The sequence below is a fragment of the Myxocyprinus asiaticus genome, chromosome 39, assembly GCF_019703515.2.
Source record: "Myxocyprinus asiaticus isolate MX2 ecotype Aquarium Trade chromosome 39, UBuf_Myxa_2, whole genome shotgun sequence".
Lineage (NCBI taxonomy): Eukaryota > Metazoa > Chordata > Actinopteri > Cypriniformes > Catostomidae > Myxocyprinus > Myxocyprinus asiaticus.
In genome coordinates, this window is record NC_059382.1 from 38,641,967 (window position 1) to 38,702,914 (window position 60,948).

The 60,948-nt window shown below is 39.3% G+C and overlaps 1 protein-coding gene across 2 annotated transcripts; it reads right to left on the bottom strand.

The window, feature by feature from the left end:
* Positions 1-26,671: 26,671 nt before the first annotated feature.
* On the bottom strand, positions 26,672-58,960 carry LOC127429503 (transforming growth factor beta-1 proprotein-like). 2 transcript variants are annotated; one of them, XM_051678548.1, is made up of 8 exons: positions 58,455-58,960; positions 57,220-57,792; positions 36,301-36,564; positions 33,758-33,850; positions 33,501-33,648; positions 33,137-33,287; positions 29,934-30,044; positions 26,672-26,810 (listed from the first exon to the last, which is right to left on the bottom strand). In XM_051678548.1, the coding sequence occupies exons 2-8, from the start codon at positions 57,542-57,544 to the stop codon at positions 26,763-26,765; spliced, it is 1,140 nt and encodes a 379-aa protein (XP_051534508.1). In that variant the 5' UTR covers positions 57,545-57,792; positions 58,455-58,960; the 3' UTR covers positions 26,672-26,762. The 2 variants fall into 2 exon arrangements, with proteins under 2 accessions (XP_051534508.1, XP_051534507.1); XM_051678547.1 differs by having other exon boundaries at positions 57,220-58,960.
* Between the last annotated feature and the right edge of the window lie 1,988 nt (positions 58,961-60,948).

Here is a 60,948-nt window from a genome sequence, read left to right on the forward strand (position 1 = left end):
TCATGGCGACGACGCTAACTGGTTCGGGTAGCGCAGTCATCGCAGGAAGAATGATGAATGGATGGATATACATGCCAATAACACTAACCAATTCGGGTAGCATAGTCATCACAGGAAGAATTACATCACTACTATGTGTGAATAAGAATATATAAGGGACTAATCAAATGGGTAGTGAGAACTGAAGTGACAGCTAACTGTGGTTTATGGGATGACCATGTATATATAAGTTGATAGTAAGCAGCAGAATACAGAGTTTAACTCTCCTTCACAGTAAGCACTTGGGAAGAGAGAGAGGAGACATCCAAGTTGTAAAATCTGGCGAAAGTATTAGGGGAAGCCCACCCTGCAGCTAGGTAGATATCTTCAAGGAAAACATCATTAGACAATGCCCATGAAGATGCCATGCCTCTAGTGGAGTGAGCTTTTACTCAAACAGGGCACTGTATGTCTTGCGAGTCATATGCCACTATTCAATGTGAAAGCCTTTGTTTGGAAACAATCTAAACTTTAGAACGACCTGTGATGCAGACAAAGAGCTGATCCAAATTTGTCTCATGCGATTGACATATAGAGGGCTCTCACAGGGAGTGGTCAGAACTTTAGACATGTAGCCTTTCCTGTGTTTAAGAACAGCTTTTGATAAGCCTGGTCCAAAGTCCAAGCAGGAGTCATTGAGCGACTGCGCTTGAAGATCCCCGACATGTTTTACTGAAGCCAAAGCGAGAAGCAGCGCGGTCTTTAATGAGAGTATGCATAAACTCACTGTATTCAGTGGCTCGAACGGTGGGCCTGTGAGTGATTTTTATACAAGCTGCAAGTCCCAAACCGGTACAGAGATGGGGAGAGACTGTCTCAAACACCTTGCGCCACATAAGAATTTCACAATCAGAGGGTGTCTACCTATTGTTAGGCCACCCAGTGGGGTATGTCCAGTTGCTATTGCTATGGCAGCGATGTACAATTTGAGCATAGACGGGGTGAGACCCACGTCTAAACATTCTTGTAGAAAGTGAAGTATAGGCTGTACGGTGCATTGTATAGTGTCCTCCACAATTCCAGTTGTGGATGCCAAATCATGCCCCCTGCCTACGTGAGCATATTCCGAATCGATCCCATATAATCAGAACTGTCTGAGTCTCCACTCTCCTTTTATAACGCCCTGTTGCAAGAGAAAATCTGCGCTGTGGTTCAGGTGACCTGGAACGTGTGTCGCACGTATTGATAGGAGATGTTTAGGCAATGACTGCCGTGTTGATTCTGATCAGAACATGAAACCCCTGGATGGCTGGTCTGAAAGTATTAATGCTAGAAATACTGCAAGTAGATCTAGACAATTTATGTGCTAGGTCGCTTGAGCACCTGTCCAGGTGCTAAAGGTTGGGTGTCCATTGCACAGGGCTCCCTGGCCTGTGTTTGATGCATCTGTCATGACCACTTTGCATCTGGACACTTGACCAAGTGCCACGCCCATCTGATAGAATGTGAGCATTTTCCAAATGGTCAACGTGGCTAGACAGCAGCATGACACCACAAGATGTAAGCGGCCGTCTTGCCATGAATGATGGGGTACATTCAGTCTGAGCTAGCACTGAAGTGTTCTCATCAGCAGTAGTCCCAGTGGAGTGACCCCAGTTGCAGAGGCCATGAGGCCCAGGGCCTGCTGAAAAAGCTTCAATGGAAACGTTTTTCCCAGCCTGAAAGTGTTAAAAGGCTAGTGAATGGAATGAACGTATTCTTCCATCAGGCGCGCCACCACAGAGACTGAGTTGAGATTCATGTCCAGGAATGAAATCTGATGGCTGGGTGTTAACACACTCTTCGAATTGTCGCTAAGTCCCAAACGCTCCAAATGTGCAAGCAACAAGTCTTTGTTTTGCAAACTTGTTCCTCTGACTGTGGTTAGAGCAACCAGTCATCAAGATAATTCATAAAGCGAACGCCGCTCAGCCTCAGTGGAGCGAGTGCCGGATCGCCACATTTCATGAATGTGCGAGGAGCCAGGGATAAGCCGAAATTGAGACAGAATTTGTTTCTGAGTAATCATTTTGAATAGAAACTTCGCCAGTGCTCGGTTCAAACATCTCAGATCCAGAATGGAATGTAATCCTCTGTCCTTTTTGACAACTAAAAAATTGCATCTGTATAATCCACTTTGGGCACTGATACCATCTCTATCATGTCTTTTGCGAAGAGATTGAAAATCTCTGAGCAGAGAATCGGTGCAACCTGTATGATTATGGTGGAAGAAATAATGCAGTTGATGTGAGGCGGCCGCCTCGTGAACTGTAACACATACCCTTATTCTATCATCTTCAGCATTCAACTGGAAATGGCCGGAAGATGGCCCCACAGTCTCTCGGGACTGTGATCTTGCACTTGGGCAAGATCCGTTGAGACCTCACCGTGGGCTCCATCTCCACTTTCCTCGCTGGTGGTGCAGCGTGTAAGCTGAGTTTGCAGGGGTGTTGACCCGAGGAAGAGCGCAAGCAAGTCGGAGGCGCTGCAGAGCCCCTCTGCCTCTGCAAGAGGTGCTTATATGCCTGCAACTACTTCTGCGCTGCCTGAAACCTTTCAGTGAAAGTGCTAATGGCGTCACCGAACAGGCCCTGTTGGGACACCGGGGTGTCTAACAGCACGGCTTTGTCCATGTCACGCATCTCTGACAAATTAAACCAGAGATGGCTCTCGGCAGACACCAGGCTACCCATGGATCTGCCGATGGCTTGGGCAGTGATCTTGGTAGCATGGAGAGCCATGAAGGACTCGGGATCACCACTCATAGTACGAGACAGAGGTTATCGGCACCTTGAAGGAGAACATTTTGAAGAGATAGCACCGTTATATACACCCACTGACGTGTGCAAGGGAGGTGGAGCACAAAGCGCTATCTGCAAATTAAAATTGGCCAATTTTTTGAAGAGTTTCAGAGATTGGCTACGCCTGCAGGAATAAACCCACAGCGTCAGCTATGACAGCATGAATGACCGACTTGAAAGGGAACTGTTGTATTGCAACAGTGTTGTTGCAGTTGATTGTAGATCAGTTTTCCTGTGGTGGGTGTTTGAAATGAAGACATAATGCTGTTCCCAGTACAGTGTCCTCACCACTCTGTTTTTAATTAATCTCTTTGGCTTGTGATCTGGTATGACGTATTGTGGGTGTCGCAATATAAGTTGTGGGTGTCGGCGTTTTTATGATTAAAAACAAGACAAACAAAAGTTTTCTTTTACAGCATGTCTGGCAAGCACATGTTCACTTTTCAGTGTTTCCTTTTAGAACCAAAAGAGTGCAAATGTATTTAGCAGTAAAACATGAAGTTTTTTAGGTTAGTTTTTACAGGCACTTGATTTGTTAAACAGAAGGTTGGATTTGAGGACACATAAGAACTCTGGTTTTGATGGTAACAGTTAAAGCGGATCACTGTAGGGTGTGTGCGGCATTTACAAGTGCGTGTCAGTAAATTACCCAGTACAAATAGCTTTAAAATAATGCTGTTATGCTTAATTGACCAATTATCAACAAAACAAATTGATTCACATTGTTAATGTTGGGATGCTAGTTGGAATTAACGCTGTAAATGTGAATTGAGCATTTAAAGGACTATTTGTCGATTTAAGGAAGTCATGTCTTTGTTCCTTGAACATTTCCTACTAGCTGTCGATCTCATTCAAAACAACTGCGGGAGGCGCTTCATTCATAGTGACTTTAACATGATTAACGTTACTAACGTAAACACGATTGTTATAAAATGTCATTCTTAAAATGTGGACCATGTTGTTTGGTGGCTAGATACTCTCACGCAGACAGCATAATTGAACAGCTTCATTTATTAATACTGGAGTGATCCAATATTCCTTATCTCTCCGGTGAGGAAATAATTGTGATCATTTAAACTACAATACAATTTCACTACTCTGTCGCGTAAACGCTCAGTATCAACACCAAGTCTGGATAAGTCACATCTGGGAAACGTTTGACGTTATTTGAGAAAATATGTTAACTCAGAGCCTTATTTAAAGTAGTGATACCGCAAGTGCTCCCAGGCCAGTAGCATTCTAATTCGTTTGTTGTTATTTACATCCTTGAAATGGTCTATAGGAAGCTTTATGTGGAACAGAAACAGTTTTATTTCTTTATTTTTTAAAGAAGTGTAAAAACTTTACCAGTTCACACCAACCGGAGGTTCTACGCACCTGCCCGCGACTTCCCTGGTGCGCAATAGGTGTTTATATATAGATTTACTAGCAGTAACATAGACCTATACTTTATCAGTTGAACATCATTTCTAGATCCCCACAATGAATTAATAAAACCTAAATTATAGAGCTCATTTCAAACGATGTCTATGTATTTAAGAATTTTGATGTTATCACAGTATGTAGGTCTATGTCTTTGTCTATATCTTTGCATTTATATGTCTATATGTTTATACTGAATTGTGTTTTGCATAATATTTTACGAATAAGAAGATGAAAATACAAAAGCACTGAAACATTAATGTGGTGCAACTGTTTAGTGTTATTAGTTTTATCAGGAACATTTGACTGGGTTAAAATTAAACTTGGGAATTATTTTTATTAAGATTGAAGATTTTGTGAAAGTGTTTTTTCTTTGTGCAGTGTTGGACTCACAGTGGCACCTAGGGGCATAGATACAGTGGAAAATATTTAGTTTCTAAGCAACACTCATGACTACAGAACAACATTGTTGTTGATAACAGCAAAATATTAACCACAATATTCATTAATTAATTCACCTCTATGTGTCCTTGCAAAATGTTTAAGAACAAAGAAAGTACTTCAGGTAATAATGGCATCCCTCACAAAAATTGAGAGTTTTGGGAAACTTGCAGCAAATTTGTCCCTCATTATTTTCACATGCAAATAAGGTTTGCGGCAATCTCTTCATTGTCGCCAAAGGTTTGCTGTAGGTTCACCACTACCGGTGAAGAGCTGCAAACTTCTGGCAAACATTTGCGGTGAATTGCAAGCTCATTTGCATGAGAAAATGACAAATTTGCGGCAAGTTTGTCAGAACTCTTGATATTTTTTTGAGGGATAATAAAATTGACTATCAAACAGAAATATGTGTTTAGCTGCTGCCATATTTGTTCTTTGTACATAACGTCATGACTGTCAAGTAAGAGCTTTCCTAGAATTCAGAGTTTACAACTTCAATTACGAGTTTGATGAAGATGTGAACGCTTTTGACAAGTTGGGATGTTAACTTATATTAAACCATAAGTGAGTAGTATTCAGCTGGTCATGTGATTCTAACATGGCAGCCCCCATGAGGGGACCCTCTCCGTGTAGAATAAAACAGCTTTTATCAGGTTACTGATATGACTGGAGTCTTCATCTCAATGAGTGCTCATGATTTTATACATCTCAAAATTATTATTCATTTCTTTAGGAGTGCAACTTTTTAATGAGGAAAAATATATTGTGTACAAAAGAAATTAATGGTTGATGAAGGTGTGTGTGTGTAACTGGACAGGTATTAAATATCACTAGTTGTCTGGCATTAAGTATCTGGTTAGATCCTGCTTTGGCTTTAGTCGCACCTCATTAAAGAGCCATTGAAACCACTGGAACACCATCTGTTATTTTATGAGTGAATGAGTGTGTTATAGATGACAGACATCTTGTTTGTTATTCAAGAAGAAACACACAGCTTAACCACTTCACATGTCATTGTGGGAACAATGGCTCAGACCTTGATGAAAATCCAGCCTGTAGCTGTCGTCTTCAATCTGGCTGTTGAGTGATGCTCGCTTGAGCACACACAACATGGCTGCTTTACGTGCCACTGGGGCTCTTTTATTAGCACCCTGAAAGATTTATGTGACATTTAACAACCACACCACTTTGGTTTATCATAAACAGGGCTGCAAAACAGGTGAAGAGCACAATTTAGAAGTGTGCTCATCTTTTCTCAGTTTCGCATTTACACCGGTGGAAAGGTTTATGTAGTCAACATGAAATGGCATTCACAACTCATTATACTTCATTAATGTGACACATTTCATGTAACAAGATAATCAACAAGAAAAAAATTCTTGATGGTCTCTATAAGACAGGTGGTTGGAGAAGTTTTGAAAAACAAGAGGGCTTAATGATGTCAACCGAAAAGGACAATTATTTTAGAGACAGAGCAAGTTATGGAGTTTGATGAGAGATTACAAAGACAAACATGGTTTTCTCTTTGGAATAACATGATGAATCATTCACAACTAAGACCAAAAATGTGTATCGAGAAAGTATATAGGCTCAGTTTAGATTTCATGTTGACTTTACAGGTAAAGTATATAATTTTTGTGCCACTAGCTTCACCAAACAGAATTGCAAAAATAAATAGGCTATAGCTGCAAGCTGCAATAAAGAGGCAAACAACGACATTGTCAGATCTGTTGTGAGTTTATTTAATTGTAAATAGCATCCTTTGAGATTCATTTGGGAAAAACTGTTTAATAAGCATAGAAAAGAATTTGTAACATATCACAAATGCTTTAAAATTTTTGCCAATGGGTGGCGCTGTTATCAAATTGATATGATACTGTCTGAACATGGTTAAAATGACAGTCAAAGTTTCATTACAACTTTAATTTCATTACACTGTAATGCGTTGCTGAGATACAGCATCAGATCCTTTTTGGCCTCTTGCCATCAAACTTGTGATGCCTTACACAGAAACGGTTTGACCTCTCAAAAAGTGTTTAAACATTTGGCCAGCATGGTCTGAACATGATCTGACCCAAATTTGGAGAAGATCCATTTAATAATGTTAGAAAATGAAAATGGTTTTCAATGAGTTTTCAACAAGTTTGGTAACGATATGCTAATGTGTTTCTAAAATACAGCATTTTATGACAAAGTTTGAAATGGCTGACATCCAATATGGCCGACATAGGAACATTGGGTATCATTTAACTCTGTATGCCCAACTATCTCATGATAGTTAGGCCAACCTATTAATAAGTTATAAGTAAAAATAGCCATTTTTGTATTTCTTGTCCAGTTGGTGGAGCTGTGCCGAAACTACTCAGATAACAACAGATCATGATGGCTATGACACATACCAAGTTTTGTTTCAATTCACCTTTTGTTGCCAAGATGTAGCGTCACAACCTCTTTGGGCCATCCAATTTGTTGTTGCATTATATGAGAACGGTTTGGTCTATCAAAAACCTTTAATAACTTTTGGCCTTCATGATCTGTAAATTATCTCATGCAAATCCAATGAACACTGTAGGAGGAGTTTGAAAAAGTAGGTTTTTCGAAAAATTCAGAATGGCGGAAAATCCAGATGGGTAGGAATTCTAATCATGGTATCCATTTGACTTGGCTTGAACAAAGGAGAGAAACATTTTCTTTTTTTTTTTTTTCCTTTTTTTTTAAAGAATTGGAAACTAATTATTACATTTTGAAAAACTTTTGTGCAGACAGAAGGGACACTAGCCAGCATGAGTGTGCATAAGTTCTAAAAGCGTGCATTTGGGACAGATTTCAAGACTTCAATCTGATGACACATTTTTATACAATCGCTGTGTCTGGGCGCTGCCCACGCAGAGACATCGTTCATGGATGGATCATGTCCTCATTGTGAGAACATGACCATGGCAACGTTGCGGTCACGGCTTGCATTCGTAAGAAAGCAAGCCACCCCAGCAGCTCCCCGCCTTGATCCTTCTACCTACGGGTATGAGGACATGCCGGTTAGCACTGGGGGCGATTTGGGGACCTCAATGGGACCAACTCCGCCGGGTATCCCCCCACGGACCTCCCATTCCCCAGCACGCTCGCTTGCCCTGATCGTGTGCTCGGACGAGATTGCCGGCTCATCTCAGGGCGGGTTTGACATCTTGTTTGGCGCCCTGGAAGATGATGAGTTATCGAGCGCAGCATCAGAGAGTGGGCTCGTCCCGTCTGATGCTGAGGCTTCCTCCTTCAGGAACAGTCGCCCAGTCTCAGGCCGGCGCGGAAATGATAGACATGCTTTCCCGGGTTGCCGCGATCGTCGGGCTAGAGTGGAACCCTCCACTCTCCCCTGAACCCTTGTGGCTCGACGATTGGTTCCTGGGCTCGGGGCGCAGCTGTGAGCGGCCCCCGTTCCTTTCTTCCCGGAAGTGCATGAGGAGCTGATGAGGTCGTGGGAGGCACCTTTTACTGCCCGGTCCCGATCTTTCAGCTCCCCCACTCTCGCTAGGGCCGGGAGGAGAATCTTTTGTTTCCTTGTACCCTAGAGGCTGCGGTACCCAAAGTTTCAGCAAAAGAGCAGTTTCCTTGTTTCCTGGGTCACATGTCTGGTGTGCACAGCCGTCGTCACGTCCGCTGTCCACAGTTCCTTTTTGGCAGGGTTGGCGTTCCAGCGGCGGACCCCCCCGCCCCTTGGTGCCCAGCTGTGGCATGAATACCCCCACACGGAATTAGTGCCGATGGACCACGGGATGAGACTCCTCCTCCCCTCTCCTCGGCCAATCTCATGATGGGCGGCAGGAGCCAGGTTAGTGCTTCGATGTCCCTCGACACAGCACAGTCCCCTCGATGTGGCACCTCAAGCTCTGCCCCGCCGCGAGGCCCCACCTGCCAATACATCCGACGTGATCATTCCTTTGGTCCCCCTTGCCCGGAGTTTGGACGCGTGGCTCATGCTTTCCAACCCATCACGATGGCTGACCCATACGCGATTCAGTTCACCAGGCACCCGCCCAGGTTCAGCAGTGTCCGCTTCACCTTGGTGAAGGGCAAGAATGCTGCTACCTTGCCTGCGGAGATCGCTACCCTTCTGTGCAAGGGTGCAATAGAGCTTGTCCCTCCAGCCGAGATGAGGAAAGGGTTCTACAGCCCTTACTTCATCGTACCAAAGAAAGGTGGTGGGTTGCGACCAATCTTGGACCTGCGAGTACTGAACCGGGCCTTGCACAGACTCCCGTTCAAGATGCTGACACAAAAACGCATTCTAGCAAGCATCCAACATCTAGATTGGTTCGTGGCGGTAGACCTGAAGGACACGTACTTCCACGTCTCGGTCCTACCTCGACACAGACCCTTCCTGCGGTTTGCCTTCGAGGGCCAGGCGTACCAATACAAGGTCCTCCCCTTCGGCCTGTCCTTGTCCCCTCGCATCTTCACGAAGGTCGCAGAGGCAGCCCTTGCCCCGTTAAGGGAAGTGGGCATCAGCATTCTCAACTATCTCGACGAATGGCTGATCTTAGCTCACTCTCGAGAGTTGCTATGCGCACACAGGAACCTCATGCTTCGACACCTCAGCCGACTGGGGCTTCAGGTCAACTGGGAAAAAAGCAAGCTCTCCCCGGGTCAGAGCATCTCTTTTCATGGTCTGGAGTTGGACTCGGTCTCGATGACAGCGTGTCTCATGAATGAACATGCTCAGTCAGTGCTGAACTGTCTGAAGGCGTTCAGACGGATGGCAGCGGTTCCACTGAAACTTTTTCAGAGGGGCATATGGCATCCACACTGCTCGGGTTGATGCATTTGAGACCGCTTCAGCACTGGCTTCAGACTTGAGTCCCGAGATGGGCATGGTGCCACGGGACACATCGCGTGGCCATCACACTGATCTGTCACCACCTCTTCAGCCCTTGGACCGACCTGGCATTTCTACGGGCAGGGGTTCCCCTAGAGCAGGTCTCCAGATGCATCGTGGTTACAACAGATGCCTCCAGGATGGGCTGGGGTGCCGTATGCAACGGGCACACAGCCACCGGTTCTTGGACTGGCCCACGGCTGCGTTGGAACACCAACTGCCTAGAGTTGTTGGCAGTACTGCTCGCCTTGCGGAGGTTTCGGCCGTTGATCCAGGGCAAGCATGTCACAACTCACCCACCATCTCCTCCTCTGGAGCCAGCAGCGCCTCAAGTCGCTACGAGCCACTCACATCCCGGGCGACCTCAACACTGCAGTGGATGCGCTGTCACATCAGGTTACCCTCAGGGGAGAGTGGAGACTCCACCCTCAGGTGGTCCAACTGATTTGGAGTCGATTCGGTCAAGCACAGGTAGACCTATTTGCTTCCCGGGAATCCTCCCACTGCCTGCTTTGGTATGCCCTGACCGAGGCACCTCTTGGTATAGACGCATTGGCACATAGCTGGCCCCCTGGACTATGCAAGTATGCGTTACTCTGTGCAAGGTCAGGGAGGACAGGGAGCAGGTCATCCTAGTAGCACCCTACTGGCCCACCCAGACATGGTTCTCGGATCTCACACTCCTCGCGAGTGTGTGTGTTCATCCCGTGTAGTGGCAGGCACAAGCAGGTAAGTTCCGGGACAGCTGGCCAGGTGTATCACTTGCACATAGTGCCTTTTCCCTCCCTTGAGGGGAAGACATGCGCTTTTGGCTCCCAGTAGTGTTCACAGACTGTGATCCCCGGATGACTTTCCTCCTTAGCCCTGTGGCAGTCGAGTTTGCAGAGAAACTCGCTGCCGGCTCAGTAAGTGTGCTGGTAAGGCCCTGTACTGAGAAAGGTGCTCTGCATGCGGTGGTTCCCCATAGGTAACCCCATGTGTTATATCTTCCGTACAATTGTTTCCCTCTTGGTAAACTACGTCTTCCTTGAGCAGAGGGCCCTCTGCTCCGGTTGCCATGCTTGTAGAAACTCCTCCCCTTGGGTAGGACCTACCATACAACTTTCCACATGACATACTTCTGACAAGACTCTGTAAGACCATGTGATGTATTTCCACTTGAAGTACTTCCCCCCTTTTTTGGGCGGGGTGTGGTCTCTGCGGTGTCTTTCCCTTGGTAGTGACACCTCCCTGACGTAGACACTTAGGGCTCCCAGTCAGTTAACAAACTCTACTCTTTTTGGGGAGAAAAGAGAAGGGAAAGAGGCCTCAGCTGGGCCAGCCTGTCCCTATTTGTTGAGCAGCCGACTTGTTCCTGAAGGACTGTTCGACGCTCATAAAGAGCGTTGGGGGAGGTTACGTGACGGCCTGGTGCGCTGGCTATGAGGCACACAGCAGTCTGCCCGTCACACACCGCTACTTCACGTAACACAGTTCAGCTAGTTGTGGCGTTTTGTATAGGAACCCCTAGTGTCACTACATCGACACAACGTCGAGTGAGTGACAGATAGGGAACGTCATGGTTACTTTCGTAACCTCTGTTCCATGATGGAGGGAACGAGATGTTGTGTCTCTCTTGCCACAATGCTGAACTATCTGCTGAAATGGCCAGGACCTGGTCTCGGCTCCTCAGCACAAAACCTGAATGAGTGGTTTCATACCAGCTCCTTTTATACCCATATGTCCGGGGGAGTGGCAGGCAAATTCCATTTGCCAATTCTCATTGGCCTTTTTTCAAAGATCAGAGGTGTTTCGGGCTCCCGAGAGTGACCCCTAGTGTCACTACATCAACACAATGTCTCGTTCCCTCCATCAGGGAATGAAGGTTATGAAAGTAACCATGACGTTTACATTGTAACTAACATGTTAACATGTAAAACAAAGTACTGTTAATATTGTGTGTTTGTTTACATTAAAAAATTCAGGGGTATTTAATATTTTTAAGGTCTGACCATAAATTCCTTTTTAAGATCTGGCTAAAGAACAAAACTGACCTCACACCCTCAAATAACCAGTAGGTTTCGATTAACTTTGTAAATAAAAACATACAATGTAGGATTATTGATTATGAAAACAAAGGAAGAACATTTAGATCTGTATATCTTTGACAATATTTACCTACATAAGAAAACATTGGCAATATATTGTAACAAACTTTTTAGATAAAATAATAATAAATTTAAAAAAATGCAATGCCTGTTCTTCCTTTTTCTCTATTATCCTCCCATTCAAGAGGGGAAAATGAACTTTTCCTTGTCCTGCACATATGGTGAATTTGTGCAGGAGACAGATATTTGTGCAGATAAACATTGGTAAACAGAGAACTCTGACTTACGTCTGATTATAGATCCAAACACAATCAGGATATACTGTATGATGTATGCAGGTTTAATGATGCTTCACATTATCACTTTTAATGAGCAAGACTGACCACGAACAGAGGAGACACGCCGTTTAACACTTGAACAATGGAGAATAAAAGCAAATGTTTATGCGTATTTTCTTTAAAGGTTCGATAAATTGTTGGACGCATCAAATCATCCACTGTATTACATTAAATAAAGAAAGCACATCGTATTGGGAGTCTTAATATTTTAGAGACTCACAGTAACACTAAAATCCTCTTTGTGAAACAATGATAGTAAAGGTTTAATTTAGTATGTTACTTACTTTAATGAACACAAAACTTCCCCAAGAAAAACTACTGAATGTAAACAGAATATGAGTGATTCCAAATCTGGTAAACTGAATTAAAAAAAAAAAAGGTTTTTAAAGCCAATTATACACATCACATAAAAAGTGAAGAAAGCTAGAGATCTGTCATTGACAATCAGAGAAAATTTTTTTGATATCACTATTAAATCCGCACTTGACATCACCTTGTCCGCCATGATTTTTTCTCAAGCAGGGAAACTGTAGTCTGCTTTGATTAGTCATGAGGATAAGCATGAGTACCCTTATGAGTGCTAAAATGTAAAATGGGACACCCTACAGTCTCGTAGACTTCGTGGGAACACGCAAATGAAGGCTCCCAGACCACTAGTCCACATCAAGTGTGCCATTTGGGACAGGGCTACAGATTCAATAGGGGCTTCGCATCTTTGCCGATTGGACCCTGATGACTGTTTTCAAACAGGTTTCCTGAACACTCTCATCCTCCACTGGTCAGTCATAGAGATAGTCCCACTCCAAACTCACACAACTGGTTGACATATTGTTGTTGTATCAGGCCATTCATGATACTCAAACTGCTGCAAACTGGAATACGAGAAAGTATTTTAACATTGGAAAAAATAGCACACATCATCTTTAAAACTTCAAAGATGTGCAAGGCTGTCGGGTTCCAGCACATTCTGTGCCTTGGCAAAGACAGAACCTGATGTTGGTTAATGTGTGCTTGTTAAAAAGCTAAAGGGGCGGCTATGAAGCAATGATGATCGTGTTTGAAGAGGAACAAGCAGTTTGGCTCTTGTGAAGGCATATTGTGTTAGGTGCCTAAAGCAGTGATCGAATTGTGCAAGAGCCCTTTGTGGGGGTCACCCCTACACGCAACCAGTGTTTTTCAGAAGTGGACCAGGGGTCGAAATTTGCACTTTGAGTCAATGACGTAAATGACATGGGTCAATGAAAATGCTTTTCTTTTTTGTCTGGATTTATTAGTTTATTAAAAATGACAAAAAATGCATTTCATACATGTTTTCAAATACTGAAGTAAAATTAATCTTGAAATATTTATTTTTTATTTTTATTTGTTTGGAGGGGGTGGGGGGGGGGTTGCTAAAGACTACTTTTTTCAACAATTTCAGCCTGTTTTTAATGTTGACATAAGTATTTTGACGTAATCTTTTATTATTATTAATGAAAAATAAAATAAATAAGGAATAAATCAGTATTGTTTTATTTATACTGTTTATATATTTAGGGTTAGTTTAGAGTTTTTGGAAAATAAGGATTAAGTTGTGTATACTTGTATACGTGTATTCAAGGTGCAAGGGCAGTATTTTAGTTTTACTTGAGGGTTACATCACATGACAGTTTTAGATGAATTAAATCTAAATTTTTATAGAAAATAGTATAATGTTTTAAAAAATTAATTAAATTACATCAACATAAATACAAAAATTACATTTCTAAAGTCCAATTCACACTGCCCCAACAAAATGTTTGGATTTTGTCGGATCAGTGTGTTCACTGTGTTAGCGTTTGTTGGTGTCTGTTTTTACAAATTCAACATGTTCAGTCGACATTTGTCGGGTCTTGGAATGTTTGTGCAGTCTGGTATGATTTTCCAGCAAACATCAACAAACTCTGAAATAATATGACTTCATGAAGGAACGTTGCCATGACAATAAGGTAAGTGTCCCTGTCAACACGTAGACAATGAATGCGCGCGGTCACACTTACATTAGTAGAGCTGCAGAAATGCAGTCAATCATAAAAATAACTGTTTTGTAGCAAACTTGATAAAGCATTCTGTTCCTTTCTAAATAAAAGAAAACAAAATGATATGTTTGTGTTGGGTTCAGCAGTTTGTGTGGAGGATGACCCTAGTAAAGAAATATGTACAAATAGGCTATGAGACACGGACGGAGATTTGTGCTGAAGCACTTTTCTCACTCGCATGAAGAACACATATTCTTTATTTCTCTAACAGCGTCAGATCACACAAAAAATGCAAACATTGAATTAAGATCTACAATAGTTAAAATATTAACTTCTCCCAAATTTTATGGACATAATCTCATGTGTAAAATATGTTTGGTGCTGGATTGCTGTCCACCGACAGAACTCTCAGTATGAGTAAGTTAAAGCCTAATGTTACACTGAACACAAACTAAACATATTTAATCAATTGCACTCATATATTTAAATATTAAATTGAGCATGTTTGGCTTCATCCACTACCTCTTCCTTGTTAGTCATCTTCTTAAAAGGCGAACAATGACACACAAAGACCCAAGTTTGTTGGCGTTGTTGGCTCAGTTTGAACACAACAGTTGTGTTCTCAACTTTCTAAATACAACAGTCAACTTTAGAATGTCTGAAATGTTGGTGTCTGTTGCCGTCTGTTCAGGCATTGTAATCTAGCCTTAAGAACTTAGCCTATGTGTTTAAACTAGATTTGAACTGATTTCTTGTGAGCTTTGAGACTGCAGATCACACATGGATAGATGGGTAGGTGAACTTGGTCATGTTGCCACAAAAAAAAAATTTTCAGCATATCAACAGGTAGACTGACTGAACAAAAGCACAGCTGATTGGCTTACTAATTTTGGAGCAGCTTACCTTAGCCACTTTTATGGGTGGGCCTGAGTGAACAATTTGAATGAACGTGGTTGTGTCTACTCTAGACGGTAACACCCTGGTTGCCGAAAGTCTTGCGAGAGTCGCATTTGACCTTCACACACTGTGTTTATTGTGTTTATTTTGAGTCCCACAGAAACCCTATGCCTACCCTTAAACCTAACCCTACCACTAAATCTAAACCTAACCTTAGTAACGGTGAATGAGAAAATTGTGAAAAAGTGAATGAAAGACTGGCTGCCAGAGGATTACTTTCTAGACAACCAATGAAGGTACAGCATAGAAGGTCAAGGTGAAAAAGCAAATGAATGACTGCTTGGCCTGCTGCTAATTTTAACAGAACGGGCAGTTAATATTAGCAATTTTTTTTCAATATTCCATGCCCATTTTGGTTCTTGTGTTTGTGAACAAGATAACGCAGTGGATGATCGAAGCGTTGGCCCAGTGAAATCTGTATACAACTTATGTAAAGGCTTGCATGGATGGATGTGCTGTTTGCCAGTGTGTTCAATGTATGAGTATTTGTGAACTTTTCCATGAAGTCACCACTGCAAATATTAAGAGCAGGTCTGGACCTGTATCACTTATTTCTAAAGCCGCAGCCACATGTCAGTAGTTCCCAGAGGGAAGAGGGGGAAAGAGAGATTGTAAAAAAACGAGACAACAAAAGACAACAAATAACAGAGTTAACATTAGACATTAAAAGGAAGTTATTATTCAGGAACATGTCTTAATTCACATTATAAAGAAAAAGAAAGTTTGAAGAACCTTTTAACCACTTGTGAACCCAAACTCCAGATTCTTTAGAACCAGTGATCACTGTTTACCTGTTCCTGCTCGCTCTCTCTCTCTCTCTCTCTCTCTCTCTCTCTCACACACACACACACACACACATATGTTGGTGCAGCTATCATTATGAGGACTCTCCATAGACATAATGATTTTTATACTGTACAAACTATAGTTCCCTATCTGTCACTCACTCGACGTTGTGTCGATGTAGTGACACTAGGGTTCACCCTTGGGAGCCACAAACACTTCTGATCTTTGAGAAAAGGCCAATGGGAATTGGTGAGTGGAATTTGCCCAAAGGGCTGCGGTACCCACATTTTCAAGAAAAGAGCAGTTTCCTCACTTCCTGGGTCACACATTCGGTGTCCACGGCCATCGTTATCACACATCGACACAACGTCGAGTGAGTGACAGACAGAGAATTTCCTGGTTACTTTCGTAACCTCCGTTCCCTGATGGAGGGTGTCCCTCCTGCCACATCGCTGAACTACCCGCTGAAATGGCCGGGACCTTGTCTCGGCTCCTCTGCACAAAACCTGAATGAGTGGTTGCAAGCCAGCTCCTTTTATACCCGTATGTCCGGGTGAGTGGCATGCAAATTCCACTCGCCAATTCCCATTGGCCTTTTCTCAAAGATCAGAGGTGGTTGGGACTCACAAGGGCGACCCTTAGTGTCATTACTTTGACACAACGTCTCGTTCCCTCCATCAGGGAATGGAGGTTACGAAAGTAACCAGGATGATTCTATCCCCTAACCCTAACCCTACCCCTAAACCTAACCCTCACAAAAAAAACTTTTTGTGGCAAGGGAACAAAAACATAGTTTAGTATGTTTTTTAAGTGATTTGAATTATGGGGACACTAGAAATGTCCTCATAAACCACATTTATAGCCTTGTAATTACCAGTTTGTAACCTAAAAAAAAGTCCTCGTAAACCACTTAAACCTGCCCACACACACACACACACACACTCACACACACACACATTGTTGAGGTGAATGTCACTAAACCTTTTAATAACATATCTGGGTCTTATTTCCCCAAAATGAGCATCAAAATCTTTGAACATCAATATGAACAACAACAAAAAAACATTACATAAAATATATACAGTTTTAGCACCATTAAGATTTTCTTTATTGTGAAATGTACTCACCCTCATATCATTCCAAACCCATAGACATTCTTTCTTCTGCAGAACATAAAATGAGGAATTGTAAAAGATTCCAAGTTCATAGATTTCCACACAATGGCAGTCTTCTGAAAGCATGCAGTAGGGTTCTTACCACACATTTTTTTACATGGTTACTACAGGTTTACTGCCTGGGAAAGGTATTGCGTGGGAACCAAAACTTATTGCAAGGGAACGAAAACTTTTTTGAGAGAACGCAAACTATTGCAAAGAAACTAAACGAATTGTGAGTGAACTCAGAATCTTAAAAGGAAACAAAACATATTGCAAAAGAAATGCAAAACTAATCCCAAGGGAATGCAAACTATTGCAAGGGAACACAAAACTTATTGCGAGGGGATACAAAATGTATTGCAAGGGAACGCAAACTATTGTGAAGGAATACAAAATGTATTATGAGAGAATGCAAACTATTGCGAGGGAACGCAAAACTTATTGAAAAGGAATGCAAACTATTGCGAGGGAACACAAATTATTGTGCGGTAACAAAACTCATTACAATGGAACACAAGTTATTGCAAAGGAACACAAAACTTATTGAGAGGGAGAGCAAACTATTGCAAGGGAACACAAAGCTAAAAGGTGCAAAGAAACACAACGAAATGTGAGTGAATGCAAAATATCGCAAGGAAACAAAACGTATTGCAAAAGAAACACAAAACATATTGCAAGGGAATGCAAACTATTGCAAGGGAACACAAAACTTATTATGAGGGAGTACAAACTATTGTGAGGTAACAAAAAACTTACTGCGAAGGAACGCAAAACTTATTGTAAAGGAACGCAAACTATTGTGAGGGAATACAAACTTTTGCGAAGGAACACAAAACTTATTGAGGGGGAAGGCTAAACTTATTGCGAGGGAATGCAAAACTTGTGGCAAGGGAACAAAAACTTATTGCAAGGGGGCAAAGCATTGTAAGGGAACAAGGAAACGCAAATTATTGCAAGGGAATGCAAACTTTTGCGAATTAACACAAAATGTATTGCAAGGAAACAAAACTTATTGCAAGGGAATGCAAAATATTGCAAGAGAAGGTAAAACTTACCGCAGGGAAACACAAAACTTATTGTGAGGAAATGCAGAACTTATTGCAATAGAATGCAAAATGTTTTGTAAGGGAATGCAAAATATTTCGGAAAATAAATACCCTCCCAGTCCACTATAACAAACAACTCAAAATGTACGTTATTTTACAGTGAAAATCTTGACTTCACAATGGCTCTCCTTTACGCATTCGTGAGTCCACAAATAGTCATTATATGGAGATCCACAAGCCGGACATCCTTTAAAATTCTTTCTTCCATGATAATTCAGTAATTTTATTAGCATAGTGCAAAATAGCTTATTTTCTTTACTTTAATGAGAGAAGCAAAAGATATTTCATTAAAATTGTAAAGCACTTACAAATCATGGTAGGATATATTGTATACTGCCCTTAATTTGTGCTGATTTAAATACACCAGTTGACAGACAGGTGATCTAAAAGTAACATAATAAATTACAATGTTGATGTTTAGTACAAAGGCAGTAGCCTTGCTTCAGGTGTAACCTTAAACTTTTTTTGCCAAGATTGTCATGAAATGAGTGGAGAACCCAGGGATGCAGAGAAACAAATAACAGATTATTGAAAACACAGTAGAAAAATGTAAACAGTGAAGAGTTCCAGCTCAGGTTACAGGTGACTGGAGACGATGTGAGAGAGGTAAGTATGAAGACAGTGATGACCAACTTGGGACACCCGGGCAGAGAATAGGTGACAGCGATGACAGGGTAAGTATTCCAAAGGCGAGTAAATCCAACAGACAGTCCTCAGAGCGATAATCTAACCGATAGCAGAAAACTGGACCATCAATGAGGCGGGATCCAGAATGTCATGAGCTGGAACCCAGTATACCCATTCAAATATTGAAAACCCTTGCCCCTCTGCCTCACGTCAAGGAGACGTCTAACGGAAAAGGCCAGAGCCCCCTCAATCAGACGGGGAGGCATAAGAACAATATCGGGATAAAGAGGGGAGCAAACATCAGGCTTAATCTTAGACACATGAAAAATCGGATGGATTCTTTTCAACAGGGGGTGTAATTTAATTCGAACCGCCACCCGACTAAGCACCTTACTGATGGTTAATGGTCCAATAAATTTAGGTCCCTGTTTACGTGAGAGCAGCCTAAGCGGAAGGTCTTGAGAAGATAACTAGACCTTCTAACCACACACGTAAACTGGGGGCTTAGAATGGTGATGGTCTGCCTGTGCTTTCTTCTGATCACCAGTCCATAGAGGGGCTTCTCTGGCAATCCTCCAGGTGTGGCGGCATCTCTGGAGAAAGGCAGGCATGGACAGAACAATAGCTTTGGGTTCTTGGGAGGGGAACAGAGGAGGCTGGTAGCTTAACAGCACTGGAAGGGTGACATTCCCATAGATGACACCGGCAAGGAATTATGTGCAAACTCGACCCAGGTAGGTTTGGAACACCAAGTTGATGGCTCCCGGGAGGCCACACAGCGCAGGACCCTCTCCAAATCTTGGTTTGCTCACTCGACCTGCCCGTTGGTCTGGGGATGAAACCCAGAGGACAAACTTACAGTCACACCCAGTTGCAAACAGAACTCTGTCCAAAACTTAGAGACAAACTGGGGTCCCCTGTCAGAAACCACGTCCGTCAGGAGGCCATGAATGCGAAAGACGTGATCAATGACAGTAGCCACTGTCTCCACTGCAGAAGGTAATTTGGGGAGGGGAATAAAATGGCCCGCCTTCGAGAACCGGTCTACCACATTCAAAATGACTGTATTGCCAGTGGACGGGGGTAAACCAGTAACAAAAGCCAAGGCAATATGAGACCAGGGTCTCGAAGGGACCAGCAGCAGCTGAAGGAGCCTGCGGGGGGCCGACTGGAAGTCTTACCACAAGCACACACCAGACAAGCCACAATAAACTGATGAATATCGTGTGCTAGTGTGGGCCACCAGAACCGCTGCTTAACTAATGCCAGAGTGCAAGCAGCCCCTGGGTGACAGATGAGATTAGACGAATGACCCCACTGGAGGACGTTGGTCCGGACCGATTCAGGAACAAATAACAGATTCGCTGGACACTCCATGGGAATAGGAATGTTACGTAAGACTGAGCGGACTTTAGACCACATTAGGTAAAAGAACGGTATCTGGAGAAGTCGAAATGCTCTCGGTATCAAAAGAGCGGGACAATACATTGGGCTTGCTGTTCTTTGAGCCGCAGCAATATGAGATCGAAAAATCGAATCTGCCAAATAAAAGTGCCCAACATGCCTGTCGAGAATTTAGACGTTCGGCGGTATGAATGTATTTTAGGTTCTTGTGATCGGTCCAGACCAAAAAAGGAACCCCCAACCCCTCCAACCTTTGACACTACTCGCCCAAGGCCAACCTGACAGCCAGAAACTCTCTGTTGCCGATATCGTAATTCCGTTCTACTGGAGTCAAGTAGAGGTCTGCAACCCGACCCGGGCCCAACAAGACCCGAGAACCTGTTGGGTTTTGGGCCGGGTTTGGGTCAGTTTTTCAAGTAGTACTTCAGGTTCGGGTCAGGTTTGTGTTTGTAATGAATGAAAAAATAAACAGGCCTACCGAACTTGTTTCACACTCTCACTCACAGACATGCGCAAACAGACAAGTTAGGGGCCGTTCACACCGAACGTGCATCTGTTCTGTTTTCCCATTGTTTTCCTATGTAAACACATGCTGGTTCAGGCTGCATAGAGGGGACTGTTGCACTGTTTCATATTATTCCAGTTTGTTCTGCACCAAGAGGGGACTGTTGCATTGTTTCATTTTATTCAAGACTGTTCTGCAACAAGTGAAGTTTCAGCAAATAAACGGTAAGTCAATGCTTGTTTCCCCTTCTGCTCTAGTCTACTAAGGGGCTGCCGTGCCTTGTTTAAACTGCAGTTGTATGTTTACTGTTTCATTACTGTTAAGAATGTTGCCTATATGCTTACATAAAATACAGCCTATTGCAACAGTACTTGCTAGGAGAAGAAATTAGATAGTAAGCCATTTCGAGTTTGGGTCAGGTTCGGGCTTAAAATCTGACGGTATCGTTCAGGCCAGATAGGGTCGGGCCACATGGTCTCAGGTACAGGTCAGGTTCGGGTTTCATTTTAAGGCCTGTGCAGATCTCTAGAGTCAAGCGATGAGAAAAGAATGTGCAGAGATGCAGCCTCTCATCCAATGGAGACTTCTGAGACAAAATATCCCCAACTCCGACCTCTGATGTGTCAACCTACACTACAAACTGGCGATAAGGATCAGGATTAATCAGAATGGGAGCTGAAATGAAGCAGCTTTTTGAAACACAGACTGAGTCTGTGGAATGCGACTTGGTGGAGGTTAAACTCATCAGAGGTGCAGCGGCTTGACTGAAGTTCTGAATGAACCACTGGTAGAAAATGGCAAACCCCAGAAACCACTGGACCGCCTTTTAAGAATCTGGAGTTGGCCAATCAGGTGAGAGGATGAACCCCAGGAATGAAACCGACTGTGACGAACAAACGATTCTCCAGCAGTTGCCGAAGCACTCGTCTGACATGCTGGACATGGTCATTGAGAAAAAATCTAAATGTCGTCAAGGTAAACAAAAAAAAAAACTGATTGATCATGTCCCGGAGATGTAGAATTGACCATTTGATAGTGGAATTGACCATTTAATAAACAGTTCAGAGTCCAGAAAATTACCCTAAGATTCAGAATCGACAAGAGCGAAGATGGAGTGGATGGATTCCTTAAACTGCAACCTGGCTGGATGGAGTGTCTTGCTTCCGGGGGATTTATGCATAGGGGTAACGCTCATTAGCAACCCCTTGTCTCCTGTTGAGCTATGTCTATTACCGGACAGAAAGCAGCAGTGTGACCTGGTTGTCTGCCGTTCAGACACAAACCATTGACTAAACATCTGTAGCATTCCTTGGAGGATAGCTGAGCTCTCCCATCCTGCATGGGTTCCTCCGACACAGGTTCTGATGGACTGGCCGATGATGGAAAACAGGCAGATGAGACAGGAACTTCCCTTGATGGAGCAGCTTTGCGATATCTTCATCAAACAGCATGGCGATTATCCACCCTGATGGCTAAATCAACTAGATCAGAGGTGTTTAGGGAGGTCCAGAGCATAAATCTCGTCTATAACCCGGTTGGAATGCCCATTCAGGAACAGGTCACACTGTGCCTGCTCGTTCAATCCGCACAATACAGCGAGAGTGCGAAATTCAATAGAGTAGTCCGACACTGACCTGTCACCTTGACGAAGTTCTGAAAGCACTCTCGCTGCCTCTATGCCCGTGGCAGCACAGTCAAACACCTTACACAGTTCATCCGAAAAGGTACTGATGGACGAGCAGCACCGATATCCGTTATCCCAAACCGACTTTCCCCACTCATGAGCCTGGCCGGAGAGAAGTGTGATCACATAAGCAAACTTGGCATTCTCAGTGGGAAAAGATGATGTTGGAGAGCAAAAACCAGAGAGCATTGTGACAGAAATGATTGAAAAGATTTGGGCTCACCAGAATATGGTGCTGGCGGATTCAGCCGGGACTTGGAGGATCTGATGAAAGAGACAGTAGTGGGAGGAGCTACAGTGGGGGTGGGACTGGCGCTGGGAGAGATCTATAGATGTTGAAGCATTGATGTTAACTCGGCTATACTCCCTGCCATCTCTTCAATGGCATGACTAGCAGTGTTGAGCTGGTCCTGCTGATGACCAAGGAGCACCTCCTGCTGGTCGATGGTGGTAAGGAGAGAGGTGTCCCCTGCTGGGTCTGTTCTTGGCCAGATTGTTCTATCACGAAATGAGTGGAGGACCCAGGGATGCAGAGAAACAAATAACATTTTATTGAAAACACAGTAGAAAAACAGTTAAGAGTTCCGGCTCAGGTTGCAGGTGACTGGAGACAATGTGGCAGAGGTGAGGATGAAGACAGTGATGACCAACATGGGACACCCGGGTGGAGAATAGATGACAGTGATGACAGGGTAAGTATTCCAAAGGTGAGTAAATACAACATATAGTCCTCAGAGCGATAATCCAACTGATAGCAGCAAACTGGAACAAACTGGCAGAAGACAAACAAAAGCAAAACAGGACGAGACCGACTGACTGGCAAGACTGAGATGCTACACAAACTAACAATCTGGCACTAGACATGAGAAACGAGAGGGTATAAACAGAGTTAAGAGCAGGTGGTGATAATCAGCTCATAAACAGCGTGAATGAGCATTCCCATAGAAACGTCAATCGCGTTGTTCAGGCTGCAGAAGGAAAACACACGAGGGAAACAACCTCACTAAGACCCACAGGAAAATCACTGGATCTTGACAAAGATAAGTCAACAAATTGTTGCAGAGTTGTGTTTATTGAAACTATGAATGGGACACAATCAAAATAAGTGCAAACAATAAGAAAAACATGATATTATGTAACTGAACACTGCGTGTATGTGAAATGTTTGACAAGAGACACCTGCATCAATGAACTGATGAAACAGACATAAAATCACATTTAAAACACAAAAATTATGTTGTGATGTCTTTAACACACAGAACACAATTCCCATTACTCAACACGATGAAAAAACATAAAGTATATAAATGTCCACACTAATGTTCCTTAAACAGATGTCAACACAAAGCCAACACAGCTGAGAAACCAGAAGAAAAAAATTCTCTCTCTCTCTCTCTCTCTCTCTCTCACACACACACACACACACACACACAATTTTCTTTACTAACACAAATTCCACACTTAAACAAATAGAAAGATACACACATGCATATACATGGGTGACTCTCACAAAACCTGTCAAGAAAATGTTCAGGTCATATTTAAAAAAACAAACAAAAAAACAAAAAACAAAAAACAAAAACAAAAAAAACAAAACAACAACAACAACAACAAAAGATCGTATGGTTTAATATATATTCACTAAAAAAATATCTAATTTTAAAACCATTGCATTTTTTTTATAGTGATAATATTTGCATGACAATTAAAGCCCATTTTCACCTCAAATTCTCTCTGTCTTTCTCCAAAAAAAATAAATAAAAAAAGGATCAGTTTTATTTATTTATAAATCATTGTAGTATTTGTCTTACCATCTTTATTTTATGCTGATTTGAATTAAACTAAACTTAACTGAGTATTTTTGTCCTGTTTTCCATGTAGTAAAAATATCTAAACCTTCTTAAAAGAAGGAAAATTTACTTAAAAAGCAAAATATTATTACATATTTTGTCATGTTTTCAGAGAAATTGGACAAAATGTAATAACTTTCATGCTGATAACTTACATACTATATATATATATGTACACTGGTGGCCAAAAGTTTGGAATAATGTACAGATTTTGCTGTTTCGGAAGGAAATTGGTTCTTTAATTCACCAAAGTGGCATTCAACTGATCACAAATAGTCAGGACATTACTGATGTAAAAAACAGCATCACTATTTGAAAAAAGTCATTTTGATCAAATCTAGACAGCAGCCATCACTCCAACACCTTATCCTTGAGTAATCATGATAAATTGATCATTTGGTACTAGAAAATCACGTCATTATATCAAACACTGCTGAAAGCTATTTGGTTCGTTAAATTAATCTTAACATTGTCTTTGTGTTTGTTTTTGAGTTGCCACAGTATGCAATAGACTGGCATGTCTTAAGGTCAATATTAGGTCAAAAATGGCAAAAAAGAAACAGCTTTCTCTAGAAACTCGTCAGACAATGTTTTGTACCAAAAAAAACAAAAAAACAAAACCTGAAGATTTCATTCAAAGGTGTACACTACAGTCTTCAAAGACAAAGGACAACTGGCTCTAACAAGGACAGAAAGAGATGTGGAAGGCCAGATGTACAACTAAACAAGAGGATAAGTACATCAGAGTCTGTAGTTTGAGAAATAGATGCCTCACATGTCTTCAGCTGACAGCTTCATTGAATTCTACCCGCTCAACACCAGTTTCATGTACAACAGTAAAGAGAAGACTCAGGGGTGCAGGACTTATAGGAAGAATTGCAAAGAAAAAGCCACTTTTGAAACAGAAAAACAAAAAGAAAAGGTTAGAGTGGGCAAAGAAACACAGACATTGGACAACAGATAATTGGAAAAGAGTGTTATGGATCTTAACCCCATTGAGCTTTTGTGTGATCAGCTAGACTGTAAGGTGCGTGAGAAGTGCCCGACAAGACAGCAACATCTATGACAAGTGCTACAGGAAGTGTGGGGTGAAATGTCACCTGAGTATCTGGACAAACTGACAGCTAGAATGTCAAGGATCTGCAAAGCTGTCATTGCTGCACATGGACGATTTTTGGATGAGAACTCTTTGAAGTATGAAGTATGAAAAATGTCTGGACTATACATTGTGATCAGTTGAATGCCACTTTGGTGAATAAATGTACCAATTTATTTCCAGAAGAGCAAAATCTGTACATTATTCCAAACTTTTGGCCGCCAGTGTGTGTTTGTGTGTGTATATATATATATATATATATATATATATATATACACACACACACAGTATATTGGGCAATGCAGTTAACTGAACTGAAAGGGAAAACAAGTTAATTTTTCTTACCCCATTGGCAAATAGTTGTTTTCAAATATCCAGTAAATTGATTATTTTCAGTATATTATACAATAATTAGGTTTACTGTAATACAATAAAAAAGTTACTGAATTACAGTAATGAGAACCTAATTAAAATCATCATTAGGAATAATGTGTTTAAATAAAGTAAAAAAAAAAAGTGTTTGCAGTACAGTAATAATAATTTGTGGAGAAAATGTCATTAATTGCCATGCAAATAATGTCAAAAAAATCTTAATTATTTAAGCAAAATATAATTTATTAGGTTTTTCGATTGACCAACATACACCTTTACTGAATCACTAGATGTTGTAATAACGGACTGACTCCATGAGGACCTGAAGGCATTTCGAAAGACATGCTCCATTGACACTTGATAGTGTGCAATAATTAGGGGGCACATGACCACTTAGGAAAGTGGCCTCCATGGTCCATCAATGTCATAAAGTTATGTAACTAGACTTTGCTCCAATACTATAGTTCTAGTGTTTCTCGAATTCCTCTCACTTCTAAGTGATGAGACACCAACAGGTTTTATAGCCAGAGTCTCTTAAACGCACCTGTTCAGGTAAGATTCTTTAATGGAGGAAGCTGTCTGCACCAATAACTGTACATTAAAACATCAAACCATTGTCATGAACTCCTGGGACCTTCAGTCTTTAGTCTTCCCCTCAATCGTTTAGTGCAAAGACTGTGGTCTTCTCTTTAAGTGTGTTGTTTACTTGTGATTTACACATAGATGGATACTCCTGTGACATCATTTCCTTATACAGCACCATAAGAAATCTTCATTGTACATATGGCATGCAACACTACACGGCAGCCTCTACTGTACAATCAAATCATTAACCTAACCAGTAAAATAAATTAGGGTTCGAATAGTGTAAATAAACATCTAGAAAGATAACAAAGCATATATTTGGTTTAATATTGAGCTTGTTTGGTGAAATGTTGCATGTAATGCCTGTGTTCTTGTGCCGCTGTGGAGGGGTAGAGCCTAGAAAGAAACCTAAAGTCTGCTATTTAATTTTTTTTTTTTTTCAACTTTTGCGAATTTTCCTTCCATGCGGTTTTTCCATGTCAGTTCTCTCAGCTCCTCATGTCCTTGGCCACTGAGACTTTATAAGTCCGTCTCTTTGTGGGTCCATGCTTTTGCTTGTTTACCGTCCAGAGAGAGAGAGAGAGAGAGAGAGAGAGAGAGAGAGAGGAGAGTGTCATGGTGAGCTCTTGGAGATAAACGGATGTTCTGCGGCTAGATGAACTCTAACTGCACTGGCAGCTTCTCACCACCATGTTGGACAACTGCTCCACCTAGAAGCAGAATCGAGACAGAATGACTCATTCACATTGTTAATGGATTGGTACATTAGTCTTAGTCTTTCAATCAATGCTCTAATTCAAAGTTGGGACAAAAAAATCTCAGGGTGTTCCCTGGTACTTTTCACCAAAAAGGTACAAAACAGACCTTGGCTTCAATTTCTCAAAAATTGTCAGTGAAATGAGGTGTTTAAGATTTAGAGAATGTTGTTTGTCAACCTCAGGAGGTCAGTCTTTTTTTTTTTACTTTCTGAGCATTATTATCCTTCAAACAAGAAACAATACTTGAAGCAGAATGGTCTTTTTTTCATAGAAATCTAACAATGAATAGAATGATTTTAAAAAAAATTTAAATGATTCTGTATATATATATATACACTACTGTTCAAAAGTTTAGGGTCACTTACTCATGCTTTCTTTCTTTTTTGTTTTTTCACATTTTAGAATAACAGTAAAGTCATCACAACTATGGAATAATAGAAATGGAACTATGGGAATTATGTTGTGACTAAAAAAATCCAAAATAAATCAAAACTGTGTTATATTTTAACAACCACTTATTGGCTGCTTTTCTTTATTATTTGGTCCAAGTCATCAATTTCAAAAAAAAATTTCTTTTTTATTAAATTTTAGTTTTATAATGAAATAAATTAATATGGTGGCACAATTATATTTTTGTCTACAAAAGTAATTTCAAACATTTAAGCATACGCCTTCAGATCAAAAGATTTTTAAGATCATGAGAAACATTTCAGTCAAGTGTTTCAAAACTTTTGACTGGTAGTGTGTATATATATATATATATATATATATATATATATATATATATATATATATATATTTTTTTTTTTTTACCCCATGTATTGGCAAATAGTTTTACAGTATGTTGTTATAAACATTACTACATTTTGTTAGGTTTCTCTAAAAATTAGACAAAATATCTTATGTCATTTTGCTTCTCAAGTAAATGTATCTAGTAAAATTATCTAAACATTCTTAAAACAATAAGACATAATACACAGTAAGAAAATGATTTTTTTGCAGTGAAAATATTAAATAAGATGTTATATTTTAGATTAGGTTAGCAGTTTTTGCAATCCCAATACCAAAATTTGGGATGTGTCTGAATACAGTTTAAAACACTTATTTGTGTGTTAATTTATGTATGAAAACATATTTTTGTTTTTATACATAAATGAAAAAAAAATATTCCATAAAATGTATGGAATTAAAAATATAACATATTTAATATATGTAACAAGGTTGCATATTTTGCCCAAATTAAGATATCACTCAGTAGGGTATAGCTACTTTGCACTTACAACAAGAAAACAAAAAACTATTTGCTAATGGGGTAAGAAAAAAAAACTTTACTTTTATGTTCATTTTAAATTAAAAGGGAAAACAAGTTTATTTTTCTTAACCCTTTCTTAATGAAGTTTTTTCTTGTTGAAAGCATAAACTCATCCCAAATTTGTAGGACTTCTCTAAAAATGACTTAAATTTTATGCCATTCTCCTTCTCAAGTAATTTTTGCTGTTTTAAGGATATTTAGATAATTCAAAGATATTCAGTAAGAAATGTTTGCAGTTTTTATTTATTTTTTTTTTACTGTAATACAATATAAAGTCACTTAATTACAGAAATGACAACCACCATTAAGAATAGTGGTAATAAAAAAAATAAAATAAAAATAAAAAAAAGAAATCTGATGATTTAGCACTTAGTGTTTTCAAAAAATGTTTGATGTTCAGCGTTGAGGACATGAGAAAAAGATACTACTACAATAAACTACAATGATTTCAATTATTTACAAATGGACTAAAACAGTGTGTAACATTATAAATAGTCTATTTTTAATAAGTTATCAAAAGTGTAAATAGTTAAAATTGAACATTATAAATACCAGAACTGGTTGAAATCATCCCTAATAGGAAAAGGTTAATAAAAGTTAATAATTAAATATTTTTCTATAATGAATTGAATACCAGTTCAAGATTATGGCACTGTTGTATGATTTTAACGGTTAGATACAGTTGAGAATGTCAGAACTAATGCAGTTGCATATGCCAAAATCACAATTTTAAGGCTGGTACTTTTCATGCTATGTTAATTTTATGTGAGATAATAGTTTTTATTACAGGGCTCTCTGGAATACTCGATTCTGATTGGTCAATACCACCATTTACGGTCTGATATTTCTCAGTAACAACCGCACATCTGCATATCAGACCGCTCATCTGCGTATTGCTAGCCATCTTTCCTGCTTCTTCTATAAGTAAGCTAATAAAATAATTTCGACTCAAATTAATGTTTCATGTGCATTTATTTATTTATTGCCAAGTAGTCTTGTAATAAGCTGGATAATGAACAATCAGACGTTCATTTTCACAAAATAAACACCATTAGATCTCCGACGTAAACTGAATGTGGATTTTAGCTGTTTGGCAATTTATTACTTCTCACATAATTTAAAATCAAATCAATATTATATGTCCATGTATTTATTTATTTTGTTAGTAGCTGTATAAGAAGTGGGATAATGTACAGTCAGCCTGTTGTTATCGCAAAGTAAACCCATTGAGGGTGATATAAGGGTCCTTCGCTTTGTGTCGGGGTCCTGATCACCCTGTGGGGTTTATTCGGTAATAACAACAGGCTGACTGTACATTATATCCCTTACATCCAACATATCTAATCATTCTAACTCCAAAGAATGTGGGATTTCTGCTTTAAAGGTGCACTTAGTAACTTGTGTCTTTGTGTCATCTTGGATTTACACTGACACCAAGTGGCTTGGATGCAGCATCATTTACCTACCATCATTTACCTACATCAACTACCATGTGCGGACCCTCTAAAACAGCTTTTATAAGGTTACTGATATGACTGGAGTCTTCATTTTAATGTGAGTGATCATGGTTTCCAACATTTATTGTAAAACTACAATTCATGTCTTCAAGAGTTAGACTTTTTTAATAAAGAAAACATTACTGAGTACACCTTTAATTGTTTAAGAAGTAATTAAACACCAATTTCTAAAGTTTGAAAGTAAATTTGAAAGTACTCTTAAGCATGAAGTTGAGATACTTTTAAAATAGACATGGATGAATTTACCTTATGTTGTCTTCCCACATAGTAAAGAATTGGCAGAGGATCTAAGACTGCAGGTACACAGCAAGGCTGGGCAGATGCACCGGGGTTGTGGTGTTTGTACAAGGCTAATATCTGTGAGAAACACATACACAAAAACACAGATAGATGTTCGAACAGTGTATGAAAAAGAGAAGTAACATTTGAATGTTTGAGAAATGTACATGTTATTTGCTAAATCATGGCAACTCACACTGCAGTGAGACAGTGTTACTAACCCCTGAACAAACATAGAGCATATGATATACGGGCAGTTTACACAATACATATTAGCTGTCATCCATTATTTACAGCTTCTTTTGTTCCTGATTTGGTAGAAGCCATTATGGTTCAGATTGAACTATTAATTTAAATAGAAATTGCAATAATGCACTGTGTTTTTATATGGTTAAAAAACAAAAAATGCCCTCATAAATGTAAAAATGCCCCAGAAAATCAATTCTAGGGGGCAAATATTGCACATAAAAACACTGTAGCACAATACACTTAGACACTGAATAGACATTTTGGTAATACACCGATTAAACAGTGCTGCAGTGACGTTATACCAGCTGTTAAGTATGATTGGGATGATTAGAAAATACAGAAAGGGGCTTTAGAATTCAATATATTATTTCATTTCCATGTAATTGAAAATAAGCATATCACTGGCCTACAGTAATCCATTTCACATTTGAATTAGTCAATTTGTCCAAGGTACACTTATTGTAAGGGCTTTTCTAAGGATGCGTCCATGCACACATGGGTCTGCCTTTGGAGTGTTTCACTTTGGTTGCATCATGTCATAAACACAGCATTTTTAAACATAGTTTATAACTTAGAAAAATACATATTGAGACCCCTGCATTCGGAGTTGTGCTCCGAATCTATATTTGAATGCAAGAACGCATCCACAACTTGTGCTGTCTGCAGTCAGTGTGGTGTGTTGCCTGGACAGCTGAAGCATTTACTGCCCCCTGCTGACTGGGACTTACAAAAACAAACAGTTTTTTTGGGCTGAAATAGCATGTACAAAAGTGGTTCAACTGTTTTGCCCTATGACCCTATCTGTCAAGAGCATGTGCGCTGCCTTGTTTAATTAAAATAAATATGCTTCAAAACATCACTAGCTTTGAAACCATGATTCTTAATGTAAATTTTTCCAATATGCTTTACATAAAACAACAACTTACTAAAAAACCTGACACTCTACAATGAGCCTTGTCTCCCAGAGTGTCCCAGAATGCATTTTTTGCAGCAATCTATTTCATGTAAAACTAGTGTAATAAAACTGGTAAAATCTGAAGCACCTAAAAGTACAACTTAAGAACCTGCAAAAGAGTTGAAAATCACTGTTATTATTCAAGCTGTAATGATGTAAAGTGTATGGCATTTTTGCCCCTGGGGTAACAAGTCATTCAAAACTTTTCACTCTCCAAAGTAAGTACCTCAAATGTCTCTGTGGACACTACCCTTGCACTGTAAATGAAGTAAAACACACAGCCCCAGGTGCAACACTGCAGTCTTATTAGATTCCAACTCACAGAAATCTGTCATTGGCTTCATAGGGTGGTGTTATGTATCTCTGGCCTAAAAATGTTTCTAACGGGAACAAGAGCCAGGAAACAGTCCGGGCAGGAAAACAAACAGGCCCTGTGACCCATTTCACATACCATATGTCCTAAATGGTATGCAAGATTAGAATTAGTGCATCCCAAATCATAGTATGTTGAAAATATTATTGCAAAAAGCACCATAATGATACTTTTCTGGTGGAGTTTTGAAGTGTGCATCCATGCATACTTTTCGGCTAAACACAAGAGGAGAGTTTGTTATGGTTCAGTTAAAGAAAAGTGGCGATGTAAGTGACTGCTTTAGTAGTATTTAAAAGTATGAACCTAAAAGTGAAGTAATAGTGAATTTTAAGCTAACGAGAAGAAAAAAATAACAGCGTCCCCTTTGCACTTCCCCAGGAACTGCCAGTCAGTAAACAAAGCTGACTTAATTCCTGCCATTGCCAGTCAGTCAGCTCTCAATATCCTGGTCCTGACCAAGACCTGGATTTGACCAGAGGACACACTGAATGTGCAGCTATATTCCTTCTCTTATGATGGCAGCCCGATTGTGTCTTTGTGACTTCAACATGCACCTGGATAAACCTCAAGCTACAGACTTAAAACTATGCTTTCATCCAGGTGCAGGATTTCAAAACACTACGCTACAAACTTCAACCCCTGGCTCTGTCATTCTTTGTCAAAGTAACAATCATCAGCATTTGATTCTCACTGCTAACCCCAGCCAGAACCCAAATAACCCTAACCCCCACCCCAACTCTAACCCGCTTACCCTAATCCTAAAACAACAAACTCAAAAACACCCACCACCCACATTCCTCTTTCTTTTCTGTCTCTCCTTATACAGAGGCTGATGTCTCTAAACTTCTCTCCAACCATCTGACCTGCTCCCTTCACCCTCTGCCCTCCCATCTTCTTCAAGCTATTTCTTTGACACTTTTACCCACAACTGGCTGAAATTCATGGACTACATCAAAAAGACCTGGTAATGTAGATTTGTCCTCTACAACATTAGGGAAATTGTTGTGGATCTTTATCTCTAGACCGGACTACTGCAATGCTCTTTTAGCTAGCCTTTCTGTTACTCCTCCTTTGTCTCACTCCACTGGCTAGCAGGTGCCGCCCGCATCAAGTTTAAGGCACTCAGAACATTATGTAAAGGTGGAATGATCTTTCCAAATCCATCAGAACAGCTGAATCCCTTGCTAACTTCAGAAAATGCTCAATTTTCTTTCTGTTGTCCCACCGTGTCTCACCTACATCTGATTCTGGAATTTTGGATCACAGCACTTCTCGTAATACTTTTCCCCTTGGATGAATTGCTTTAGTTCTACTGTATTGTAAGTTGCTTGGATAAAAGCGTCTGCTAAGTGAATAAATGTAAATGTACAGTAGATGCAAATGCAATGAAGGTATTCTTTGCATTTGCTTACATGCAAAAGCAAGCATTATACAACAACGATGTCTGCGGTATCAAGATGCACTAGTAGTAGTATGTCCCAATACTGGCGCACTCTTTTGGTACAAACTCGGGACGCAGCAATAGTGTTTTCCTATTCCTAAACATACAGTATGTCAGCCTAACTGATAACAAACACCCTAAAAACAGGCTACCTGTGAGTATTTGTTCTCAGTGTTCCAGATGTAGGTGCAGGAGCCCATGCAGTAGTTAGCGAAGTAGCCCTTGGGCTTGTGGATCCACTTCCAGCCCAGGTCTTTCCGGAAGTCGATGTAAAGTTTCCGCATACAACAGGTCTCAGTTTTTCTGCCAGAGAATTTGGGGGATTAGGAGAAAGTTTTTTTTATCATGTAAACTATTTGCAATGACAAAGATTACAACTGTAGAACCATAATTACTGAATTGCTGAATTTTGCCTCATCCACTGTAGACTAGAGCTATTTGAGAGGATTGTAAAACTGCTTTTGATATGCTTGTAGGAATATAGAAAGTGAAAGACAGAGAGAGAAAGAGACTTACTCATTGCAGGTTTCATCAGTGCCAGCAGCTCGTTTCCTGCGAGCGGACGCAAGAGAGTTGCCATTAGAGGGCAAAGATAAAGCCAAGATATATGGTTTCACCATCATTCCTGCAAGATCACGAGTGTCACCTCTTTGCTTTTCTAGTCCTGAAAACACATACACCCAGAAAAAAGATATATATCAAAGGTTACTTCAGCTTTAGATTTTTTGGCACATACTTTCAACACTAAATGTCAAACATTGAGATCATCATACCTGATATGGTGAATAGGAACTTATCAGCACTCTGCTGGTCTTTGCTGGTTTTACAGCCACAGTATAACCTCAGCTCTAAACTCACTTCATCTTCTGTTCAACACACACACACACACACACACACACACACACACACACACACACACTTATTAGTGTTTTGAAGAACTCTACTTAATAAACAGTAAATCACAGTATATTACAATTATAATGCAACTTTTTGTTGGTCAAACCCTGCTCATTGCAAGCTGATTTTTATTTCTCCCCGTACGTTCAAGATAATCAATAACACTTTACATTAGCATTGCCTTTGTTAAAGGTTTATAAATTATCTAAAAATGACTAATAAGTAATTTACAAATGCATTATAAACAATTTTTATGCAGTTATAGCAACATTCATAAAAGGGCAACTTTCACCCAATACTTGCCAAATAGTGAGCATTTTCACTTGCATGCTATAAATGCTTAATTATTACACTTATCCATACTTATATTAATCAGAAACATAAAATGCCTTTATGTCACAATGTAACAAAACAGGATTTTATAGTTAAATTAAAAGGGGGGGGGGGGTTATGTCATTTTACTTCAGTCCAATTTGTGTTTATATTCATTATTGTAATTTCTTGACTCACTTGAGTTGTCTCTCACATTGTCATGTTGATCTCAAAAGAATGTTTTTTCCTAGTCCTAGTTACCGAAAGTCCTCTGCAGAAACACTTTTCATGACTTCACACTCATTCACAGAATATATCATTTAATAAAACCTGATGACCATTAAACAATAATGAACTTTTATGAACAGGATTTTAATGCTCCTTGAACTCCTTAATAAATGCTTCACATGTGTCCACTTTACCTGAACAGATTTCCATAGGTAACTAATGTTGAATAAGTGTTATAATGTATAACGTGTGGTAAATTGGCTTACTATTTGGCAGGTATTTAACAAAAGTCACCCTTTTTATGTATGTTGTTATAGCTGCATATCATTGATTTATAATGCATTTGTAAATTAATTATTAGTCATTAATGAACCTCTTTACAATCCCTTAACAAAGGGAACATTCAGCCTGATCTCATTAAAATTACATGACGGTGGCAAAATTTTTGCAAAACGAATGACGTACTTCATTACACATGAAATGTCCAGTAAGGTAAATTAGTTAATGAGTAAATGCACCTCAAACTTCAACCTAAACCTAAACAATAGTGTCCTAAACACAAATGAGAGGTGAACAAAACAGACATCCTTACCCTAAACCACCACCTAAATCTAACCTATAGTGTCCTAAAAGCAAATGTGACATGAAAAGGAAATTTTCTGAAGCAACCACAACATTTCATGTTGTTTCTATGACATGTTCATCTCTAGTGTCAGTTTGGATGTTTCCCGTGCAAGCTAATCAAATTGGAGTAAGTGTGTAAATGTAGGTAGCACTGTAATACATGCATTAAAATTTATCGTTTTTCAAACGATGCATTATGGTAAAAGTGTTTTGATATTGTAACATGGCAGTGTGTGAGTAATAGAGCGAAAAATACGTGTTTATACAGTCATAATCAGCCATTGTACCTGTGTTTTGTGTGAAAGTGATTAAAACACACAGTTGTCAAAACACACTGCTGTTTTTACAGGAACAGTTTCCAGTAATGTCACAGAAGAAAATAAATTGGTAGATAAAATCCTAATCAGGACTAATGTAAACAAACGGTTTTTACTTTACTTTTGTCTCTTCATCCTTTTTTTATTCTTATGAAAAAGGAAGCTATCAGGCAATGTCTTTGTCACAATGCGCAGTGACCATAGTTTTTAAGTGCTGGTATTTGTAATGATGCTGCTTTCAAAGCTGGATGTAGGATATCTCTGACTTCTGAGCATTCTGTTGTGCGAGGCATAAAGAAACATGACAATGCTTGCATATTATTTGCAGGTATATGGTTATCAAGACGATCTCTTTGCGTACATTTTAACAGGTTTTATTATCATGTAATGTAGAACTTGAAAGTCAATTTTGTCTAATATTAACAGTGTTTGTTTAACTGGGTGCTGCTATGCTGATGATGTCATACACCACCATCTTGGCAAAGTTGGGAGTCTCCAGGTTGGAAGTTCCGGATGCAAGTGTTGTTCTATCGCAATTTTCCACATAGGAAGTTGGAAATTTCCAACTTTACATGTTTAATGGAAAGCAGCATAAGATTTAGTAACCACAGGTAAATTTATGGCCCCTTATTATCATGGTTAGATCAATGTAACTGTAGTTTCTACATGTAAAAATGCTGTGATATTAATTATAGTGACACAGAAGCCTGAACAACTGTATAACTGGTACTTGCTAATAGTACAGCAATAAAAATAACTGCTCACTTCATTAACACAACACTACTGTATTTTATAGACACTCAAGAAGAGGATATTATGAGAATATCATGTGGACTATAATGCAGTTCGCACTATAATGCAATACTCCTGCGCTTACAAACGCTGATTCAAATTGTGAAACAGAGGTTGATGTAAACTAAATGCAACAGTGACCTCACCTGAACTTTGGAGCCATTCTGTGATTGTCTGTTTCACATCAAAGGAGAGCCAGCGATTGGCCCAGTCCTTTGAGACGAATCGTGTGCCCAGATATCGGGCCTGGTCACCCACTCCATGGTAGAGCTCGACCCTCTGCTCCTGGTCCATGGTGGGAGTCTTGATCCGAAGCCTCAGCTCAGCCTGTGACAGCAGCCTGTAGTCAGGAATACTCTGTCGCATTTCAGACACGTTAAAAAGCATCTGATATTTCGTACCATTTTCGGCTAAAGTAAGAGATAAGGGAGAGAATGAAGAGGATCTTGGTTATGATTCAGAAGATGGGTGACTGACTGTCCACAGTGCATTCACAGACTGTTTTATGTATATTTTGCACAAGAACCGCAAAACTGCAAATGGCTGAAATTGCCAATTGAAATCTACTCCATTAATTTAACTTCCAGGGGTCAGTGATGCAACAATCGAAGGTACTGATTCAATGATCACTCTTTGAGCAAAAACTACTCACTGGATTTACCAAAGCTTGCCAGGTTAGTCACATTGAATCATTGATCTATATTTTTAAATGATGATAACTGTTTAAAGGGATAGTTCTTACATTTAAGCTGTACCAGATGTGTATGACTTTCCTTCTTCAACAGAACCGAAGTGAAGATTTTTACGATCTTTGTCCATACAATGCATGTAAATGGGTGCCATCAGGCTGCTGGCTGTTTGACAGTCCAAAAGGCATATTTAGGCTGCATAAAATAATCCACACGACTCCAGTCGATCAATTAATGTCTTCTGAAGCAAATTGATAGGTTTGTGTAAGACACAAGTTAACACAAGATAATTAAAACGTTTTTAACTTTAAATCGCTGTTTCAAGCCAGCGCTGTATTTCTGTTTGAAATGACCAAACTTTCACATGACATTCGTTCCTCTGTTGTCTATAAAGCACGACTTCTCGTGTGAACGCGCCATAGCGATTTCGTCACTGATGAGTCGACTGCTGGCAGGAAGCGATTTTTTTAAGTTAATAAAGTTTTAATTATGGAGTTATTTTTTACACAAACCTATCGATTTGTTCAGAAGACATTAATTGATCGACTGGATCCACTCGTGTGGATTACTTTTATGCTGCCTAAATCTGCCTTTTGGACTGTCAAACAGCCAGCAGCCTGATGGCACCCATTTACATGCATTTTATGGACAAACTGAGCTGAAATGTGCTTATAAAAATCTTCGGTTCTGCCGAAGAAGGAAAGTCATACACATCCGAGATGGCTTAAAGGTAAGTAAATCATGAGAGGATTTTCATTTTTGGGTGAACTAACCCTTTAATTACTGGTTAATTTTGTTCCGATACCTAAGGGTTTATCACAGTAAATTTACGTAATATTACAACTTCCTGTTGCCCAAATAAATGAGGCTTCTCTCTTTTTAGTAGAACATAAGCATGCACTTTGATTCTGAAGGAAATCGCTAGTTTAAAAATCAATATTTAAAAAATTTAAATCATTCGGCCCCCAAAAGGTGACGTTTATTTCTAACACGCCCATGCAGTGTGTGTGTACATGCAGGAGAAAAGATTTAGGCAATTAATTGATTTTAGGTGACCAAATTTGATTATTTAACAATCATTATTTACCATAAATCATTTTTATTTGTTCAAAGTTTCTGCTCTGAAAGAACTGAAATGAAGAACATTTTGTTTCTAGTTTGTTTCATGTTTTTTGGCAAAATGATTATGATTTTTTTTACCATAGTTTTGTTTTTTCTGATAATTTTTATGGTTATGATTTTATTTTATTTTCATAAGGATGGATAAAGAAACGCAAACCATTGCGAAACAACTTGAAAATTTCTATGAAGGAATGCAAAAGTATTTCAGAAAATAAATTCCGTGGCTGTCCTCCAAGGGGCTCCATATTTTTAGCACACAATTCTCCATCTTACAGGCCGGTTTTGAGTCCAAGACGCTGGAGGATGCAGCAGACTACTACCATCTGACATACTCTACTAAGCTACAACATACAGTAGCTGAATCACAGCTATCCAAGAGCCTGAATCCGCTCTTTATAACACAAAAATTTTGTTCAATTACACCCAATGTCTGGATATACAGGGTGGCCAAAATACAAAACAAATGCATAAAGGCGTTTGCACGATTTTTGGCATACTTCTACGACTTTTTGTAAACAACAAAATGGCGTCACTGTGATGTCAGCATGAGTAACAACTTGCTACTAATAAATAACTAAATAAATAGTTTGGCCCCAAAAAAACGGGTCCACGTGGTGAAAGAGAAGCACCTAAGTTTGCTGCCATTGAAAACTTAACTAAACAATTTATTTATATATTTGTAGCAAGTTGTTGCTCATGATGACGTCACAGTGATGTCATTTTGTTGTTAACCAAACGTGTAGAAGTACGCCAAAAGTCATGTGTTTTTAAGATGCCGTTTTTTTTAAGTGGAGTGGTGATGGCGTAGTGGGCTAAAGCACATAACTTGTAAGGTTGCTGGTTCGATCCCCACAGCCATCACCATTGTGTCCTTAAGAAAGGCACTTAATTCCAGGTTGCTCCAGGGGAATTGTCCCTGTAATAAGTGCACTGTAAGTTGCTTTGGATAAAAGCATCTGCCAAATGTATAAAGGTAAATGTAAGATTATGAACAATCAAACATAGGGGGGGGGGGGGGTATATCCAGTTAAAATGCTTCTCCATTTGATCATCATTAATTGAGTTACCACTGCCATGATCAATAGAAAATCTTTCTGAAAATCTGTAAATTCAATTTACTGCCTGCCTTCCGTGGGCGGCAATAGCATATTCTTAATTAGTCTGTTCCTATGTGGGCGGTTCTTGGCAAGAATAAGCTGCAAAATGGACCATACTTAAAATGTATTTTCAAACGTCTGGCTACACAAGACTAATGCTGCCCTTGCATTTTGACTCTAGCTGTGTCATTTCGAGAGAAAGACATCATTAGGCTGTATACAGGGTTATGAACTATAAGGACACCATCTCAGACACTATGTATGAGGAACAGAAATAGTGACACTCGCCCCACTAATAGTAATAGTTATACAAACGTATTACATTTATAGAAAGGTTATAGAACAGTTACATTTATAGAAATGTTAAAAGTTAACCAGTATCAGAAATTTACTGCTTATTTCCCCCTATAGAACACAACTGGTCACTATTTCTAAAACTTCCCCTAATTCTTCAGAATTGTAATATTTATATTTAGATATTTTTCCACCAACTGTTGGGAAATGTAGGGTTTTGTAACAACTGACAGGCCTTTTTCACACTTACACTAAAAACTATTAAGCTGTATTTGCATAACCCTACTGCTTTTTTAGCAGCTATATAACAGTTGTTCTGTGGAAAACCAACCCACAAAAGGTTTCTGCATATGACATTAAAACAAAACTCTTTTTAGTCTGACATTTAAAGGTAGAGCTGGTTTTGTCAGAAAGGGGACTTCCTTTGCCAAAACCCCAGCATTGTGATGTTCTGAGAACAGATGCTGACATGGTTGAGAGCCATCAAAGGATGCTGGATGTCGAGTGGAGGATGTGGGAGGATGGGTGGAGCATTTACGCTGGTTAATTACACAAACCATCCATCCACATGCGTCCAAGTATCTGACACCAAACCATAATTACTCTCCATAATCTGCTGCACCTACAGTGATATTAGAATACAGTAAAAATATTGACTCTGTATAATCATTAATCAAAGACAGGAATTGTCTGTCAATTAAATACAAATAACATTGTTGTAGCCTACAAAACAATAGAACGAATCTCACAAAACCTGTAAAGAACATGGTTATTTTTTACCCCTAAATTAAAAGTAAAAAGAAACATAAAGGCAGTTTTAAGGACAATTAAGATTTTTGGCATTGTGAACTCAAATGTAAAACATCCCAACCTGGTCCAAGTCATAATTAATAGTACGAGAGGGTGAAATAGTTAGAAATTGAATGGGTTTTCTTGTTCAAAAACAAACAACTTTTACTTCCATAGAGAAAAATAAAACAAACCAACGAACAATGTTATAAACAAGTGTTGTCACGGTACCAAAATTTCAGTAGTCGGTACCGATACCAAAGAAATTTCACGGTTCTCAATACCAATTTCGATACCACAGAAAAAAAATTATAATATGATAATGTTCTATTGAACACACTCCTTTAGCCTATTTGAAATTAAATTTGTAACTTGAAACAATGTAAATAATGAATGAAAAGATATGCATGTTTCCTTTATGTGTTTCTAACCCATAATCTGTTTTATTTTTTCCCCAAATCCTTTTTTCCTTTTAATTTTTTTTTTCCAGAATTCCATGTTTTAAAGTCTAATTTAATTTCATTATCAAAATGGTGTCTAATCAAAAAAATTTCCTTAAACTTTTAAAAACTTTTAACAAGAAAAACCATTAGTTATCAACATACCATTGCAATTTTTAACAAATTATATTTGGTACAAAAGCACTCTTCTTGTGATATATTGCTTAATTTGTTTTTTTTTATTTAAAAAAAAAAAAAGAAAAAACATTTATACAATTTTTCTGCATGGAACATCAAATCAACAGATAACAACACTGACTTTAAGGGGCCTGGGTAGCTCAGTGGTAAAATACGCTGGCTACCACCCCTGGAGTTTGCTAGTTCACTAGTTTGAATCCCAGGGTGTGCTGAGTGACTCCAGCAAGGTCTCCTAAGCAACCAAATTGGCCTGGTTGCTAGGGAAGGTAGAGTCACATGGGTTAACCTCCTCATGTTCGCTATAATGTGGTTCGTTCTTGGTGGGGCACGTGGTGAGTTGAGCATGGATGGCATGAAGCCTCCACATGTGCTATGTCTTCATCGCAACATGATCAACAAGCCATGTGATAAGATGTGCAGGTTGACTGTCTCAGACACAGAGTCAACTGGGATTTGTCCTCCACCACCCAGACTGAGGTGAATCACTACACAACCACAAGGACTTAGAGCACATTGGGCATTCCAAAATTGGGAGAAAAAAAATATTTGGGAGAAAAAAAATATTAGAACTTATCATTCCACCCTATTAATACTAATATTAGAACCTCCCTCAATCAAAAACAAAACAAATGCATAAAGGCGTTTGCAAGATTTTTGGCATACTTCTATGACTTTTGTGAATCAGATTATAAATGACAGAAATAGAATGTTTGGAATGTGGTTCGAGCTTTAAGAAGACATCCACTTGGAAAGTGAGGGAATAGTTTTTGCACAAAGTGCCTGACTTGAAAGAAACTAAATAAGTGGGAATTAGGTAGGTCAAATCTCTTGGAAAGGTTATTAAAAGATGAGAAAACGCCACTCTCGTAGAGATCATCAGTGGTCTTTATGCCTTTATAAAACCATATTCGAAACGCCTCATCCATATTAGATGGTGCAAAACAGTGGTTTTTGAAAATCGGAGAGAAGGTGGAGGACCTATGCAAACCTTTCTAAATTGAGTCCATATCTTAACTGAGTGAGATACTACTAAATTTGAACTAATGTTGGCAGGTAATGGTAACTGAGAGCATATAACAGAATGCAGAGAGAGGCGCGCCGTGTACTGTTCCAGGTAGGCCCAGCAAGGGAGTTCAGAATTTGGATTGTTCCTCCAGTATAAAATGTTCTGGATATTGCAAGCGCAATAATAGTGCAAAAAATTATTTGGGAGTGCAAATCTTAAAATTGCTTTCCTAATTCGAGCTGGTCTATTTCCCCATAAAAGGAAATTATTTGTGTCCAAATCCATAAAAAAAAAAAAAAAAAAAAAAAAATTCTGAAGGTAAATTGTAATATGTTGAAATAAGTACAAAAACTTGGGAAGAACAGTCATCTTAATTAGGCTTATACGCCCAGCAAGAGAAAGAGGGAGGTTAGCCCAGCATTCCATGTCAGATTCACAATTTTTAAGTAAGGGGACAAAATTAGAAACATACATTCCAGATAAGGATTTGGTCTCAAAAATACCCAAATACTTAAATCCATCAGCCACCTATCTAAAGGGTAAAAGTGAATGTGCAAGGTTATCTGCCAAAGAATTCACAGGGAACAACTCACTCTTATGAAAGTTAATCTTATACCCTGAACTTTTACCGAAATGGTTTAGAATGTTCAAAATAATAGGCACAGAAGTCTCAGGATCAGAAATAAAAAGTAGAAGATCGTCTGCATATAAGGATAATTTATTCTCTCTACCTAGCCGATTGATACCTTTAAAATGTACATCCTCACGAAGCCAGATAGCTAAGGGCTCAATGGCAATGGCAATGGCAATGGCAAAAAGCAAAGGCGACAAAGGGCAGCCTTGCCTAATGCCCCTCTGAAGTAAAAATGGAGGTGAAACCACACCATTAGTTAACACAGATGCCTGTGGAGAGACGTACAATAGTTTGATCTAGGAAATAAAGCAATCATCAAAGCCGAAGCTTTCCATTACACGAAATAGATATCCCCATTCGACTCTATCAAACGCCTTTTCCGCATCAAGAGCTAAAACCACCTCTGGCACATCTGAACTAGGCATATTGAGAATATTGAAAAGTTTCCTTATATTATAGAAAGAATGTCTTCCAATCATAAAACCTGTTTGGTCAGCCGAAATTATTTGGGGCAACACTTGTTGTAAACGCAAGGATAAAATCTTGGTAAAAATTGTATAATCCACGTTCAAAACTGAAATGGGTCTATAACTACTACACAATAAGGGGTCTTTGTCTTTCTTGGCAATCAAAGTGATTGATGCTAACAACAGGGTGGGAGGTAGGCAACCCTTAGAAAAAGCCTAGTTAAACATATTCTGTAGTGCAGGTGCTAAGGATGTAGAAAACGCTTTATAAAACTCGGTAGTAAACCCGTCAGGGCCTGGTGACTTGCCATTCTGTAAAAATTCTGATAGCTTCCACCACCTCAGAAACTGATATTGGATCACCAAGGGTTCTAGCAATAGCACTATCAATGTTGGGAAAGGTAATCTTTTACCATTCCCCACAGTCAATGCATAAGGGAAGTTCAGAAGTGTAAAAGCCTGAGTAAAACTCTTGGAAAATGCTATTAATTTTATATGGATCATGAAAAATATCTCCCTGTGGTGACCTTATTCCAGTAATCAGCCTTGATGCTGCCGATGCTCTAGCTTGATGAGCTAATAATTTCCCTGCCTTATCACCCAGTTAAAAAAAACATTGCCTAGATTTAAGCAACTGCGCTTCAGCCTTATTCGTGGTCAAAAGACCAAATTCCGTTTACAGACGAAGGCGCTCTTTATACAGATCTTAATTTGGATCAACAGCATACTGATGATCTAAACTTTGTAGGTCTTTCAGGATTGTATCTAATTTAAGCTTGTCAGCCTTATTTGTACCAGAAAAATAAGAAATTATCAGACCTCTTAAATACGCCTTGAACGTTTCCCAAAGAGTCCCTCTACCAATACTTAGCATATCGTTGACTTCAAAAAATAGGGCTATTTGCTCAGTCAAAAATTGCCATAAAGAAAGAGGGGAAGCACCACTGTTTAGGAAAAGGTATGAACTGAGAAAGATTAATGTCACCAGAGGTGGGAGCGTGATCCGAAATAACAATGTTGTGATATTCATAGCTCGATAGGTTTGAAAGTAATCTGTTGACTAATAAGAAAAAATCTATCCGTGAATATGAGTGATGAACATGGGAGAAAAATGAGTAGGCCCTATTTGTGGAAAATTTTGATCTCCAAGGATCGGACAGCCCTAGTCGTCCAGCAAAGGTATTCAACGTTTTGGCTAGTTAGTTAGTACACAAGATTTGCTCGAGGATCTATCTAAAACCGTGTCTTGAACGAAGTTAAAGTCACCCCCTATAATAACGTGTCTTCTATCAATATCAGGAATGGATTAAAAGAAATTGGATATAAACTTGTCATCATCCCAGTTAGGGGCATAAATACTTGCCATAATGACAGGCACATCTCTGAGTTTGACAGTAATTATGGCATAATGCCCATTACAATCGGACAAAACATTTTCCAACTCGAAAGGGATACTTCTGTGAATAAGAATAGCAGCACCTCTTGCACGTGCACTAAACTTTGAGTGATACAAATGGCCCACCCATGCTCTTTTAAGTCGTTGAATGTCACTTGACTTAAGATGGGTTTCTTGGAGAAAAAAACATCACCCCTAAGATGTTGGAGATGAAACAGAATGCGGCTAATTTTAACATTATTATTCACCCCTTTAACATTCCATGATATGAAACGAGTACTGGAACTCTCCTTAGTCTTAGCCATTATCAATCTGCCACAAGACAGTTTTATATCTGAGCAAAACACAAAAGAATAAAGGAAAAAAGGAAAACTTCAAGTAAAATGAAACACAGTAGAGCAAGGTAGAAAACCATGGCAAACAATAAAGAAAAAGAAACAAAAAAATTCAAGATCCTAAATCCCATTCCTAACATATCAACCCAAAACCGCGCAGAGAACCTGCTAAACATCCGCATCTCAGTGTAATTTCTTAAAATATTCTAATTTACTGTCAGATTGCACAAAGGACCCTGGCTCCACAAAAATATGTAGTTTAGCCCATGAATGAAAAACAAAAACTGATCAAGAACCAACGATCAGCAACAAAAGCATCGTTTTATATATAACAGAAAGCAGTCCACATAAAAGTTCTCCTGGGCAGTAGATGTACAAAATTACAGTCTTATCAGTCTTATGATCATCCAGGAGCAAAATGAGCAAGAAGGAAAAACAGTCAATGCCCAGTACGAGTTCAGTGAGTCTCTGTTCTCATTAAACATTGTAAGGTGAACATCCTTTGGTTCATATAGCATAATTAGCTAAGAACTCAGGTGTTCAGATTACTGTATACTAGATGATACATTAACAAGTTAAATCCAAAACACAGCATCGGGTTAGTGAGGAGTAGACTCGAGTAGTCAAAAATAGACTCAAGTTCTGCTCACGTAGCTTCTGTCGTCTTGCGCCAGTGGGCTCTGAGAAACCCACCGGCCTCATGAACTGACGACAACTGCCTCTTCTTACCGTCCGATGTCGTGATGAAAAGTTTGGATGGGTAGCGAAGAGATGGTCTCAGACCCAGCTGGTACAGCACCTTCATCACCCCTCGATATTCGGCACGCATTTCCAGAACTTCGGGACTATAGTCCTCATTGATGAAAATCAGATTACCACAATACTGAAGCTTTCTTCTTAGCTTGCGGGCATCGCGAATGACCAAATCCTTGGTCTGGAACTTCTGAAAGCGAATAATAACAGATCTAGGTCTGTCCCCCGACTTCGGTTTCGCTGTGAGGGCGCGATGAGCATGATCCAACTCAGGAGGAGAGGTAAACAGGCTCGCGCCAACACTAAGAGCTCCGAAAAGAAAGTGGACGGATAAGGGCCTTCAATCGTCTCAGGTAAGCCGAAGATTCGTATGTTTATTTCTGCGGCTCCTCCCTTCTAAATCCATAAACTTGGCCTTGAGTTTAGCGTGTTCGTCAGCTAAAGTTGCATACTTAGACTCTAGGGTTCCGACACTCAGGCTGCTCGCGTCCGCATTTGCTTCAAGTGAGAGAAGTCTCTGTTTGTGGTCATTCACCGTTGTATATAATGTGTCCAGCCTAACCTCCAAGGTGGAAAATGGCGATTTAAATTCCAAAGACAATGCTGCTCTGTGTTCTTCCAGCAGCGTCGTCAGAGTGGCCATACCTGTTAAGTTCACACTAGCCTGTGCTTCATCTTTCTTAACTTCATCTTTCTTAGTGTTGTGTTTAGATTTCGAAGCCATTTCTACCCAGAAAGTTACAGAGTAGTAAGCTGACCAATAAACTGGGTTATCAAGTCATTAATGGGCCAAAAAAGAAATTTTAAAAGGAAAACTGTGTGAGCACGATCGAGATGCAGTTACTCCCCACACAGGCCAACCAGAAGTACCATATATTGCTTAATTTTTACTATTATTCCAGTCATTGTTTATTATTATTATTATTATTATTATTATCATTATTATTATTATAATTTACAGCGAGGATTACATTTTACTATACAGTTCTAATATATTTCTGTTGCCATTTCTTCAATTTCAGGCATTTAGCTTTTATTATGAATCATGCTTTTATTTTGATGTGTATTTTTGACGGAAGTTTAACCTCTCTGGATAAACAGTTCGCTACATGGCCCAGTGTGATCGTTAAAGCACAAATGCTGTGTATAAATAAATTATGTAAAAATAACGTTTCAGAGTGGATTAGTGCTCTGCTCTGTCAACGTGAATGATGCTCATAGTCTGTGGAGTTTCCAGTGTATGAGCGGTCTGCTTCACACATTCATTTAAAGCTCATGTAGACTTAGACTGCAGCATTTTATGGTTTAATAATCACACTAGGACATATCACGATTTTAATTTGATAAGTTGTGCATTTCAGTGTAAAAGGAGAAACAGATCACACGCTCAAATATGCACATTAGCATTTTAAAGCAGTCGTGTGTCAGTAAGACAGTGTGTGGGTACCGAATTAAGTCGGTGCTCGGTACTACAGGTTCTGTAGAATCACAATATCGTTACATATTTTTTATTTTAGTACCGGCTTGATACCGAAGTACCAGTACTTTTGACAACACTATTATAAACTTATTCTAAATTTAATTCCAAACCTAAACCTAACCATAATGTGAAACCACTTACCAAAACACTAAACCTAAACTAAAAAATACTGTAAAATAACTGCTGTGTACCAAGGAAGAACAAAATCACTGGGGTTTGCAATGAGACGAGGGAAGCATATTCCAGGTTATTGACATGCATCAGTCATTTGTATTGCATAAATAGCCTTAATATGGAATGAGTAACCAAATGTGTTCGCAGATGTTTCCCTTCTTAAAAAAAGTGTTGGATTAGGAGGATGGCTAAAACATTGCAACATGGCAACATGCAAAACAAAGTTGCATGCCTTATTACACATTCGGCTGCAGTTTCCCAGTGAAATGTCCAGCAAGGGGCACCAAAAGTGAGTGAAATGAAGTCGTAATCAGACAAGGTTTTTAAGGTGAACATTAGATGGAGGTTTTAATGAGTAAAACGTACCTCCTTAAGCAAAAACTTTACCCTTAACCTAAACAATAATGATCTAAAACCAAATGCAAGGTGAACAAAGCAGACATCGTCACTCTTGACCAACCCCTAAACCTAACTGACAGATTCCAAAAACAAAATGAGAAATAAAAAGCACATTTTCTAAAGCAACCATATAATCTCATATCACTTCTATGACACTCTTGTCTCACATGTCAGCTTGTGTGCTTTACTGGTTTCGAACTGCTGTCTTCCGAATCTAAAGTCCAACACACTGTCAGGTGAGCTACCGCTAAAGCTGATCACATTGGAATAAGTGTGTAAATATAGGTGGGTCTGTAACACAAGCATAAAAAATTTTTGTTTTTCAAATGGTGCATTAGAGTAAAAGTGTTACGTGTTTTTTGTCAGATTTAACCAATAGCACTTAGATTCATTTAAAAAACAATAGAAGATTTAGAGAGTGAATCATTTCTCATTAGCTTGGAGCTATATAGTGATGTTATCAAAGCAACACTGTTGCTTAACACTGTTGACGGAAATATTGTCTTGATTGAAACTATCCTGTATGTTCCATGCATCAACACCTGTGCCCACAAATAAAAGATGTCAAGGACAGAAAGAGCTGCTCTTTGTTGCTGGTGCAGTAAGATGAGGGTGGAGAGGGATTTGTGTGTGTTTACGCAGGTTGTCCTTCAGTTAAGCTCAGGACAGCTGTCCTAACAGGCATTGAGACAGGTCTATCATTACTGATGGGTGCAACCAGATTCCAGCAGGCTTAAATATCTGCCTCTCCTACACACGCTTTACCTATCCTCTCCTCTTACTATATCTATTTTTCTCTCTCTTTTTCAGACCAGAGTTTCCAGACCAAAAGCGAGTGAAATGGTGTGGTAACCAGTGGTAACCTTTTTTATTTTATTTTTATTAGATGGAAGTTTTAATGAGTAAAACATACCTCCCTAACCTAAAACTTTAACCTAAACCTAACCGATAGTGTCCTAAAAGCAAATGTGACTGGAAAAGCACATTTTCTGAAGCATCAAGTCATTTTGTGCCAATTCTATGACACTTTTGTCTCGTGTATCAGCTTCCGAGTCCAAAGTCCAACACTGTATGAGGTGAGCTACCGCAAAATCTACTCAGAAATAAATGTGTATTGTAAATGTAGTCTGTATTACATGCATTAGAATGTATTGTTTTTCAAATGATGCCTTAGAGTAAAAGTGTTTCGATATCATTACATAACAGTGTGTGAGTAATAGAGAGGAAAAATAAGTGTTTATAAAGTCTTAATCAGCCGTTGTTCTTGTGATTTGTGTGAATGTTAATAAAACGCACAGTTGTTGCAGCACCTCTAGTGTTCATTTCACCAGGAAACTGTGGCGAAACTTAAAATGCGGCATGCAAAACTCATTTTGCAAAAATTTCATTACTGTATATTAACATTCACTCTATGAGACTAGGTTGGTTTTACTGTGTTCTGTCTGGTGAATATGCATGCTTTTGTGTTTTATGAGCATGCGTTAATCCGGTCTGAAGTGACATGAACATGCCATGTATGAAGATGTAGTTTTTTCATATGCACAATAAAATGTTTGCCTATTTTGAAATCTACTTAATAAATGTCCAAGGAATTAGTTTTGTTTCTGAATGAATACTTGTATTATTGACTCAATAATGAGGTATTTAGTTTCATTAAGACTATAGCTCATTTGAGTCCCAAATAAAGAAATTATGTGAGTAGAGTTCATTTATAATGGTGTAAAAAGTGATACACATTTAAAGAATAACATACTTTAATAAATTTATTTACCTGAAGTAAAGAAATAATAAAAAAAACAAAAAACAAAATATTGAGCCGATTCAAATAAGCCATATTGAATGTATAATTTGTAATATATTATGTGTTCTTGGTGTAAAACTTTCTGAATTTATCAGGGTTTACAATGTACAGCGGCATTATTTTCATACACATGGTAAAAATGTGGGGCATTTTGTTCACTTTGAGTGGCTTTTTGCCCAGAGCCCTGGTTAGTTATTTGTTCTGTCTTGTCAAGTGTCAAGCCACTCATAATTTAAACAGTAAACTAGAGTCAAGCTACTTACAAAAAGTTGCTAAATACTGTACATTGAAGCTATAAAGGGCAATATCTTTTTCAGTATTTAAGAATGAATTAGGTTATATCATTTCGAATTTAATCAGAGATGTTTTTTATCTATAATCAAAACAAGCAAGTACAACCCCCCAGTATTTATACCAGATCAATGGAAACATGTAAATTATTCACGCAGCAACCCCCAATTTTCAAGCCAAATCTTTGCTCTTGGCTGTACTCCAGATCTTTCGGATACCGTGTGATCACTTTTTGTGAAGAACAGATCCAATTTTAAGTCTTTAATGTTCCTATTCGCTGTAACAGTCAGATCCCAATGCGTGCTCATTTCAACAAGCATTACGACAGCTGTGACGTCAGTGAAATCCAATACCATTGGCTCTTGTGTGTCATGTGACCGACTGTGACATTCTAATGTTTGGATGTATATTTTTTAATGAGATGCGACTGCCTTCACGGGGAGAAAGCTATTCAGAGATTAAAACCTTTAGTTTCACTCTGGGCTCAATAGCCCATTCAAATAAGCAATTTTGACTGCATAATTTGTAATGTATTATGTATTCTACTACTTTTATCTGTTTGTTCTGCCTTTTATACTGTTAGTTGTTGATATTGCCATTATGCTATTGGTTAGGTTTAGGCGTGGGGCTAGGTTAAGTTTACATTTACTCGCATGTTATGTTTTATATCGTTTATAAGTGTTTAGGAGTGGGGTTGGGTTAGGGGATCTAATATATCAATATGACAGTATTATGTGACTATGAAACACATTGCGGTTAAACATGCATGATAAATCCGACAATTGCCAAACCTGTAATGGAATTGTCCAAACTGAGGTGAGAATGGAACGACGAAGACATTTTGATGGCGCAGGAAAAAGTTGCTTAGGTGACGTTTTCGTCATAAGACTGCCCTGACCATTTAGATAGAGCAATTGTTGCAGAGTTTTTGCATCACTGCACCTCTACTTGTTGGTAAAAGTAGCTTTTTACTGTAAAGCAACTCTTTTTAGACATAGTTTAGTTAGCATCATTGCTTTCAGTGAGTTTCTCCCCAATATTTTTCCATAAACTCTATTGTGCTCCACACACGCAAACCCTGGCACACTTTCCCGGCAGATGAGCTGTGCAGTCAGGACAATCTTTGACATGTAATAACATGAGATGAAAAGTAACACGTATGCAGCAAAACTCAGACTGATGACACTTCCGAAGGACATGTAAAATCAGCAATATGCCTGCAGGGCAATGGCTATAAACTTAAGTGTCATTGAGTGCACTTTATTTGCCAGCATAATGTATAAATAGATAACTACTCAGTCAGAACCCAAAACAAACAACCTCTCATTTTACATTAGAAACCTCCCGACAGATATTATGTTTATCAAGCCATACTAAAAAATACAGTTTGTAAAGGCTAATGTCTTTGGAAAACATGTTTTTTTTTTTTGTTTTGTTTTTTCTCCAATTTGGAATGCCCAATTCCCAGTGCACTCTAAGTCCTTATGGGGGCGTAGTGACTCATCTCAATCTGGGTGCCGGAGGACGAATCTCAGTTGCCTCCGCGTCTGAGACCGTCAACCCGCGCATCTTATCACATGGCTTGTTGAGCACGTTACCATGGAGACATAGTGCGGCATCCACACACAACTCCTCACACGCCCCACTGAGAGCGAACCACATTATAGCGACCACGAGGAGATTACCCCATGTGACTCTACCCTCCCTAGCAATCAGGCTAATTTGGTTGCTTAGGAGACCTGGCTGGAGTCACTCAACACGCCCTGGATTCGAATTCGCAAACTTCAGGGGTGGTAGTCAGCGTCTTTACTTGCTGAGCTACCCAGGAAAACATGGTTCTTAACTGGTAGTGCTTCGGGACCCAGATTTTTAATTGGACATCAAGTGAAGACCCAAAAACGTAACCTGGATTTAATGTAGCCTGGATTGCATTTTCATTTGTCTTGCATAGTTTTGTTCATGGTTTTTAAATAAAAGGACATGCATCCCCCATTTTGAAAGTTGATGAGCCTATTAATTTATTCTCCCATTTATTTCCTAATATCAAACATCATTCAAACAGAACATATATTACACAGGAGGAAAACTTTGTCCATAATTTGTCCAGAAGTCAATGTATTTGCCCTGTATATTGTGCAATGACATATAAGCACAGTACCACCATGGATTGTTTGTCATTACCATGGTTAGGTCAATGTAGCTAGTCTTTATAATAATAGTAATTGTTATATAAAAAAAAAATTGTACCTTTATTTTGCCAAACAGCACTGTTTTGCATGTCAGGCATGCCTACCGTTTGAGATGTCTTCCTTTACATCGGTTTAATCTAGAAAATTCTCACTAGAAATCAAATTGGTCACATCAGTTTTGTTGTCTGCACCGGGATATCAAAGGTAGCCCCGTTTATGCATGTGCACTCCAGACATCCAATAGGTTAGAGCAGATCATTGGCACGAGTGGTTCTGTGATGGCTGGTGCCACCCTCATGGGAAAGCCTGCGACCCACCAGTTTAGAAACTCTGCTTTAGAAAACCATATATGCTGAATACTGATGCTTTGAAGAACCCAAAAACCAATACACTGATTTGAAGAACTTATAATCAACTATCAGGGAAGCTACTTTGAAACTCTCCTCATAATTTAAATGAGTTAAATTATAGTCAAAATATCCTTTTTGATGAAGTAATTAGCTACACTACAAGCTGCTAACAAAAAGTCAGAAGCATTGTAGCTAATTAAGGGGGCATGTCATAGCATTTTTTTTATTATTAAATAGATACAGTATTTCCAGTTCTGGATGCTGATTGATCCAGTGTTCCAGTTGTGCTAAACACCTGTTCATGATGTCACTGCACTGCAACCACAGCTGATCTTTTTTCATCTCTGTTTGTGTTTTGCTACATGCGGACGAACTTATGCAGAAGCTACCCTACATCCAGGAAAAAATACGTTTCAACACACACTTATTGCTAAAGTGAGTGGTTCTATCCAGCCATCACGAGAGACATTGGACAGATGTATTTCATTTTGTACAACACTCAACATGAGACTTTTATTCATGTTAATCAAGTGTAACGTGTCAACAGATCCTCACAAGATCTGCTGAGAAAGAAAAACCTTTGTGAAGAAAACATCAATGACCTCTGGGCAACTGGCTCAGTGTAAGTTGAGTTACTGGAAGGAATTTAACATGATATGACACACATTCAAATAATGATGCCTGGGGCACTGCAGTATGACTGACAGATAAATGAGATGTAGAGGAGATACAATGGTGCTAATTAAGTGAGATATTAAATGAGCATTTATTGCGTTCATGATTAGTCCTCCAAAATAATGTGTGGTTTTTGCTAAGATGTTAAATGGAAAAAGGCGCTTGTCAACAGCACAATGGAGTTGTGGTACTGGAGCGTTCAGAAGAGTTCTCGTGTCAATAGTTTAATTTAATTAATTTTCATACATGTGACACACAATCTCAGACACATTTTACATGCATCATTTTTAAAATAGTCCGTGTACGTGGTCAGAGACATATCATATAAAATATGAGAAAATAAATGAGAAATTGCTCTCTGGAAGGATCATCTTTTGTTTTGCTTGTGCTCCATTACAGTATTTCAAAGGAGACGGTTCACGTGAGCTCACTCTCTTCGCTTCCATTTCTAGTCGCTCCGCATTTGCAATTAGTTAAAATTTTTCTCAACTTTGTTGCATTGCTGGATACACCCACATCGTGTCGCCAGTGGTCATTGATGCTCATGTCACTGTAAGTCGGCAGCTTTGATAAACGAAGGAATTCAGGCCGCTTTGTCGCTTTCATTGTGGAAGGGGCTTTACTATTCTCATTTAACCCCAAGTGTTAAACTTTTCATAACAGTTTCGTCATAACAGTTTGTTCTACAGACATGAAAGATGCCTCAAATCATGTACTGTAGCTTATTGAAGAGAGGCCACTAAGCAATCAGACTTACAATTTTCACCTAGTGGACAATAAAACAAGCAAAAACATTCTATAGACTTACATTGATGGAGGAACCTGAGCCATACTGTATTTAGATGTATATATTCTACTATAGAATATACAGTATGTTACATTTTATATTTTTATTATACGTTAAATTATATTTAATTTTACATTTTATTTTATACATTAAAAGGGAAAAGCCATGCAATATATAGTAGTTAGAGGCAAAATTCAATATTCAATAATGGTAGATTAGTTATATTGACAACAAAAAAATAAGATTGATCATGAATAATGTTTAATCTACTGACAGCCACTGGTTACATTCATTCATAGAATACAATAGTAGTATATCACTGTTGTAATTTCTTAAAGGAATAGTTGACCCAAAAATTCAAATTCTCTCATCATTTACTCATCCTCATGCCATCCCAGATACTATGTATGACTTTCATCTGCTGAACACAAATGAAGATTTTTAGAAGAATTTCTCAGCTCTTTTGGTCCATACAATGCAAGTGAATTGTTGCCAAAATTTTGAAGCTCAAAAAATCACATAAATCAATACAAAAGTAATCCATATGATAGGTGTAGGTGAGAAACAGACCAATTTTTAAGTTCTTTTTCCTGCACCTTCACATTCTTCTTCTTGTGTTTTGGGTGATTCACATTCTTCATGCATATCGCCCCCTACTGGGCAGGGAGGAGAATTTCAAGCCAAAAAAGAGTTTCTCACCCACATCTATCATATCTCTTCAGAAAATATGGTTTTAAGGAGTTGTAACTCTGGAGTTGTATGGATCACTTTTATGATGCCTTTATGTGATTTTTGGAGCATCAAAATTTTGGTACCCCTTCACTTGCATTGTATGGACCTACAGAGCAGAAATATTCTTCTAAAAATCATAATTTGTATTCTGCACAAGAAAGAAAGTCATAAACATCTGGGATGGCATGAGGGTGAGTAAATCATGAGAGAATTTTCATTTTTGGGTGAACTATCCCTTTAAATTTCACGCATATTTTCAGGGTGTTCCAGTTAAACCCTCTTCACAGAACACAGATTAAAAATAAAGACCTTCAAGTTTGTTTTGTATGAGGTTTACAATAGTTTGAAAATGCTTCTCACTCTGGTATCACCACAGAAACACAATAAGTGGCTTGTTGTCATTACAGGTGTACAGTAACCTGTAAGAGTCAAACACGGCAAGGAATTTTGTGAATGGGAAAATCAAGTGAGCATGGAGCGTTTAGTGTTTACAATGTACATTATTAGCGAACCGAACCGCAGGCTAAAAGCGAGTTGTACTCAAACCACCTCCCGAGATAGTCTCCTGAAATAGATTGGATGAATGATTGGAACATTCACATCTGAGTCAAACTCCTGTGAACTGCACTCAGACCTTTACAAATCAACACCCTTAGAGACTTGGGTGTGGGCTCTTTAGACATTAGCCAGTAAGCTTCGACCTAGCAACCACCAAAAACACTCAAGTAACCAACTAGCAATGCCCAAGCAACCACCTAGAACATCTTAGCAACCACATAGCAATGCGCTGAAAACTGCCTAGCATTGTGGTGGCAAGTTTTGCACAAGCTCCAAATATAGCTTTGCTTTACGTACTGTGCAAGAATAAATTCTTGCGTTGCAACAGCGAGCAATTACTACAGTAGTAATTGCTGTAAACACTAAGAGGCACTGAAATTGCATCAGAATGAATTGATTTATTAATTTTTGTTCCACCTTAAACAAATGCATGAAGCCAAGCCCAAACACAAGAGCAATAAGAGCTGTTCTGTTCCACAAGGGGAACCACAATAGGGGGAAATTTCAAGCTTGCTATTTGGGACTATTTCCTCTGAACCTTAGGCATACCTCAGAAATAACCAGCCCTCTTTCCTGTCAAATGCTCCTGTCAAAAACAAAGTGATAAAGAATAAAGAAATGGAATAAAAGACAGAAACAAAGAGACACAGAATAGAGACAGAGCTCTCAAGTTACAGGTAAGCCCCAGTCCTGAAAAATCTGGCTCATCTACCCTCATCACCAGTTTCTAACCCCTATTTCTCTTTGTTTGTGTCTTTGTCTTTGGTTTACACCCTTCAAGAGGTGAGGACCATCTCCTCAAAAGTCTCATATATGGTGTGTATGTTTGAGCACAGGCCTAATGTTTATGTCTGTAAGTGTTTGAAGTGGTTAAATGAGTAAAAGAGGAACAGATGATACTGTAAATAAAGGGTGGGGAAGGATGAAAGCAGGTGGGTGGCAAGCATCGAATGTGAAGTTATTTACCCATCAACAAACAGATGCTAAGCATTAAAAAACAGGACTATATGGTGCAATGTGATCAGAACGATCAAACAATCTTTTAGAACAAAAAGACAGAAGTGCACTCAAAATGTTTGCCCCTCAGCAAGAGCTTAAACAGCTTTGGATGTGGACACCAGACCTTTAACAATCGAACGCATGAAGCCAACAGAACAAACAATGGGCTATTAAAATACCACAGATACACAGAGGGAAACGCATGATATCTGAACACATGTAGGATCAAATACTGGCCCTCTACTGGCTCTGGGATTTTGGAGAAAGTATGAGGGAAACACATGCAAGAGAATGAGAGACAGGTTGGCATGATTCATTGCATGCAAGTCATTTCTGCTTTAGAGAACAACATTAAATAATCAAACATAATTTACATGATGAAACTGGTCATGATGTTTTGATTTCCAAAGAGATTGGCAAAAGCTTTGGCACTTGGAGGGAACTTTTTCAATGGTGGAAAATATACAGTATACAGCACATTAGTGTTTGATTAGAAAACTAAATATAATATTAAATGTAATTTATGTTAAAGAAAGATAGCACAAGAAGCAATGTGTTAGGCACAATCAGTGCTGGGGTGGGCTTGGGGGGGCTTAAGCCCCGAACGTTTTTATCAACTTGTCTTGATCCCTAGGTTTTCATGCCTTGTAATTTTGTCACTATTAAAATTACTTAGAACTGCAGTTATGTTCAATACTTCAGACATAGTTTCACAAGCAAGATTTTTGACTATCGGCATAAAAGGAAATATAATTACTGAAATATCGGTATATTGTAGCTTATTCTGCACCAAAGTGATGGCTCATTTAAAATTTTGTTGAAGTGTTCCACTCTGTAGACAACACAGACTAAATAAACCTGTTTTGTAGACATTAAAGCTAAGGTTTTACAGGCAGCATTAAAAATGCAAGACTTTGATATTTGGGCATGCATTAGGTTGAGACAGTCATTTGTGTTGCATTAATAAATATGGAATGAGTAACCACATTTTTGAGTAATGAGTAAAACAGTTTCTTTCTTAAAATATGTTATTAGAAGGCTAGCTAAAATGTTATGCCTCTATTGTACCGATTAGAAATTGTATTTGATGATTGGTTGGTCTCTTGGGAATAAAGGTTGTACCTTTTCATACGAGCCAAGTCGTACGATATCTTAGGATTTCACTATCTCATACAAATTGTTACCAGTTGTCATGAGACTATGTTGGATGCAGCAGAAGTTGAAACCATGCTATTGACAAAATGTCCTGTTGCTCATCGCTTGTTGTGATCACGGCTGTTTGGGACAAAAGTCATGGAAGATTAACATGGAAGAGATCCCTTTTATTGTGTGTTTCTTTACTGCATCATGCCTGGTTACAACACAGTGTGAGATTATCATCTGTAGTGTATTTAGAGATAAGACACTTACCTTGCCTTATGATGAACTTGTGCACCTCCTTGCCAAAATAGTCCTCATCTTCTGGCTGCACGGGGACAGGCTTCATCTTAATTTCTTCGCTCAGTTCAACCGTGCTGTTGTACAGTGAAACTAGGGCATCTGGTATCTTCTGCCCTTCATCTTCTTTCTCAACCTTGGGTTCTTTGGCCATGCGGAGTTTGCTGAGGATCTGACCACGAATGGCCTCTATCCTCTTCTTCTTCACCACCTCCAGGTCCAGGGTCTTACAGGTGGACATACCATCTGTTCCAGCCACCATGAAAAGGGGTGTCAATGCCAAGAACAACAACCTCATGGTGCCAAATCTGCATCCAAACTGTCCTTGATTTAGTTTTAAAGAAGCCAAGAGGCTTGTCAGACACCTGGGATTGACGTCAAACAAACGCAATAGTTTTGCGGAGGTGATGCTACCTGATGGTGATGCTGGAAAGCACCTTGAAATGTCTGTTGATGTCTGTTGGCTTAGGGAGATTCCTGATTTTTCTGCTGTCTCAGAGCAACATTCAGATGGTGAAGTCCACTCCTAGGCTGCACCAAATTAGCCTTGACATATACAGACACAAGCAAATAGATAGCTTTTTATCCTTTTGGCACAACCTTAGTGCTGGCTCATTGCTGGCAGTTGCACACAGAAATACTTGTTCACATCCACGTGTCTGGACTGACTCTCAAATAGTCTTGGACAAGCTTTCAGTCCTGCTGAAAGACGTCCAGACACAATGACACGCCTGTAAGCGTGTTTGCTCACTAACTTTCCACTCTACTCACAGCCGGCTTCCCTGGTCTTGGCGCTTAACCCAAAGGTTTGTCAGCTCACATAGAACCCCCTAAACAAGTCCTGCTAACTCATTAATAAACCAGCATGCTGCTGCCTGCATTCCCAATGAGACAATGGCTGTGTCAACTTAAGAAAGCTGAGCGATTACCTTAGAAGTTTGATCAGAGGATCCCCTGCCGGTCAGATTGATTTTTCGGAAGCTTTGACTCAGCCTCCAGATGATCAGATAAGAGTAATGATGACTTGCAGGACTTAAAATACTTCAGCTAACATGCAAACGTCTAGTAAATAAGCTGCATTCAAAACTATACATCACTGGCAATTTTGTCAACCACCCCCCGCAAGTTCTAATAACTCAGGACAGAGCAAGAGCTTCACATTAAATTAGTAATATAAGAAGCATGTTTGGTTTCACAAAAGCTACTACCTCATGTTCCCTTCAAACAAGCTGTTCCCACTTCTTCAATGACAAGTGGAGGATCCATTTACATGCCTAATGCTGCACACACACTACTTCACTGTGGAATTGAAAGGAAAACAGATCCTCTTGGAAAATACCCTGACGTTTTGCCCTTGATGATGTAATGTGTCAGGCAAATCAAACTAACCACATCCAACCCACGAGTCTCGAGTGACAGATAGAGTAAATAAAAAGAGCATCCAGAAGCGTCCAAAAGTGAACCACAGTAGCGCCGGCAGGGAATGAGGTGCAAACGTCCTTTTGCTTTGGTTTTCTCGCCTCACTTCTGTTCTGTCTGTCCACTTTTATGTTCAGTCTTGAGTAAAAGAGTCCTTCACACTTCCCTTCTCTTCGGCTCTGCACTCTTTTTATTAGTTTCTTCTTGTAACACACTCCCTCTACGCCTGTCAGAGCTTGCTGGTGACAAAATAATTTGTGAGAGATTTACGTTCCAATAACTCTCTTCCACTCTTGGTCTCTCTCTCTCTCTCTCTGGGTTCCTGTTGCTTCACTATTAGAGTCAAGAGCTCTCCGCCCAGGAAATGAGGCTAACGGACTCTCTGAAACATCTGCTGCTCACACAGCCCTTCTCTTATACTGGCCAGGAAGCTCTCTGCAGCTTTTGGAAGACACACACACACATAGTGAAGGAACAGACAGGTAAATAACATGGGCACGACACTAACGTCTGGCCAAACTAACCACACACCTTACTAACTGAGTGCCAACGTAAGATGATGACAGGCACATATAATTATCCAACAAACCAAACTAAACTCTGAATGGGGCTGCACAAATGGAGACTGTTATCAAGCACACATTTATGTAATGCGGTGAGTTTTCACCCACCTTTTTGTTGGTTTTCTGGTTTATGACCTCTATATGACATATTTTGAAGGGGGAACAGTTTGTTATGAAATAGATGTGAAGCCGAAATATTAGTCACATGCGATCCAAATCCACATTTTGCTGGACCGAGAATGAAGAATCGTTTTTCAAAGAAACAATGCTCCCTCTGTACCTAAATAAACAGCCATACTTTGGAAATATGTTTTGCTTTTTGTATTTAATGTAGTTGTTTGCTTATTATCATCAGTAATTACTGGTGTTTGCTAAGGTAAAAAATGTGATGCATTTTTGTGCTATGAACATGCATGGTACCTCAGATTGTGAGGTACGTATGTTGAGAAGAGGTGTGCTATTACTTTTCTAAGTGATCAGACTTGGTGATAAAACAGTAAAAACATGTCTCAAGAGTGACCTGAGCCTATATATAGGGACCAGAATATCACAGAGACTTGAGGGTAGGCTCTTTTAACATCCACCTAGCAATTACAACTTGGCAGCATATTTTGCCTGAACTAGCATCACTCGCATCATACATTTTCTTCAGCAAATATCAAATCTAGTTTAGTTCTCAGATAATCTCACTGCCCAATGAAAATCAATTTAGTCAAGGGGATCTAGGTACATTACTGGCCATGAGAATAGGCCATTATGCATTTCCACAAAACATACAAAGTTTTGGCTAATGTGTGAATATGTTGTACACCTACAGGTGGTTTTTAGTTGCACTTGCATAAATGCATATCTGTCAGTGTTTGTTTTCAATGTTGATAAAAAAGGAAACATAATTTTGGTTTATTGTGTTTTCTGTGCTTTAGTAAGGTGTAATTTAGAGAAAGCATCTGCATCATGCTCTGAACGCATCCATGTTGATTTGTTTCTGGCACCCCCTTGTGGTATTAAATGGGCAGTGGAAGGATCTGTTGATTTCAACGCCTAACTAGAATTTACTCTGGTTTGGCAAACTCCCATGATCCCTCCAGTATTCTCGAGAGGGTAAAAAGTTGGTCCAGTGTTCCATGCCCAGGAAGGAATCCACATTGTTCCTCCTGAATCCGAGATTCAACCACCAGCCGAATCCTCCTTTCCAGCACCCGAGCATAGGCTTACCCAGGGAGGCTGAGGAGTGTGATCCCCCTACAGTTGGAGCACATCCTCCTTCATCGATTACAAGCATGAAGACAATAACATACTGATTTAATTATCAATGATGGGGAGTACTCGTTACTGGAAATTTTCTGGAATGTAATTAGCCCTAATGTGTAGAGGGCACAAATGTAATAATTGGTCCTAAATACAACAGAAGCCTTTAGTGTAATAACATTTGGTCCTAAATGTGATAAAGGCCTTACATTTAATAATATTTGGTCCTAAATGTACTAGAGACCCTACATGTAATAACTTGGTCCTAAATGTAGTAAAGTCCCTGAATATAATAACATTTGGTCTTATAAGTGAAATAAAGGCCCTGACTGTACAGTGATACCTTCTGGTCCTATATGTAATGAAGTGCCTAAATGCAAACACTTTTGGTCCTGAACATAGACCATTTCAAGGGCCATTTTGAGAAACATTAATTAATTTAAATGTGTCTAAACATGTGTCCTTTAATCTC

Bases quoted from the DNA above. Each gene is read 5' to 3' on its own strand.
- LOC127429503 (XM_051678548.1), bottom strand. From the start codon at position 57,544: ATGAGGTTGTTGTTCTTGGCATTGACACCCCTTTTCATGGTGGCTGGA. The intron at 33,851-36,300 runs GTGAGGTCACTG...TGTGTTGAACAG, and splicing joins AGAATGGCTCCAAAGTTCAG to AAGATGAAGTGAGTTTAGAG. The intron at 33,288-33,500 runs GTAAGTCTCTTT...ATTCTCTGGCAG, and splicing joins ACTGATGAAACCTGCAATGA to AAAAACTGAGACCTGTTGTA.